The sequence below is a fragment of the Vicugna pacos genome, chromosome 24 (genome assembly GCF_048564905.1).
Source record: "Vicugna pacos chromosome 24, VicPac4, whole genome shotgun sequence".
Classification (NCBI taxonomy): domain Eukaryota; kingdom Metazoa; phylum Chordata; class Mammalia; order Artiodactyla; family Camelidae; genus Vicugna; species Vicugna pacos.
The window spans coordinates 3,379,120-3,451,208 of record NC_133010.1 but is presented as its reverse complement, the minus strand read 5'-3'; the positions used below and the strand labels follow the sequence as shown (position 1 = coordinate 3,451,208).

General features: G+C 44.8%; 1 long non-coding RNA gene and 1 pseudogene across 5 annotated transcripts; one reads left to right on the top strand and one right to left on the bottom strand.

Moving 5' to 3' along the window:
- Positions 1–13,577: 13,577 nt before the first annotated feature.
- On the top strand, positions 13,578–14,040 carry LOC140688893 (elongin-B pseudogene; annotated as a pseudogene).
- A 16,912-nt stretch (positions 14,041–30,952) lies between these two features.
- Positions 30,953–54,954, bottom strand: LOC102529220 (uncharacterized). 5 transcript variants are annotated; one of them, XR_012063805.1, is made up of 8 exons: positions 54,801–54,954; positions 48,974–49,111; positions 48,335–48,425; positions 44,982–45,115; positions 43,098–43,279; positions 41,475–41,623; positions 37,853–38,023; positions 30,953–31,769 (listed from the first exon to the last, which is right to left on the bottom strand). It is a non-coding gene; the product is annotated as an uncharacterized lncRNA (long non-coding RNA). The 5 variants fall into 5 exon arrangements; XR_012063806.1 differs by lacking the exon at positions 54,801–54,954 and adding an exon at positions 52,761–52,779; XR_012063804.1 differs by lacking the exon at positions 54,801–54,954 and having other exon boundaries at positions 48,974–49,513.
- Between the last annotated feature and the right edge of the window lie 17,135 nt (positions 54,955–72,089).

Genomic DNA, 72,089 nt, shown 5'->3' with positions numbered 1-72,089 from the left:
ATTCCTCAAAAGACTAAAAGTAGACTTACTATACGACCCAGCAATCCCACTCCTGGGTATGTATCTGGAGGGAACTCTAAATTGAAAAGACATCTGCACACCAATGTTCATAGCAGCACTATTTACAATAGCCAAGATATGGAAATAACCTAAATATCCTTCAACAGATGACTGGATAAAGAAGATGTGGTATATTTATACAATGGAATACTACTCTGCCATAAGAAAATAATAAAATAATGCCATTTGCAACAACATGGATGGACCTGGAGATCATCATTCTAAGTGAAGTAAGCCAGAAAGAGAAAGAAAAACACCATATGGTATCACTCATATGTGATATCTAAAAAAAAAAAAAAAGACACTGTGAACTCATCTATAAAACAGACTCACAGACTTAAAAATCTTATGGTTACTGGGGAAAGGGGGTGGGAGGGGATAAATTTGGAGTTTGAGATTTACAAATGTTAGCCCCTATATATAAAAATGGATTTTTAAAAAAGTTTCTTTTGTATAGCACAGGGAACCATGTTCAATATCTTGTAATAACCTTTAATGGAAAAAATATGAAAACAAATATATGTATGTATATGCATGACTGGGACGTTGTGATGTGCACCAGAGACAGACACATTGTAACTGACTGTACTTCGACTGAGAAAATAAAATTACAGAAGTGCTGCCTCCCATAGTCACAGCAGCAGCATACTGAACCTAAGTAAAGCATATAAAGCCAGGATGTCACTCCCTACTTTCTTAGACTAAGTAAAACAAGAATGTTACCTACTTAGAACTTACTCTATAGTCATAAATATCAAACAAAAGCAGTTTCCACTTTATTAATGTGTTATGTTCTAAAAGCCAGCTGAGAAACCAGATACTGGGAAGCCATTTTTGAAAAGAAATTGTTGCAAATGCTAATTAGCTTCCCCTACTCGAACACAAAAGTCCATATAATCCATCTATAAAAATTCCATAATATACCAGAGTTTAGCAACTATACATTCTAGAATGTAGGCTCCACTTAAAACCTCTTCAATGAGAAAATACTATTTTTTAACTTGAGATAGCTTCCTCTTCAAGCCTCGGCAGTGCGAGTAATTACTTCCCTCAGAAAAAGGAGTAGGAGGACACTTCAGAGGCAGTAAGGAGAGAAGAGAGAAGGCAGACAGCTCCATAAGCCACAGGCAGGGGATTCCAGCAGCTGAAATTCTCAACAGGATTGTCAGGTGTTTACAGCACCAGAATCTCCCAAACTGAACTTGCTGCCGGAACAGGTATTCAGCAGGCCAGATTTGAATTACGGGAGGAGGCTGTCACCACCCCCACAAAATGCAAAATGCTCTATGCTACTAATTCTTTATGCTTCCAGGAACTAAAACATGCATTATTTAGCTCTTTCTTTTATTGCTTCATAAATATTACAATCCTACATTAAACAAATAAGGGAACTGAAATAAACACAGAATACTCTTTGGTAAAAAATGAATCATATACACTTGCAGGTAATTGCTCTAAATTTTCACGCAAGTAACACTGAGTCCACTTCACAACACATACATCTGCTCCCAAGAAAGGACTGGAATAACCGGTGAGTTCTCTGCAGTAAGAGCTTGGCGGCCACCTGCAAGACAGACCCACGTTACACCTTCTCTACTTACAGTGCCCACAGCTTTAACTGGTAAGTTTCTGAATAAAAATCTTAACTCTTCTTGAGTCAGTAATAGCAATGAAGATGACAGATCTACTCTTAATTAAAATTTGCTTCAGTATTTGTCCTTTGTTCTCTACACCTACACTCATACCCAAGCAAGTGACAAGTTGGAACAATGTAGTACCCTTCACACCATGGGCACTTAACACAGATAGTTTAACCACTTTACACTCCATCCATTTCCCTAGATAATGACAAAAAGGACACTCATTTCAATAGCTGAACTCTGATTTCAGAGCTCTCACACATAAATACTATTAGGAGATTGATTGATTAATCTACATAAGATAATCACAGTCTTATTGCATAAAATTTAACTGATGTTTAATTTTGATCTTGATAGTGAAAATTCATAAAATTAATTTTTTCCAGAGTCCAAATATATTATGATAGATGAAATACCTAAGCTTAGGGTAAGGTATTAATTATATTTTATTTACATTTGAAAACAATCCTGAACTCACTACAAAAGTCTCCTATGAAATAGCCAGCTCACCAGCTCCCCGCTGGGCTTGAGGCTCCAGCGGGGGCACCTGCACCCTGCAGAGGTGCGGCCCCAGCCCTGGGAATCCACTGGGGGCCACGTCATTGGTCAGACCCGTCATGCTCCCCATGGTGTTGATGCTGTTGATGAGACGGATGCCCACCTGAGCGTGGTTGTTGGTCACAAAGACGATGTCAAAGACACCCTCACTCTTGGGTACAGCTCCCACAGCCACCTGTTCATAGCCTCCAGAGCCTGGACGGGGGGGTGGACCCTCCAGCTTAGACCCCCAGGCACTGATACCCAGAGGGGGTAGCCAGGGCTGGGGAGGTGGGGTGAGCTGGGATCCAACAGCGGGGAGAAGAGGGGAGGCCAGGGGCCAGGCTCACAGGTTCAGGGTAAGATCTCTGCCTTTGTCAGGGTTAATTCTTGCCCAGGGCTGTGGCTCTAAAAGGGTGAGTGGGAGCCGAAACCCAGCCCACACTCCACGCACCAAGCTGGCCACCTGGAGTTGGGCTGCATCAGTCCATAGGATGGTGACCTCTTCTCCCCACAGCGGCTGTCCCCTCACCAAGCTGTGCTCCTCTGGCATGTGCCCAGCGGGGACCCCCTGTCCTTACCCACACACACATGGGAGTGCTTTCATCTAATGCTCATGAAGGCGCTGTGCAGCCAGGGCTGGGGCTGCCCCCTCCTTCATGAAGGGGAAGGCCACCAGGGCTCCAGGGTTCTTTCTCATGTTCCAGCTGGCAGCGCACGGTGCACAGTCTCCTCCTGCCCTGCTCCATGTAGATCCGCTGCTCCCATTTGCACGGAGCAAGGCTCAGGACCCGATCATGGTGACTGCATTCTGAAGCTGGGGCTGCAGGGGTGCAGAAGGGGCCATCCCTCAGACTTCCCTGGAGGCAGGTCTCATATGCCAGTCCCTCTGGGGACTGGGGACAGGGAGAAGACCAGATCTAGCCTCTGCCCTAAGGAGCTCAGCCCTGGGTCCTGCTCAGTGCAGGCCCCAGCTGGGGAGTGAGGAAGATGCTGGCTCCCCGCTGAGGAGGACAATGTGATGGGAGGCACATGTCCTTGGGGCATTTGCAATCTCCTGGGCCATCTGGACACAACAGAAAAATGAACACAGTGTATGCAGCCAAAGTGGGACTGATGCTCAACACAGCCTCCAGGTGGTTTCCATTGTAAAAGGAGAGCTACGTGCCCTTAGGAAGAAATGGTGCCTAGAAACACGACCGCTATATAAGAAAAAAAAGTCTCTCAGCTTTTCTTAACAGTGTATGTTATTAACAACCTGATCAACAACAATACGCTTAGATTAGATAAACCAAAGAACAGATTTTGAGATAACATACTTTCTTTTCAATTTGGGGCTAACAATGGGGACAGGCTTCAGATTTGACTCATTTCAGTTTTTTGAAATAACTCTGATCTCCAAAACCATAAACTGCTGACTTCCAGGTACCATCATGAATGCATAACCCCTGACGAAATAATTCAAGAATTAAAGAAACATATCTTAAGGGATAATTACTCAAATGTAAAACCAAGTAACATAATTAATACAAACAACATTTCACCTCTATTTGAGCAAGGCACAATCCTTTATTTAACAAGCCTGAGGTGAATGTCCATGACCAGTGAGGCAGCAGTAACACTCATTATTCTGATCACAGTCACTATCTACACCCCATTTACATATTTACAACATACGCCCTTTTTTCTTTCCTTATACCATTATTTCTGTTTCTTTAAGACAGTGAGTTTCCCTTCATCATATTCACTCAACTAATTGACCACACACCTTTAAAATTAGCCTCTCTAGTCCCTTTCCCAATGTTGATTCTTCAAAATTTCAAGCTATGTTCATGAGCACAATTACGCATGCATAAATAACGCACTGTCCATCTGGTCCTTCCCTGTGTATCTGGTGCCCCACCTGCCCCCAACACCCCTCATTCTAGACCCAAGTTACATGAATGTGTTCCACAGAAGGCTTTTTAAAACTTTTTTTTTTAATTTTAAGGCTTACTAGTATGATTTATATTTTAATTGCTTTCTCTACTTCAATTTCTTTCTGGTACTGTATCCAGCATCGAATCCTTGTTGGATCTTACCCGGACCCTCATTTATCCATTTATTTTTCATCTCTTTGATGAGATTCTTAGCTCTTGGTGCTTTCCATTCCTTCCAATACTATTACACCTCCCACAACCCATATCTCCAACTCTAATTAGAAATGACTGGCAGAGGGGAGGGTTTAGCTCAGTGGTAGTGTGAGTGTTTACCATGCATGAGGTCCTGGGTTCAAGCCCCAGTACCTCCATTAATTTAAAAAAAAAAAAAAAACTGCCAAAAAAAAAAAAAAAAAAAGGAAAGATATGACTGGCAGAAAGGACAGCACAGGGGAGGTTGTAATCTCAGAAAGTACTGCCTTACTACTGTCCCTTCTTTACCTAACTCCCAGGTGGGCCTTTTAATTCTCTATTATGTAAATATTTTAAATTTCATTTATGATTTGGATTGTACATGACTGTGTTATGTCCTGCCTTATATACCATCTACCTTGTTTGAATGAACTAAGTCATTTAGAAAGATCCAAAACCAACTTCATCACAAGGCTTTGAAAGAGGAGTACCAGTAAGGCAGGTGTGAAGACACCACTGATTGCTTTAAGCAGAATAAAAGAAACAATAAAACCATCAAAAGAGTCAGGATTTCATTTCACAGCTTTGGTGAAACTGAAAGGTAGGGAGACACCAACCTGATTTCCATTTTGGTGCAGATTAATTTCTTCTGTTTTGTTAAAACTAAAACAGAGCTAAAAGTCTTAAGAATTTGTGAAACTATCCTAAATCTGTGCCTAGCTAATGTGACCTATTTGCAAAGACTTCCAAAAATCAGGAGAAAAGTTTTTGAAAATCTAAGGATAATTTCTTATAAATATAAGCCATCAAAAAGTCAAACATTACATTTCATTTAAAAACAGTTTTTACTTGATTTCATTGAAAAATAGAAAGAGAGGTATTTAAAATACAAATGTATAATTTAATGAAATTATAAGGCAAACTTCTATGTAAGCCCAGAAGGCCTTTGTGGTAATCAAGAAAAATCCTTGCTTTTCTTTGTTTGGAGTTTTACTATCTAAGTAAGTATTCATTCCTAAACAGCACAGTGAGCTTTGCTTGTTTCAGAATTTTACAGAAATGGAAGCATACTGTGTATATTCTTTGAGTTTGGCTTCTTTTGCTCAAAATTGTGCTGTTGGGATTCATCATCTGTTAGAGTACCTCCTACTGTGCAACTGAACTTTCCATTTTCTCAGTGGCATTTTTTGATAAACAGACACTTTCAATTTTAAATTTATACAAATGTATCAATGTTTCCTTGTATTTAATGCCTCTGTGTCTTTTTTAAGCAGTCATTCCCTGTACAGCTTAGTGACTACAGTTAATACTATACAGCATATTAGAAATTTGCTAAGAGAGAAGATTTTTAAAGTTCTCATCACAAGGAAAACAATTTGTAATCAAGTGTGGTGATGGGTGCTAACTAGCAGTGATCATTCTGTAATATACACAAATATGGAATCACTATGTTGTACACCTGAATAGTACACTGTTATCTGTCAAGGATACCTCAATAAAAATAAACTAATAAAATTTACTTGTGAAAAATGGAAGCCATTCCCCATTCCTGACCTTGAGGCCATGAAATATGTCATCTTCTCAAAGCTTACTGCTCCTCCTTATGCCTCCAGGTCTATAATCCACCTAAAGTTGATTTGTGTACATGGTGCAAAGTATGAGTCCAATTTCATTTTTTCTCCATATGGATGCCCATCATCTCCTGAAAAGCCCCTTTACCATAAGTCAAGTACTCGCACAGGCATGAACTACTCTGAGCCCTTCATCCTGTCCCCTGGGCTAGCAGTGCACCCCTGCCAACACACTGACTTAATAAGGAGTCTTGATATTTGAGAGCATCTTTCTACCTTATTCTCCTTTAAGAACATCTTGGCTATTCTGGGCCCTCTGCATCTCCATAGACATTTTAGATTTAGCTTGTCAACTTGCACACCAGAATAAAACAAATAAGCAAAAAAAAAAAAATCTGCTTGAGATTCTGACTGGAATTATGTGGGATTATAAATAAATTGAAGGAAAACTGACATTTTAACAACATCAAGTCTTTCGATCCATGAATAATGGTGAATTTTTCCATTTATTTGTCTTCTTTAAGGTCTCTGTATAACATTTTATAGTTTTCTTCATAGAAATCTTGTATATTTTATATCACTTATTCTTAAGTACTTGATTTTTTTAAATTGAAGTAGTCAGTTATAATGTGTCAATTTTTGGTGTACAGCATAGTGTTTCAGTCATACATATACAAACATATTTTTGTTTTCATATTCTTTTTCACTATAGGTTATTACAAGAAATGGACTATAGTTCCTGTGCTATACAAAATAAATTTTTTACCTGTTTCATATATAGTAGTTAATATTTGCAAATCTTGAGTTTATCCCTTACCCCTGGTTACCATAAGATTGTTTACTTAAGTACTTAATTTTTAAAAACTCCTATAGTCTCTCTTTTTAAGAAACTCATTTTCTAATGGCGGCTGGTATACAGAAATGCAACTGATTTTTGTATTATTGGTGTAACCAGCAACAATAACGACTAGAGCAGAAATAAACAAAAGAGAGAACAGAAAAACAACAGAGAAAGCAAAACCAAAAATTGGTTCTCTGAAGAAATCAACCAAATTTCAAAACCTTTAGCTAGACAGAGAGACAGAAAGAGAGAGAGACAGAGAGAGAGAGAGAGAAACTCAAACCACTAAAGCCAGGAGTGAAAGGGGCACTACCAACCTTCCAGACATAGAAAGAGGTGCAAGGCAATACGACAAACAACTGTATGTCACCCAGTTAGACGACCTAGGTGAAACAGACAAATTCCTAGAAAGACACCGTTATGGATTAACCTGCGTGCTCCCTCAAACTCGTATGTTGAAGACCCAACCCCCAGTACCCCAGAACATGACATTATTTGGAAACAGGGTTGCTATAGATGTAAGCTGAAGCCATACTGGAGCAGGTGGGCCCCTAATCCAAACCCACTGGTGTCCTTACAGAAAGGGGAAATTTGCACGCAGACTCACATCTTGGGAAGATGAGAGAGAGGTTGGAGCAAACCATCTGCAGACTAAGGAACGCCAAAGACCGCCGGCAGACCACCAGAAGCCAGGAAGGACACATGGACAGATGCTCCTTCACAGCCCTGGGAAGAAACCAACCTGCCAACACCTTGATCTTGGACTTCCAGCCTCCAGAACTGCGAGAACAGTAAACATCTGTTGTTTCAGCAACCCAAGTTGTGGTACCCTATTACAGCAGTCCTAGAGAGCTAATGTGGACACAAACTACCAAAACTGACTTAAAAAGCAGAAAACCCCAGGAACCTGTGAGAAGTGAAGAGGTTGAATTCTTGTTGTCTCCTCACTGATTTCTAGTAGAACTGCATTATAGTTTAAAACACTCTAGAAAAGGGGCCGGCAAACTGTTCCTGTGAAAGGCCAAACTACGATTTTCAGGCTGTGCGGGCCACGTGTGGTCTCTGCCGCACACCCCTGTCCAAGTGTAAGCCACCCCTTCCCTGCAGCCATGTAAGCATGGGTCGCGGGCTGAGCCCCGCTCTCCAGCTACACCACGCAGCACGGAAGCCATCACATAGCACGCACGGAGCACCTTCATCACCGTGGGGACCGCTACTGCACAGCGCTGTTCCTGACTACGTGATTTCAAACCATGAATTTCTGAGTCTTGTTTCATGGTCTAACAGATAGTCTATGGTTCAGTTTTTCATGCAAAATTAAAAAGCTTAAGGGGAAAAGGAGGATAAGAAGGGGCAGGAGAGCAACCCAGTTCCAAGGGATGTAGAGATTCAAGGGAGTTATTTCCGCCCCACCCTTGTGAGATGAAGGCTCTGTACTTTGCTTTACGGGGAATCAGGGAGCTGCGCTGATGTGGATGCTTCAACCACCTGGTCCTGAAGTAAGCCCCAGCTTTGAGCCCTTATAATAATAATACTTAATGACACCTGCTGAGTGATTATTATGTGCCAGCCACTGTCCTGACTTGTATTCACTGACTATGACTAATTGAATCCTCAACAACTGCATGAAGTGGGCACAGCCACCATCTCCTGTTGTAGAGTGCCTCCTGCTGCTCTTTCCAGGAAGCCCCTCTCCCACTCTACCTGTTTTCTCCCTGCCTCCTCGGGGTGGGCATCTGTTTTTTGTCAGCAATGCACTAATTCCCTATAACCCCTGCCCCATCTTCTGCTTACAAAACTCTTTTCTATTTGGAATTTGTTCCCTGTTGTTCAGAAGGGCTTGGCCCTATGATCCCCCTTCCAGAGGCCCATGACTCAGGCCAGGGCAATCTGATTACTCTGCTACCCCAGGTTGCACTGACAGGCTTGAGGATGACCAGAGGACCCAGTGCTTGACTCACCTCCCCATCATCGGATATACAAACTCTGGCAGCTGTTCCTAGGAAATCGTGAACTTTAAGGACAATGTATATACCTGGGGCTACCAGCACCTTCCCAGTCATTGAGAGAGCCCACATACCCAGAACATAGAAGAAATGAAGAGACAGGAAGAGAAAAGGGACAAAAAAAAAAAAAAGGCTTCTGGTAATACCACTTAAACATCTAGATCCAGCCGCACTGTTTACTTGCAGACATCTGGTTGTGTGAATCAACACACTCCTTTTCGTTTTGTTGGTTTAAACCAGGTGAGTTTCTCTTTGTTGTTTGTTTGTTTCTTTGCTTTTTGAGGGGGAGGTATTAATGGGTATTTACTCACTTGTATGTAGAGGAAGTGCTGGGACGGAACCCAGGCCCTCACACGTGCTGAGCGCGCTCTGCGGCTCGAGTGCACACCCCCTCCCAGGGAGCTGAGCTGCTAACACGCGCTGCCCGGGGTCCACGCACGTCTCCTGGACTTACTTTGAAGCCACTGTTTAGGCTGCTGCCTCTGCCCTTCCAGACACTGGTCACTGTTCAAGGTCAAACTTAACAAGGCCTCTGTGAGACACTCCCAGCGACTCAGGCCCACCAGTGTCTCCCTTTATTCTGATGCTCCCGGGGATACTCTCTGTACCCATGCATTTTAGCACGGTTTAGAGTTCTCTGTGTTCATTAATCTGAACCCATAACCCAGACAAACGGAACCATTCTTCAACACGCTCCACACCATCCCAGTTTCATCTTTATTAAACTATTTCCTCTCCCTAACCCACAGCTCCTCAGCACCAATCTTTAAAAATCAGTCTATATCTCAGCTTCTACCAAACACCCTTCGCCTCTAGCCTTCCCCACCGGGATGTTGTCTCCGTTCTCAGAATCCCACAGTGGTTCACCTGCCGCTCTAATCACAAGCCTGCTCATCTCCTGCTGAGCCAAATCATTACCCCTTTAAGGGCAGGGTTTGCATCTTACTCATTATGTGCCACACTACCTTGCACTACTACACAATATTTGAAATACTGAATGTATTTAAAGACAACAAATACTTATGAAGCCTCAACTACAAACACAAATTGGGTCAGACAGTACTGGCCATGAAAATGCTATCATAAAGCATGGTCCTTTCCCAGAAGTACAACTACCTTATGTTCTCTAATAGACCGTATATTCAATAAGGTTTCATTTACATCATACACTTCTTGTGTGGTCACAGGAGCACCTAGCTCCAAGTTAGGCACATGATAAAAATGCACTGATTTGCACAAAGGTGACAACGCTCTTGACTGACCACATTCATCACAAAACAAAGGACGATCTTTAGTGTTAGGGTGATGGTAATTCATTCTGATAGAATGAATTGTGCAGCTCTTGTAAACAAAGTCTATTTTATGTTTTCTTCTGGGGGAAATTGCGCAGGGGGCCTCTACTGGCTGGTACACATCTACCTCCTGGTGTCTGTCACAAGTGTTTCTGGAAGTAGGGGGCCCCTCCCTCTCCATATACCCCCCTCTACCTGGCCACGGGAGGGACTGAGGGCTCAGGGGTCAGAACTGAGACTGAGACTAGGAGCCCTGAAGGTCCAGTCAGATCAGGTCACTTGACCTCAGGGAAATGAGCACAGGAAAACAAGTAGAAGAGAGGTAAAGGCACACCCCCAGGTTTGGCTGGGAAGAAGAGGGAGCTGCCACTGCCCTCCCTCATCACCCCTGCCTGTGCTGGAGGGAGTTCTGACTCCCTCAGTTGCTTGGGGCCTGGAGGGCCAGGCAGTGGATAAGATGACAGAAGTTCCACACCAGCCATCCCCACCCCACAGGCCTGCATCACCCCTTTGCAGAAGGAAACTGAGGCCTAGGCCCTGAGCCAGGCCTCACATCTCACTTGGGCCACACCTCCCTCTCAGGCCCCAGTCCCTGCTCAGCCCCATGGGAGGCAGACACACACAGGGTGCCAGAACCAAGACTTGCCCAACACAAAGGCTTAGGCGGCAGAAGGGACCCTGAGAATATTGATAAATATGGACAGTAGGACCCTGGAGGCAGCTGGCCAAGCCCAGGCTGGGCAGGGAAGCCAGGTCCAGCCAATCCCGAGGGCCCACCGCCACTCTCAGTCACTATTGTTTTGGTTCCTGGGGGCCATGATACGGTAGTCGGCTGTGTGTCCTCCCTTCTTGCCCTGCAGGAGGCTGGGGGTGCCTGTGCCGGCAGGGCCTGCCCCGACACCTCTTGTTTGTAGAGCCCAATCATTGCTTCCAAGATTAAAACCCTCTCAGCTAAAATCCTCAAAGCCTCACATAGCTGGTGCAGCCCCTCTCCACAGTGGCTCTTCTCACCAGGGTCTCCTCTGGGGCCGGGATTTCCCCACTGCCCCATGGAGCCTTAAGGAGCCAGCTCCCCACACAGTCCTCTCTCGCCCTTCCCTCCTGGGTGGCTGAAGATTCCTTTGAGTCCAGAGGGGCCTGAGGGTCCCGTGTGTGCAAAACTCCCAGGGATGCCAATGGGACCAGGAGGTCCAGGAGGACCCATGAGCCAGTGGCTGCTGGTCTCAGTGAAGGTGTTGGACAGAAATGGTTCCTCTTGCTGGGAGATCCAGGCGGATTGTGGTCTAACAGGGGTTGGGGGTCCAGGGGCCTAAGTGGCCCTGGAAGGCCTGGAGGTCCCCTCTCTCTAGGGGCACCCACAGCTCCGGCCTGGCCAGGGCTCCTTTGGGGGCCCTGCAGACCTGGCAGGTCCCTCATCCCCACTGGCCCAAGCTGCCAGGGTCTCCCTTTGGGCCAGTGGGCCCATGAAGCACCCAGGCACCAACTCAATCATCTCCAGGAACAGTGAGGCCTTCACATTTTCTCTGGAAGCTTCCATCTCCAGGGCTGCCCTGGACAGCTGGGGAGCCCCAGATCAGGGCGGGGTCCTTGGGAGAAACTGGGGTCGGGGGCAACTGGGGTCAGGGGCACTGCCCACTTGGTGGCAGTCAGCACTGCTACCTTGGCCTCCAGCAGCTTCAGCCACACCATCAGCTCCGACACTTTGCTGCAGTTGAGACAACCTGAGAAGGCTACAGGCCAAAATGCCATCCGTTGCACGGTGCTGCCCAGCCACCCGGGCTCCACGGGGCCTGAGGAGCTTGAAACTGCCCCACAGCTCACCCCCATGTGCCCAGGGCATCACCTCCACTCGCAGGCCATCACTGTCTTGTATGTCACCTTGTGTGCGGGTCTCACCACAGTTCTGTAGCTGTTCCCAGGGCAGCTCAGAGGCCAAGGGCAATTCTGCGACACTCGCTGAAGGTAGGAGCCATTCTGCACATGGCACGAGATGGCGCAGGTCACCATGAATGAGCACCAGTTCCTGCGTGCAGAGAACGCGGTCCCCTACGCGCCACGCAACGCTGCCCCCAGCGAGCAGGAGCCTGAAGCAGAGTAGCATCCAGCACCCCAGCCTGGCGTCTCCACCCTTGTCCCCAGGATGCATGGATCCCAGTTCCAGGCCCCCAGTGCAGCGGCAGGAAAACAGGCAGGAGGCGGGTGCAGGGCCCAACAAAGTCTATTTTAAATCAAAATAATTCTCAGCCATCTTTTTAAAATTAGGCACAGTGACTTTCATACACTAAAAATTACAACTATATATAAAAATCTAAATCCTATTTAACAGGAGTGTTTCATTTCCAAAATACTTTCAATATTAACATAGAAAACATGGGACAAACCAAAACTAACCTCAGGTCCTGAATGTAAAGTCAGGAGACTTTCCATAACAGTCAGTGTGCCTAAAAGAGGGAGAAAATGGTAAAAGTTAAATCAAATGAAATTCTACTGACCCAGGACAAATAATAATAATTGATTCCCATTTATTTAAGGAACATTTTTATTAAGCCTACAGCTGATATAATTAGAAAAATCTGCACATATAACAGTATTAATAGGTTATTGTAAACAGACTTAAGGAACTAAAACCAGGTAAATTGTCAAAAGGAGAGTAGTTTAGCATAAACTGACAGTTGGTACTGACAACATCTTTTCTAGCATTCAGACTGACAGTGCTGAAAGTCTCTTCCAGTAAGGCAACAATCTAGCTCACTCATTCTGGAAGGCCGTAGGTTCTCAAAACCACATCCATGGGAATTATTCTATTTTCCAATATGAGAGTTTTCAAGACTTATTAGTAGTGACTTACAATGAATGTACAGAAAACCTACCAAAATGGGCCTTTGTGACGACTTATAAAATGCTACAGGAAGGCTGTTTTAATTAAATAAAAATATAATGAGTAAAAAATATAAATAGAAAACCAAGACCAGAAAAAAGGGGAGAAATCAATTAACCATGGGGACTAATATATAGAGATAGTGGTTTAAGTACTTAATAATTTTTGAGCTTATCAAGAGCAGTAAGACAAAAGAAAAACATAATGGATTAGCTAACTCTCAAAATCTGGTAAAATGAAATATATCAAATTCTTAAGAGACAATGTTACTAGTTTTCTTAATTCCAAGAGAAAATTAAAGCATGGGGCCTTAGGAAGTTCACACTGAGCCAGGTAATGAATGACCACATCATCAACAATGATGTGACAGTAGAAGAGAACCAAAGCCACATAAATGCTGCTAGTCTGACCGCTGAGGAAAACTTAAGCCTAGATTAAAATCAACTCACTAGAGATGATTCTGAGGGTTAACAGAATACGGCTTTGTGAGCTAAGGCTCTCCACAGAAAGAACATGCGCCACCTAAAGCAGTGACAATACAGATGGGAACCACCTGCATCAGACATCAGCTGGGGGGCACCAAGCCACCTGGGGGACCCCCCAGGTTCCAAGCTCACATGGCCTGCCACCCCCAGGATGTGTTTCTCATGATCCGGTGCCACAAGACTGCCGTCTTCACTGACACTATAGAGTCAAGCATCGTGTTTCAGCTGAAGTGCAGTGTCCAGGGCATCCTCAAGCGGCCACTAGATGACCAGCTTTTGGATGACAGCAAGACATTGGGCGAAGTGTGGCTTCACTAGCCAGACAGCATGGCTGCAGGCCCCAGTGGCCATGAGGCCAGACTTCCAGGCAGCTAATGCCCCTGAGGTCCTGAGCACTGAGCCCCTCTCCAGCCCGCCCCAGCTGCCAGACGTGATGAAGCCACAGGACTCAGGAAGCAGAGCCAATGACAAGCTGTGCAGGGAGTGGGCTGCCTCGGTGCCCCACTTTCCCCCAATAAAAGAAATCTGGATGTGTGCCCTGTTGCTTCCTCTTTCTGCGCACCCTCACTGGGATGGGGCCCACTCCAGCCCACTCCTCAGGCCTACCAGGCTGGCCTGATGGACAAGCCCTCTGGATCCAGCTATCTCTCAGGCCAGCCTTCAGAATGGCCCCCTCCCAGCAGGCTGGTTCCCAGCTAGAGCCAGTGTGTTGGTTTGGGAGGGTTCCATGGGGGATCCACAGCCTAGAGCCACCCCAAGTGGCTCCCCCAAGTGGCTCCTCCCCCCAAAACAGTCTGCAGGACCCTCCCCCAAATCAGCTGGGGTAGTTAAAATGCTGACTCTTAAGTTTCAGTATCTGGAAACAAAGTTTTAAATCTGCCATCTTGCTTCTCTGAGGGAAAACAAATCTTAAAGTAGTATTTCTCCCTTAAAAAGAAAATGACTTATTCAAAATAAAAACTGTCAAATATTTAAGAATAACCTCTATAAGAAATACATAGGACCATCATGAAAAAAAGCTAAACTTTTTAGTAATTGGAGATTTTTAATAAATGGAAATATACCAGATCCATGGATTGGAAGACTAAATAAATATTTTAAAGATGTTCAATTCATGCCCTTCTCTTTACTGGGCATGGTTGCAGTGTTTCATCATTAAGTATGATCTTGGCCACAACTTTCTGACATTGATTGTGTTAGGAAAGTATTCTATTACTCAATTTCTAAAAATCAAAAGTTAGCAAATGGCATGAATTTTCAAATCATTTATTGAAATGTGCATATAGCTTTTTGCCTTTGATATTCTGATGTGATTATGTAACTTCCTAATAAACCTCGGCCTTGATATATTATTCTTTTAAAATGCCATTGGAATTTATTAAAATTCTATTTAGCACATTCTTTTTACTATTAATTTCACAAGCAAGACTGATTTGTGGCTTTCTTCTTTATGCGTGTGTGTGTGTGTGCATGTGCGCGTGTGTACCATGCTATCTTTGCCAGTCTTTTCAATATAAATTGGAACAGTTATCATCTTCTCAAGCTCTAGTATCATTTATACAGAACTGGACTTTCTTGCTTCAAGTCATTTTCTAGATGGACACTTTTTACATATGCACATTACTAATATCCATTATTTTTACTGTCATAGTAATTTTTTCATTCTGTTTTGATTTTTTCCATTTTAAAATTGTCTCCATTTTATAAATGAGGAAAAAAGATGTCAAAAACTTTGTTCAATACTTTCTAGCTTTGTTGGCTAAAAAAACTAAAACTTCTAATTATAGTATCTATATAAAGTATACTTTAAGATGTATTAATTCCTAAACAAAGCAAGTTAGAATTCATAATCTCTGCTGAATTTTTTTCCAGAAACTTTACAGCTGTAACCACAACCAAATTGAAACAATGGATAATTCCTTAATTCGAACACTTATAGGACTAACCATATCTCAAAAAACAATAGTGTCAATAGTATTTCTAATAAGTGTAGCTATATTAAACACAGAGCATGTGTTTAACACTCCCCTTTTATAGTTACGTTTCTTTTGCCAAGCAGATTTTATTTCATCACAGTTACAAACATGAAGTCTTTCTATTTCAAATTCCGTGACTGCTTATTAATCAATAATTACCATTCATTCTATTTTTGGGACCTATTACTCCCAGATCTGCTGGAATGCAGTCAGAGCCACTGCTTCCAATGATATAAACCTCCTATTCTGCAGCTTGATGATACTGATACATGATAATTTCAATATATTAGTTCCAGAAACTAAACATTCAAGAAAAAAAATCTGAGTCAGAGCTATACAGAAACATCTAGACCAATATTAAAATATTTAAGAACAAAGCAATTAAACTTTTAAAATGCTAACCAAAATGGCTCTGCAGCAAAAAAAAAAAAAAAGGGCTTTCAAGGTAGCAAGACTGAAGTTCACAGCTTAAATCCATCATCTACTAAACTATAGAATTTATTTACAAATCACTTACATGGACTACTATATTAATATACATTTAAACATACATATAATGGAAACAAAGTTGAGATTAAAATAAATACAACTCAAAATTCTATTTTCTTTCTGTACCCAATAGATCCCTTTGGGTAATCTTTACACAGAACCATTTGAAACTCATTTAGGGGTTTCCTTGGCCTTTCTCTTGGTCATTTTACCTCCAAATATCCCAAATTGGCCAGCAGTCCGCCTGTGCTAGAATCACCTGTGCCACTCATTAAACACGCTGGTTACTCAGTCCCCCCAGATTCCCCAGGAACAGGTTTTCTGGGGTAGATGCCAGTAACCTGCATGTGCAGTGGGCCCCACAGGTGCTTCTTTGTCCATTAGAGGAGGAGATTTGCCCCCCCAGACATGCTCCCTGGAAAACCTCACCTACTGTCCTGACTCCAGCTGCATCATGCCGATGGCTTCTGGCTTCTCTCTCCAGAGCTGCACAGGGATGCAGGTGCTGTAGCTGTGGCCTCTGTTATAAAAGTCAGGACACACAGAGCACAGGACATGCGGCAAAACCAACTTCACTTCGGCTTCATTTTCCCTCCACTATTTTCTCTTCACTCGGATTTCCTCACTTACTTCAAAAAATAATTCCACTATTTTGTAAGTATTTCCTGTCTTAATTCAAAAATATCTAGCAGATACCTCAGTTTCACCTCAGTCCAAAATCAGATTCATCATCTTTCTCTCAAAACCAGTTTTTTTCTCCTCCAGTTCCTGGCATAGGAGACAATAAAGAATAATGTTTAAAAGCAATCATTCAATCATTTCTGTATTTTGTGATAGAATGCTTGTTTACATATGCCTGACCAGGTTTACAGATATCATTTGATTCTCACTAATTAAACTGTTGCAGATTAGAGAAATGAGTAAAAAAAAAATCTGCAAAAAACCAAATTATGGCCCCCACCTGGCAAAGTTAGCACATCTACCCCTGGGAGTATAATTCATATCACAAAGTGAAAACAGCCATGCAACTAGGACTTAGGGGTGAGCAGATTTAGGGGGCAAAAGCTAGAGATGCTCATGAATCATCCACATGGAACCAGCCAGACGACGGTAGCTAGATCACCAGTCTGGAGTTTAGGGGGCAGGTTCTCACTGGGAATAACTTAATGTGGCCTCACTGACATACAGTATTTACAGCCAAGGCTTTCAGATCTTTCTGACATAATCCTAAGAAATGCATTTCACATAGCAGCTCCATGCACGACTATACCTAGCTGAAACAAAGTGTTCATGAGCCAGTCATTTACCAGTATTATGTGTAATTCACTCTATTTTCTATTTCAGTTTATCTGATACTTCCTTTTTAATGCCTGATCTCAACCCACTGACTTGATTTCACAGTTTAAAAATTACTGGCTCGGCAGGGAGGGTACAGCTCAGTGATCGAGCATGTGCTTACCATGCATGAGGTCCTGGGTTCAATTCCCAGTGCCTCCATTCAGGAAAAAAACATTTAAAAAATTTTTAAAAATACTGGCCCAGTTACAGTTTCTTTGTCTGAAAAAGTTCTGGAAATAAAGTGGTGACAGTTAACACAGCATTATGAATGCACTTAATGTCACTGAAGTGTATACTCAAAAATGGTTAAAAAGGTAATTTTGTTTTATATATATTTTACTGCAGTAATAATAGTAATAATAATAATATAAAAAAAGTGGTCAGGAAATATAAACCGAGAAGAGTTTCTAAGGCTTAAGCTCTGAAGTCTCCGGCATTTGGAGGAGGATAAAAAGATCCAAAAGAGGAGACTGAGGCAAAGCTGGTGGATAAAAAATAGCTAGGAGAGGGCGAGAATTCAGGGCCATGTGAGGAAAGCGGAGGGTGATGGACTGGGCGCAATGCGAGCGCAATGTGAGGAGACAGGACTCAGAAGAGGACAGAGAACTGCTGATGGGATGTGACAGGGGGACCTGGGAACAGCAGTTTCATTTGAGGAGGAAGGAAAAAAGCCTCACAAGACTCCTTTGAGATGGAGGAGGTGGGGAAGGAGAGACAGTAAGTAAAGGGGGCTCTTTCCAGGTGTTTGCTAGATGGCAGCAGTGGAAGGAGTATGGATAACTAAGGGAGGTTTTTCTTACGATGGGAGAGATAATCCCATGTTTGTATGTTGAGGGAAATAACCCAATTGAGAGGGAAAACATGATGATAACTGTAAACCTGTGAACATGAAGGCTTTGAGTCCCACGCCCAGTAGAAGCAGGGGCAGCGCCCTGCGATGAGAGGTGAGAGGAGTCAGGGTGCGATGCAAGTGGGTGTGTAGGAAGACCTGTGGTGGGAAAAGAAGGTCTCTTCCGACAGCTTCTACTGTCACAGTGAAAAGAAAGAAAGAAAATCACCGGATAAGAGTGCAGAAAAAGAAACAGGATGCTAAAAGTGTGGGGAAAAGAAGTTATAAAACTGCTGCTTCAGAGAGTAGGGGAGAATCGCCTAGAGAAACAGAGCAGGACTGCTGGCGGTGCTGAGGCCCTGGGGGAGGCTTGTCCCCACGTATTTAAAGTGGGGCCAGTCAGCAGGGGGATGTGCAGGTACAGAGTGAGCAGGGAGCTGGAATAACCAGGTCTGGGGCTTTTCCAGGGCACTGGGAAGGGAAGGACTAGGGAGTTGGCTGAGAAGGTACGTAAGACAGTGATTCGAGCAACAAACTACAGAATCACAGCCTAAACTAGTTAAGAATGAAATAAATCAAAGTAAACAACAATTTAAATACATTTTTACTTGATAACAATCATAAAGACCTTTCTGCTTACTTTTTTCAAATTATCAATAACTTTCAGATGCTTAGTTTTCAAATGTTTTGCCACTTGTGTTAGCCTCCTCAGAAAAGTAAACGTCACCAACATTCACTCTGTTCCATGGACCAAGTGTCCCCCTCACATCCAGTCCAATAGCAGAAGCTATGATTGTCCTCTCAAAACACCTGAACTCAGCCACTTCTCAGCACCTCTAACACTCCTACCCTGTGCTTGGCTTGCTTCGACTATCCACTCTTGGTCCTCTACCATCTATTTTTCCTCTCAAAAGCCAAAGAATCTCAAAACTGTAGATCAGATCATGCCCTTGCATCAACCACTCAATGAGTCTGTCATATTTAGAAGACAGTTCAAACCCTGATCTTGACCTTTCAGACCTAATGACCTAGCTCCAGGGTGCCTCTCCATCTAACTTCCCACCTCTCTGCCCAGCTCACCCAACCACACTGGCCTCTGGCACATTCCTCGGTCTTGCCAAGCAAATGTTCACCTCAGGACCTTTATATCTGCTCTTTCCTGGAAGACCCTTCTCTTCAGACACTCAGGTGGTTTTCTCCCTCACTTCATTCTGGTCCACATGCAAATTTCAATTCCTCACAGAGACCTTCCCTGACCATCCATCTACAGAGACTGATGCACCAATCTCTTTACCTCCTTTCCCTGTTTTATTTTTCTCCAAAGCACTTGTCACTACCTGCAGCTTCAACCTTATTTCTCTGTCTCTCCCACTGACTGAAGGCTCTGTGAGGGACTTTTGGTTTTAGGCACATGATGTTCCTAGACTCACGCAGTGTTCATATAATAAACATTCAAGAAATATTTGTTGAATAACTAAACAAGTCCTTTTTGAACCTCTGTACAAGTTTTAACATATATACTGGTACAGTAATACAGAATGTAATTAAAAATAAATAAATTTAGATTAAGGGTACATGCTCAAACTTTTTTCTTTAAGGAGCATACAGTTTTTAAAAAGTCTGGCAATTATAGCTGTAACCACTAAATAAACCAGCATGCATTCCTTGAGTCTGGTGTCATTCTCTCTCTCAGGAGACCTTGGTCATATCCATTTGCTTGTCACAAGAAGTGAGAATTCCCCATATGGGGTTATGGCCCTGAATCAACTCTTCTGTCCCTGCCCTTACATTTCTCTGGAATATAAATTACCAGATTCTGCTAGAAATGAATAGGTTGTTCTGATGCAAAGAGAGGCTGATAACTTACCGGTCGTACACAATTGAGGACAAATGTTGCCGGTTTAGCCATTTCATCAAGTGAGGCTGGATTAGTGACATCACAAATTATTATTCCGACTTCAGATGACAGCGTTGGTCTTCCTAAAATAAGAAATAAATTGTCTTAAGCAAATCCTGATACAGTATTACATTTCCCCGATCTTCTTTTCATAGTAACCAGTGATGGTAAATTTACTAAATATATTGAAAGCTAACTCTTCCTCTCAAACAAAAGACGAAAGGGTTTTTAACCAGGTAATAAAAAAGAAAAAGACTATAAGGTAAATGGAGTTAATTCTAAGGACTGCTAAAAAACACTACTAACCTTTAAAAGAAAATCTAACACAAGGAACATGTAAATGACGGGCCTTCTAATTTAGAGCTCTCGCTATCGGCTAACAGTGGGTCTGCTGGAGACTTCTTACAAGCAAAAAATAAATTAAAAATAAAGCTTCAGGAATGTTATCAGTAAAACTCTGAAGCATTCTCTTCCACCTCCAAAACACAAGGCAAAGTACAAACAATTCCAAAGAAGCCAGCGCTCCACTTTGGTTTCCATCAAACGTCAAGAGAACTCCAGCCCCACCAGTTACTAAATGGGATGGAGCTGGGAGAGGAAAACCTAAAGTTCTATTTCCCCAGTGGGGCTCCCCAAGTAAAGGAGAAACTCAAGCTGGGAGATTTAATTTGTTTTTCTGTTTAATGTAGGGAGCGAAACAAAGCTGACACTACTGAAGCACCGCTCCCCTCCTCCCGGCCTCCAGCAGGGCCGGGAAGCTGGAGGGGCGCCGCGGGAGGAGGGACGCCCATTTCCGAGGCCCTGAACCCCTCAGTCCCGAGAAGGGGGCCCCTGGGAGCGAGCGGCGGCGGTGGCGGCGGGGCCGAGCCCGGGCTTCACGGCAGCCTCTCCGGCACTCGCCGCAGCTTCTCCGGGGAGCGGCCCGCGCGGCCCACTGCAGGTGGGAAGTCCGCTCCGGGACACCCGCTCTGTCATGGGCTGGCCGGTGAAGCCAGAGGGGCCGATCACCGCCAGGCGGAAAGGCCTCTGCTGCTTCGTCAGGGGAAGCCCCCAGCGATGCGAGGCCACGGCGGGCTGCGTCCACGCGCCTGCGCCTCAGGCAGCGACCCGGGGACCGAGCGCAGCGGCCTCTCCGCCTGCGCGCCGCCGCGCCAGAGCCCCGCTCACGGCCACGCCCACTCCGCCTGGCGCCCGCGCCCACCCAGAGCTTCAGGCAGCCACCCCGGTACCGGGTGCCACAGCCCCTACGGCGTGGGCGCCGCGGTCTCCCCCGCCCCCGCTGCCGCGCCAGAGCCCCGCCCACGGACGCGCCCACTCCGCCTGGCGCCCGCGCTCACCCAAAGCTTCAGGCAGCCACCCCGGTACCGGGTGCCACAGCCCCTCAGCCAGCGCGCCGCCGCGCCAGAGCCACGCCCACTCCGCCTGGCGCCCGCGCTCACCCAAAGCTTCAGGCAGCCACCCCGGTACCGGGTGCCACAGCCCCTACGGCGTGGGCGCCGCGACCTCCCCCGCCCGCGCTGCCGCGCCAGAGCCCCGCCCACGGCCACGCCCACTCCGTCTGGCGCCCGCGCCCACCCAGAGCTTTAGGCAGCCACCTCGGTACCGGGTGCCACAGCCACGCCCACAGCCACGCCCACTCCGCCTGGCGCCCGCGCTCACCCAAAGCTTCAGGCAGCCTCCCCGGTACCGGGTGCCACAGCCCCTCAGCCAGCGCGCCGCCGCGCCAGAGCCCCGCCCACTCCGCCTGGCGCCCGCGCTCACCCAAAGCTTCAGGCAACCACCCCGGTACCGGGTGCCACAGCCCCTACGGCGTGGGCGCTGCGGCCTCCCCCGCCCGCGCTGCCGCGCCAGAGCCCCGCCCACGGCCACGCCCACTCCGTCTGGCGCCCGCGCCCACCCAGAGCTTTAGGCAGCCACCTCGGTACCGGGTGCCACAGCCCCGCCCACTCCGCCTGGCGCCCGCGCTCACCCAAAGCTTCAGGCAGCCACCCCGGTACCGGGTGCCACAGCCCCTACGGCGTGGGCTCCGCGGTCTCCCCCGCCCGCGCTGCCGCGCCAGAGCCCCGCCCACGGACGCGCCCACCCCGCCTGGCGCCCGCTCAGTCCCCCCGCCTCTTCTCGGGGGCTTCCCGCCCTGGTGTCGGCGGTGTTGCCTCCGCGGTTGGTGCGGGTCCGGGGCAGGCAGGACCTGACAGCGGCCCATCGTCGCCCGGTCGTGGTCCAGGCACAGTTCTGCCGGCCCCAGGCATCGCATCTTCCCGCCCGCCTGAAGGCTGGAGCGGGCGGCGGCTGTGGCCAGTTAATGTGGTTGCAAGAGGGGGTTGCGCAACCAAAGACTTCATGAAAACCTTCTGATGGCCGAAGAGTGTACACCCGGAACCCCACCCCTTTCAAAATTTTTATTTGGACTTTAGAATTACGTTGGCCAAGGAGTGTCTGCGGAGCCTGATGGAGGTGGTGGATGGACGTGCGGTCTGGGGTTTCCATGGATCGCCTCCGCGCTCTCTCCAGGCCCCTGCCTCCACCGCCTTGGAGGCCCTCTTCATGGCCTGTGACAGTTATTGGTGAAGCTCCGTGGGGAAGTAACTCCCAGAGCTAATTTTTATTTTGCAAATTATATAAAAGAACATTTCATGTTCATATGCGTTATTCTGTTTGCAATGCCTTGTAATAAGGTACAATGAGAACAAAGATCAGTTTTTAAAGTTGATGACTTTAAAAGTACTAAATAGGGGAATATTCAGGCTAACAACAATTTGGTGGAAAAAGTTGAGGCATTTGCTTAACAGTATTTTAAATCTGAGTTGATTTTGCGGTGTGGTTGCAAACAAAACTAACATAATCTAGGCTTACCGTGGTAAGAATTTACTGGCCAGATCAAGGAGGTAATGGTTATACAGATTCTGCATAAAGCAGGTCACCTAAAATATTCAACTTACTTGTGAATTTCTGTTTTCATTGGGGTTAAGATACATTACCAAGTCATCAGCTAACCAGGATAAACCAACTAGTAAGAGATAGAGTCATGACGAATTCAGATGCTTCTAGCTATTTCTCATTAATTATTTTTTCATTTAATTATGTTTATTAGTTCTTGTAAGCATTTAGCTTTGAAATAGAGACCCTTGAACAACTTAGCCAGAAGAAAGCATAAGAAAGACATCAACAAAGACGTGAATTTCTACATATGCAAGTTAAGGAAACATAAAATGAATATCAATACAGAGAACTCGAAACCAAAAACTTGGTTTCATAAAGATTACAAGCTCTGGCAAGATTAATAGAGAAAAAAGTGGATACAGTTACACATAATTTTAGAAGTACAAATTTGAATATAACTAAAATTGCTCCAGAAAATTAAAAAATAAGAAAAATGAAAACTTGACACACAATGAATATACTTATAAGTAAATTTCTAGAATAATGAAAATTAATAAAATTGATTCCAAGGAGAAAAAATCTAAAAGTCACATGAACTTTAAGAGCAATTGAATCAGTAGTCCCAAAAAAAAAATCTTCTCATGAAGATAACATTAGGTCTATTTTGTTTACAGTTGAGTTCAATTGATATTTAAACCTTAAAAAATTCCACAATCTTACACAAGCTTTCCAGAGAACAGAATCATGAGGACTACTCAAGTAATTGTATATGGCTTGATATGTATGAAATCAGGGGCTTTGAAAAAGGAAATCTCCATCCAAACTAACTTGTGAAAATAGATGCAAACTTCCCAACCAAAGCACAATCAGAATTCATAATGTAGAAAAATGGTAAAACTAAACTGGCCATTTTGCTTTTATCACAAGAGTTCAATGTTGGTTTAATATTTAAGAATCAGTTTAAGTAATTGACAATATTGACTGATTAAAGGAGGGGGGGAAAACTATTGCAATAAGAGTCAGGAAAAGAAATAGATAAAACTGACTAATGATTCATGATGGTTTAAAAAATATAAAATTAAGATTGGAAAAGCACCACTTTATCTATTAAGAGTATCTACACAGAAATGAATAGTGTATATATCTTATTTAGTATAAAATATTGAAAGAATCCTTTAAGATCACAAACAGTTTTCACTGTGACCACTTTTATTTAACATCATATTAGAAGATTTGGACAGATACAGAGATTGAAAAGAAAGGAACAAATCTGTCATTTATACATGATATGACTATCTGCTTTGTGAACTGAGATGATAAACTATTAATAGGTGAATCTAGAAAGGAACTGTATACAAAATTAATATTAAAAAGTAGTTTTTTTTACATCAGCAAAAATCAGTTAAAACAACAATTTAAAAATAAGTCCTTTAGGAATAAATAATAAAAGTACCATAGATAGACTCTATATGGAAAAACAAAATGCCAAAATAATCAAAGGAAATCCTAAAAGAAAGATGGAGATGGAGTTTTAATCAAAACTTATCTGATACAAAGACTTAGGACTCATTTTAAAAAAAGAAATGATGACTGAGACAAAATGCTGTTGGTATGACAATAGATTTTAAAAGATAAATGGAACTGAAAAAATAGCCTAGAAATATCCCATGCATGTATGGAAACTTGACTTTGAACAAAATATATATTGCAGATCAATGACAATAGGATAGACCATGAATGTTTCATCTTAAGGCCACAGTCTAGACATAGAAGCCAACTCTTCTTGTAAAATAAAATCAGTCAGCACTACCAGCCCCCGAGTCTGACTGCAGTCTCAGGGCGCCTGCCTAAAAGCATCCACACTTACCAGTCTGCTTTGGCTGGTCCTTCAGCACCCACTCACTGAGTGAGGAGCCCCATGTGCTGTCCTGGCCCAGAGTCGTCACTTCCTCAGAAAGAGGAGACATACTTTTTTGTTGCAGTCAGCTCTCTGCCTGAAAGCTGTCTGCTCTCCACCTCCTTGTTCCAGCACAGCTCAAGTGATGCGGTCATGATGGCTGACAGAGTTCAAAAGAACAGGATCTATCGTCAGCCCCACCTGCAGCAGCTTTGAGATCTGTCCCAATCCCTTTGGGACCTTTCTTATTATTTCATTGCTAATCCCAACCTTCTGCCCCCCGAGACCATTGGGTGTGTTTTCAAAGGCCAACCCTTTTGTCTCTTCTCTCTTCTTTGGAGAATTGCCTTTAGGCTCCTGGAGCCACTTTGCTCAAGTGCACAGACAGCAGAAGATTCCTGGGAACCTACAGCTTACATCCTCATCATTCTCCTGGTGGAGCTCGCCTGTCTTGGGTCAGGACCACCCTGAGATGCAACTTCTGCCCCTATAGAGTCAGGGCAACGCTACCCTTGGTGGGGCCTTTGTCTGTGATCACACCCTTGAGTGGCTTCCTGCCCTTCTCTGACCTGCTTCTCTCTGTCCTTTACGGATTTCTTCTGGGTGCACTTTGCTAATAAGTCACATGCACCCAAATCCTTGTCTTGAGGTCTGCCTGTTTGGAACCTGACCTAAGACATGGGCATTGATGGAGGATTGGGGCTGCCTCTGTGAAGAGTTTGTGTTATCTGAGATGCAGGTGTCCAGCCATGGGGTGGGGAGGGGGGAAGTAAAAGCCTCAGCTTCTCATCATGGAAAAATCCAGATGATAGAACTTGATGGCTGTGGTTACAGGCTTTATCAGGCAGACCCATGTTGCTGTCCCGGCTCTGTCACTTACCCTCTCCCTGTGGCTTTGGGCAATTTGCATACCCTCTTTAGATCTGAGTTTTCTCCTCTGAAAAATAGAGATAATGGTCACACCTGCTCCATGGGATGGTTATGAGAGTGAAGGAAGCACGTGCATGTGAAGTGATGAGAGTGAAGGAAGCACGTGCGTGTGCAGCGCTGGGTACGTGCTGGCACATGGCGAGCACCCAGTGCGTGCTGGCCTGGCTTATGGTTTGGTTCAAGCTGTTATTATTCTTTGGCTTGCGCTCTATCCCAGATTTATAACTGTGTGTGCCAGCGTCATTGTCTCCCTGGTGGCCAGTTTTCCATTTCTAGTTGGAGAGTGTAGAGTCAGGAGGGAGAATTCCTTTTCTTTCCCAGGAATGGAAAAAATACTTAAGCAGTCTTGATTGTAATTTGGCTTTTGATCGATTATCTGTAGTGTGATTGATGATGCCTGCGTGGTATTGGTTGTTAAGCATTTTTAACATTGCCCTTGTGTGGAGAACTCCTGATGAGTCAAACAAAAGATCGTTTGCCTTTGATTTGACATAGTCTTGAGAAAGTAAGAAGAAAAGACTGTAGGGATTGAAGGTAGGAACCTGTAGGCCTCTGGAACCTTATGTAGACTAGTTGTTATCTTAGTGAATCCTCCAAGTCATACAAGGTTGGGAATATTACCCTTATTTCCCAGCTGAGGAAACCAGGAGCTATAAAATAATGTGTGTAGAATCAAGTAACCAAGTAACTGGGAGTGAGAGATGTTCCCCAGGCTATCAAGTGGTGGAGCAGAACTTCAGCATAGGGCTTGTTTTTCTAAATTTCCTGCCTTTTTTTCCCCCCAGCACAAAGGGTTAAATGAAGACATGGAAATTATTCACTAAAATTCAGTGAGAGCAGGGTGAAACTTGGGCATTGAGAATATAATAAAAATCACAGAAGCTCTTTAAGTAATAGGTGGAACGGAAGATCTCACAGTCCCTCAAAGCTCAGAGAATCTGTGCCTGTGGAAGACGCCTTCTAGGTGCAAGCGCAGATCTCTCAGAAGCTTCTCAGGGCCTTTCCTCCTGCTGTTACAGCCTCTGGTGCCACTAGAGTTAAATTCTCCTTACTAAATCCAGGAAAAGCCACAGCTCTGGGCCACTGAAGGGGTGTCTGTTCACAGAGGCAGCAGGTGTCCATTTTGTTGCTAGGTGTTTGGCGATGAGGTGGCACGCTGTGGGGATACTTACTGGGACTTTGACGTAAAACAGACCCAGGCTCAAATTTGGGCCCAGCCAATCAGCAGAGATGGCCCCTTGGGCACTGTCTGTCTCACTCTGTTTTCCCATCAGAGGGATGTATCTGAAGGTGTTACATCTAGCACATGCTCCAGGGTGCTTTGCTCCTGTCGTGGTTCATGCTTCCCCACCTTGCTGTTTGGGGAACAAACCTTTGCGGATTTTGTTCAGGGATCACCTTTTGTGGTCCTCCCACAAGCCAAGCTAGCTGATTTTCTCTCTCTCTCTTTTCTGTCTCAGCAGAAAAGTGTGAATATGTTGATTAAGGCACTTGCCACATTGTGTCATAATAATCTGTTTAAAAATCTGTGTCTGTAAGAAGTCCTTTGGCTGCAAGTAACAATCAAATTCCAACTGGCTTTTTGGATGAGGAAATTGCTTATGTCAAGGGATGAAAAGCTAGAAGGAACTAGACTCCATCTCAGAGTTTAAGAGGTGCAATCAAGGGAAAGAGGAGATGGAGTGGTTTTAAAATATGAATGGAAACTCTTTGGCATGCCTCTCTTCAAAAGGTAGAGAATAAATCCCTGTCCTTGAGTGCAAGTTCCTCTAGATCCTCATGGTCCTCATCTGTCTAACGGGGTAATAATCACACTCACCTCCTGGGGTTGTTATCAGTAGAGTGAGGTCAGGCAGGTAGCATGCCTCAGGGAAGACAGTGTTTCCAGGAATGTTAATTCTGCACTCACAGGGACTCAGCTGTTGGCCAAGTAAGTCTGGGAAGCTCTGAGTTAAGCTGGTTGGCTGTAGGATTCCTCAGAGCCTTGAATAAGCTAATCTTATTGTACCCACCTAAGAAAGGCATATTATCAAGTGGCAGTTCTTTGGTATCGTTGACCCTAGAGTCCTACTTTGGAGGGCATTTTATGGGCCTGTGTCTACTGCCTTAGGTCTGTGTTAGGGGAGCCACATGTGGCCACCCGTGTCCTGTGGTGGATCCGTGGCTGGCACCTCTCCTGTTAGAGGTGGAGGGCAGGCCCTGTGCAGCGAGTGGGGCCCCGCCTTTCCTCCTGCCCTGTGTGAGTTGTGGGCTGAGTAGACTTAGCAGTGGCCTCACCTGTACCTCACTTGACTCCCATAATGCACAGGGGCTCATAGTCTCAAGACTACCCTGCGCATCTGGTGCCACGATGGCTGTAGAAAGGCACCTGGCAGGTGGTCCTGAGGGGCCTGGCCACACACCACGCTCTTCTTACCACCTGTGCCTTGCAGCTCCATTTGTTACCAAAACAAAAGCCCCTGGAAAGTCAGCTCAAGGATGACATGAGCACCTATAAGTAAAAGGCACCTTTAAAATCCACACACCAAATGAGGCACTTCCTGAGTGGACATCATCACGGAGAACCCATCCTTAGCTTCCTTAGCTCCCAGGGTAGCTGATGGGAGTCAGGGCGGAAGAGGGCACTGACACAGATAGGATGGCACACAGCCACTCCCCGCCGTTCCTCCCAAGTTTCTGTTTTCCTCCCCCAGAGAAAACAGCCATTTCTCCTGGCTTCGAGAATGTGATGCAGCGTCCTTTCTGTGGTGAGTTCTGGCCTCCTTTTTCCCTGGGTGTTCCAGTGAGGCTGCTTCTGTTTTTATAAAATTTAATTTAATCTTGAAATATAGTCAGTTTTTTAATGTTGCATTAATTATTTCTGGCTTACATCCTAGTGATTCAGTTATATATATATATATATATATATATATATATATAATATATATATATATACATATATATATAATATATATATGTATTCCTTTTCATATTCTTTTTCATTATGGGTTACTACAAGATATTGAATATAATTTCCTGGGCTAACAACAAGTTTAGTTAATTTATTTTTTTGTGTGTTTTTTTTTTTGTTTTTTGGTTTTTGTCTTTTTTTTGGTGGGGGGAGGCAATCAGGTTTATTTATGTATTAATTTATTTTATACATATATACACACACACACACACATATATATATATTTAATTGCAGTATTGAAGATGGAACCAAGGACCTCGTACGTGCTAGGCACATACTTTACCACTGAGCTATATCCTCCCCCCATTTTTTTTTAAATTGAAGTATAGTCAGTTTACAATGTTGTGTCAGTTTCTGGTGTAATGTTTCAGTCATACATATACGTAACATATATTCCCTTTCATATTCTTTTTCATTATAGGTTACTACAGGATATTGAATATAGTTCCCTGTGCTATACACTAGAAACTTGTTTATCTATTTTGTATATAGTAGTTAATATCTGCAAATCTCAAACTCCCAATTTATCCCTTCCTGCCCCCTTTCCCCCTCTGGTAAGCATAGTTTGTTTTCTGTGTCTGTGAGTCTGTTTCTGTTTTGGGAGGCTCCTTCTTAAGGCAGAAAAAGCTGTGGGTGAAGGAAGGGAAGACCTTTGAGCCGAGGCTTCAGACTCAGGGCTTATCTGTCCCAGCCGCACAGCTTTGGTACCCACAGTGTGGAGTTAGTTTGGGATTCCCAGGGCTGTTGGGCCACCTTGGGATGAGCAGAGCCTTTGAGTGACAGTTCTTGGTCTATTTTGGGGACCAGATGGAATCTTTGATTCCTCTTCCCAGAGAAACACAACCCACACTTACACAGATATAGTATCCCTGGCATTTGGGGTAAAACCCCTTAGATTAGGGTACTATGAGATGGCTCTCTTTTCATTTCCTTTTTGGGGTCCCTGTTTGGTGTTGCCTTCCTTCCTTTTAGGGCTGCACTTGTGCCTATGCCCAAGACAGAGTGATGGTGAGACACAGGGGTTACCAACCAGTTCCTCCATCTGTGATCCCCCATCCTGGTGGTGACAGCACAGGTGACAGGGACCAGAGCATGAGCTTCCCTCATTCAGAGCCTGGGATGGGACAAGTCAGGCAGGGCTAGAGGATGGGGGATGGGGAGGAGAGGAAAGGGATGGGGAGGGAAGAGGAGAGAACTTGGGGAGGAGAAAGAGGGAAGAAGGAGAGGATGGAGGGGGTGAGGAAAGAGACCCAAGGAAAAGGGGGAGGGGACGGGCAGGTGGGAGGCAGGGGGCAGAGGGAGCAGGGGTTCCTGACTAGGGGGCATTCAGCACAGGGTGACATGTGAGTGATGCCCGGTGGCTTAAGAGGGAAGAAGTTGGTGGCCTGAAAGGGAGGGAGACAGAAAGCAGGGCTTTTCAGGGCCCAGTGCTGCCGCCAAAGGCCTCTGGGTAAAGGTTTACCTGAGTGTGAAAGGGACGGGGGCCTGGCCGAGCAGCAGCTCCTGGGGCTTCCAGGGATGTGAGGGTGGCCCCCCAGGGACCATATGTTTGGAGCAGAAAGACTTTGGCACCAGAAGAGGGGACACAGGACAGGATGTTTCCAGGTGGGGGGCCCCTCCAGGCACCCCTGGCCATTGTGGGAAGGGGTTGCTTCATACAGGGGCTTGGAAAGACCTTCTCCAGGCACCCTTTCCCTGTTCAGTGTTGTGAGCCTGCCAGGGGTGAGAGAGAGGGCAAGCTGGTGGCATATCTGGGCAAGTGCTGTCACTGGTACCAATTCAAGTTTTTAGAAAATCATACTGTTTCATACTTACCACGTGTAGGTCATGAATAGATTTTTGATGAGGGTGACCCTCCCTGTTGGCTGTCCGGGAACTCAGGTCTCCTGGGATGCCAGATGTCCCATGTTAAATCTGGGACAGTCCTGGGCAAAGCAGGGCAGCTGATCGCCCTAATATTAATTTGATTTCACAGTAGCTCTTGAAAGAGGCACCGCATTTACCTCCACTTACAAATCAGGAAATGGGCAGGGAGAACGAAGTTCTGGAGGCCACAGAGCCAGGGGGTGGGAGGGCCTGGGTCTGGAGGTAACTAGTCTGGTGTCTAAGTGTGCGCCCCCAACCCCTCCCCTTTGCCACCTGGAACTTGGAGGCGATACCAGTGTGATGAACGTGCTTTCTGAACAGTGAGCCAGGATGATGGGGGCCAAGGGGGTCACTGGTCTGTAGGTCCCAGTGCTTCAGACAGGCCTGCCTCTCCCTAACAATTAAGATATAAAGGGAAAGAAATACTCCTATTTAATAAAACTGAAATTAAAAGGTGATAATAGAAATAACTCCACAGATAAATAGATCAAAATATATTTCTGTTAGGACATCAAAAAAGTTTCCCATCACAGAATGCATGCACAGCAGTAATGAAACAATGTAACCGCAGTTTAGTCCTGAGCACAGAGTAGAGCTCAGCTGCACAACTTTGGTCACTACAAGTAAACAGCAGCATTTAGCACAAACTGCTTACCATTCTTTGTTAGTAGATTAAGGTCAACTCCATTTTCTGAAAAAGTATCAATAATCCTCTCACATCTCTTTTCCATTACATTAAAAGAGCTTTCAAATTCAGGAACCCTCTACAGACTGATATAAATACCAGGCAAACAGATCACAGTTTGACTAACATTCTTGACATGTTTAAATATGTAAATCATCTGAACAGTAAACAGTGGGTTGCATTGTATTCCAGGTGTATTTTCTGACTGTCACAAAAGCAGACATCTTAATTTGAAGGTGTTTTTTAATAGCTAGGCACAAAAATCCAGCCACAATAAAAATGTGAATCAAGCAGTATATCAATTACAGGCTATATATGCATTGGTGAATATTAAAATTAAGCACACAGGATAGTATACAATTTTATTAGAATACCATTTATATTCAGTAGTTGGACTCAAATACATTTCCCAGTTAATCCCATTCACAATTTGGCCTAATAAATGCAAGATGACATTTTCTGTAAAGAACTTAGTGTATTATCACAGTATTCAGTTTATGACTATCTTCATTCATGTTTTATAACTGGTGATATCTTCCCCCAGATCTCCTGTGTCAGACATTTGACCATCTTGCAAATTTTGAGCCTTCCAAATTCTCACAGTTCGATGACTACAAAATAATAAATTAAAAACAAACGTGAAAAGAGGTGGAAAGATAAAGAAACAAGTTCTTTGACTTACTTATCATGGAAACATCTTCTGAAAAGTTCTTTAATAGATGTAAGTAAAATATACATTGTCCTATAAGTATATCAAACAGTTACCCATAATAATGAAATTTAAAATAGCTCCTATTATCAAGGGCTTACTATGTGCCAGCATTGTCACTATGTGCACCTTACATAGACGAATGAATTTACTTCTCCTTGCCTACCATAAGATACAGATAATGCTATTATCCCCTATTTACTGATGAGGAAACTGAGGTCTAAAGAAGTTAAGTAATTTGCCCAAGATCATAAAGTAAGTGATAAAGGCATGATCTGAATCTAGGCAGTCTGGCTCCAGGACCCTGTCTCCTAAATATCACACTGATATGACAAGGTCAGAGGTTCTTAGGCATAAGAGCCCAGAGTAAGGTCAGAGTCCGGGGGCCGGGCAGGGACTCCAGGGAGTTGGTGACTCTGTCAACAGTCAGGAAGGGTTATGTTCTGGTGGAATCAGCAGAAGCCCACAGGGAAAACGAGGCTATTAAGAAGTGGACCACCACTCTGCCTATCAGAGAACACAGAGGATGCAAATTTTTTCTGAGAAAACTCATTATTGTTCACCCAACATGTGGGTATTGGGGACCAGTCATTAGATAGTCACATTTTTCTGCCATGTCTCTCATGGCTCTAAAAAGGGAGAGTTGCTTTTCTCTGATTTCCTAATAAATCCAAAGCAAAAAAGAAAGGGTTGCCATGGAATTTTATAGTTAAAAAGCATTTCAAATGTTATGCAGTCCATTTCAAGGATAACGAACATTTAATGACTTGTCCAGTGTAACACAGTGGAGCACAGAGCAGAGCCTAGAATCCAGGGTTTCCAGTTCTTAATCAATAGTCTTCTCTCCTGTAAGAGTTCTCATCACGGGAATAAAAATCACCCTTTTTTCTTTTTTCTTTTTTTTTCTTTTTTTTGTATCTACATCAGATGATGAATGTTAACTCCTAAATTTATTATGGTAATAATTTCATCATACATGTAAGTCAAATCATTATGCTGTACACCTTATACAGTGCTGTATGTTAATTATATCTCAATAAAACTTGGGGACAAATAATAATCTCATCCACCTACACAGCACATGCACATAGAAAACAGTAAGGGGCTATCTATGCTAATTCATTTATCCATTTATCCATCTCATTTATCCCATTCAACCATCCACTCAGCACATTTTCACTGAGAACTTGCTGTGCTTTAGGCACTATTTTAGGTGCCTGGGATAAACATAAAATAAACAAATAAATAAAAAATAGAATTTTCTGCCTTTATAGATCATACTTTCTAGCAAAAGGAGACAGACAATAAACAACAATAAATAATTAGATTATAAAGTATATTAGAAAGTGATAAATGTTATAGAAAAATAAAAGAGCATGGCAAAGGGGAGCAGGAATATCAGGTCACAGGAACAATCACAGTTTTAAATAAAATGGCAAGGTGATTCTTCTTGAGTAAGTAAGAACTTAGAAGGTCTGAAGGCAAAGCATTGCAGGCAAAGAGATCAGCCAGGACAAATGCCCTAAGGCTGGAATGTGCCTGCTCTGCTCAAAGACCAGCAGAGAGGTGATTGGTGTTGTCAGAGAAGGAGCCCAGCAGAGGGCACTGGAAGGTGGCATGAGAGAGAACAGATGCTCAGAGGGCCAGGCCCAGTATGGACTCGTCTCTACATGAGATGGACAACAACCACAAGCTTGTCAGCTGAGGAGAAACATGATCTGACTTGTGTTTTAGAAAAATTATTCTGGCTTCTGTGCTGAGAAGAGACCACATATGGGCAAGGGACTGTGTTTAGGAGGCCGCTGTGGTTATCCAGAAGCTGATGGTGACTAGGGTCAGTGAGGCAGCAAAAGACATGGTGAGAAGTGGTCGGATTCTAGATGTAATTTAAAGGGACAACACCAACAGAATTTGCTGTTATGGAGTGTGAAAGAAAGGGAGGAATGAAAGTTTCAGGTCTGAGGAACAGAGAAGATACAGAAGCCATTAACTGAGATGGAGAAGGGTACAGAGTGACCCTCAGAAAGGTTGGGAGTTCAATTTTTGGCATATGAAATGTAAGATAATCACCACTACTAGTCAGGAGAGAAAAACTTGTGCCAGGTTCTCTTTCCTGTTGTAAACAAAGTGGAAACTTGAGAAAATGTATGGAACAACTATTTTCAGACACTGGGCAATGGGTAGTTCAGGCATGTAATCCCTGAGAAAAGGGGAACAGAGAAGGTAAGCTCTGTGATGGACTTGGTTCTGGTCCTGGAAGCACTTTCCAGACTGCATCAGGGGGCAGGGGAACCAAACAGAAAAATCACAGAATGGGAGGTGAAGAAATAGTAAGAAACACCTGGGAAGTATGAAGTCATTGGAATTTGCAAGATCAAGTAGAGAAGAGGAGAGAGCATGCAAAAACAACTATGGAGCTACGGGGGAAAACTCCCATAAATACACATAGAGGGCCTCCAATGTCTCTGACTGAAGGCGAAGCTGCACATGAGCAACAACTGTAAGGCCAGGCCAAACACCAGTTACTAGTAAGTATAAGTCAAACGACTCCCAGGGTGCACTGAGGGCTGGGAGAGGCTCAGGTTCTGACCAGTAAAGCAGAGAGTGTCATCACACACCTAAGACAGTCAATAGGGATCCAAGAAGAGCTCAGAACAAGTCTCAGAAAGATGAAGCTGAGCCACAAGTAACTTAAGTGCCTGGCAGACAAAGCCCAACCCTCTTTAAAGGAATAAAATACAGTCCTGATGCTCCAACACAACACTGTCATGCTCAACAGTCAATAAAATATTACTTGACATTGAAAAGGAGGAAAAATGAGACCCATAGTCTTAAGAAAAATCAGTGACAACAGATCCAGGAATCAGATATGGTGGAATCACTTCTACAAGGACTGGGGATTACACAGTGCCTCAGTTTTCCCTCCTGTAAAAAGGGATGATGACAATGCTCCCCTCCTAGGGTTCTCATGGAGACAAAATGAGTTAGCACCTGAAAGCTCTTAAAACAATGCCTGGTGGATACTAAGCCCTGTACACATGTTTGTTAAATAGCAAATACATAGAACTAATTTGAAAATAGCCAATCTGATTTTATTGTCTGTTTTCCTGATTTGAAGTTATGTGGTAAATGCATCTGCACCGGATGCACCGGGAGTAAACTGAGGGAAATTTCAGTTCTTCAAAAATAACACTGGGTCATGGAGGAGAGGAACTGCAGCACTCTCACACCTCACTGGACAGGCCTCAGGGACGCACAATTCTTCTATAGTCTTATCTTAAGTGTCCTATGACTTTGAGGGGTATTAAGTTATTTCCAGTAAATTGTCAAGGACACAAGTTTCCAAGGGGATAAACAAAAGTGGTGACTCTTAAGAAAGTCACGCATCTTGGAAATTGCATCAGTGAAGCACCAAAGTAAGCACCTTAGAGAAACACAAAACAAATTGGCTTTGATGTTCTTTAAAGATGAGAGAAAGCAAATCTAAATGAAGAAGGATTTGAGGAAAACATCACAAATAATAAGAGGCTTCAAAATAAAATCAGGGTTATCATGCACTTAGGATAAAAGAATCAAGAAGGTGCTTAAGTTAAATTAAGTAACGTGATTGGTGCCTGAATGACATAGGAAGGTTTTCAAGATAGACATTCAGGGGAAATGACATTTTATTTGAAGGAGACAAGCACCTCATGCTACAGTACATATGCTCTCCTTTCCAAAGTGCTTATACACATATGATGTTATTTGTACGGTCTCATCTCTAAACCTCCTTCAAGCACCTTCTTAAATGTCACGTTCTCAGTGAGGTCCTCACTGACCACTCTCACTGTGCAATCCCCCCGCCCCCCCAATACTCTCTCCCTTGTTTTATTTTTCCCCATAGCGCCCATCACCAACTGACGTATTTTACTTATTTATTTTCTTTTCATCTCCTTAGAATAAAACTGGGGTTTGTTTATGTTTTGCTCACTTTGCTATTCCCAACAGCCTAGGACAGTGCCTGGCACACAGGAGACTCATCATGAAAGAGCAAATAAGTTAATCAATCCAGCCATCCTAAGAGGGAGGGAGCAAATATTAATACCATGTATTTTAAAAGAGGTGGGAGAGGTAAAAAGAGGTTTTTAAAAAATAATCTGTTCTAAATATGAAGAATGGCAAGTTTGTCAACTTTCTGCAGAAAAAAAATCTGTAGAAATTAGTCACCTATGAATGACTAAAAAATATTACAATCACCAGAAGAAGATCTGGCAGTAGACTTCCCGGTATAAGCAGAGAGCTGATACAGGAGTAACATTATTATCATGTGCCTGGGGAGCCCGAACTCAGAGCCCACAATGGACCTCAGAAAATAGAAATCAGACAGCATGGACAGCCATTAGAGTGACTGTAATAAAAGAAGGATTTTGCATGTTCTACATTCCCAGATATTGACAACTTACAGCATTTATTAAATCTGAACACAAGCAACAAAAGTAGAGAAAGATCACACAGAAAAAGTGACTCAGCTGCAGTAAAAGTGTGGGTGGAACTAACACCTATGGCTTTGCTGGGGCCATCATGACCTTCCGTCTCTCTGACGGGCACAAAGTTATCCACATTCCAGAGTTTCAAAATGCCCCCTCTGCAGCCACTGAGCAAAACCGGGTGGCCTGCCACCATTCCCGGGCACAGACCCAATCCTTGTGTGCGTTTGGAACTTGCTGAGAGAAAAAAGAAAAATTATCTGCATAAGAGGAGCCTCCCAAACAAAATTTTTGTATGAAAACAAGTTACAAATGTTTTTACTGACAAAATTCAATATTTGGAACACTGAATTGGCCTGGAAACTATAAAAATCAGTTGATATGCAATCACTCTTAGTGATTTAAAGAAATAAATCTATAATTTGCTCTGCAATTTGCCTCACTAGTTATCATCAGTCTTATCAGTATTAAAGAGCTAGAATATTAAAAATCTATAGAATCTAAAAGACCTGGAAAGTATACAGGATTTTTCAAATATCACTTCCTCTTCAAAGGAGTAACTATCTCACCTTTCTCTAACACATAGTTCATGCACGTTTGAACACTTTAACCTGGTATGCTCTAGGGATTATCTCATAAAATCACTGCCCTAAATTTTGAGCAAGAACATAGAGGCCTAAAACTTTCTGTTGAAGGCTGCAGCTAAACTATACATTTCAAAATGAGAAGACAATAATTATAAGCTCAGACATTATGATCATACTTTATGCATAAATATATTTCTATGCATAATATAGAAGTTACATCCAAGAATGTATATCTATAAAAGAAATGCTTTTGAATGTAATGTCTGCATCTGTTGCGAGGTTTTTTCTATCAACATTCAGGCTACTTGTTCATTTGCTTTCCATCTGGTTGTCACAGGAAAGTGACAGCAACAGCAGGACAAACGCGCCCACATGAATAGAAGAGAAAGCTGGAACCTGAGACCAGGTTCATGTGTTAAATCATTTTTTCCTCTAGGAATTAAGGAAAGCCACTAATATTTGATTCTACTGACAAAATGCTTCAACCCAACCACCATTCTACAGGAAGTGAGAGAACCACCACTCGTGGAGGTATGAACATGCTCCTGCAGAGGAGGCACCATTTACACTGCTCTGACTTGAGCTACACTTAGATTTCTTTGGACTGTGCATACCTAAAGCAAAAACAAAACAAAATGAGAAACTGTAACTGCTTTGCTCTGAGACTGATTTAATTTAATAAGCAAATGCACAGGGCAATCCCAGATCTCCCAATTCTTATCAGGGCCTATTCTTATCTAAGAGGTTATCATTAAGTGTTGAATGTTGCCCTTTTCATAATTAATAACCCTGGTGGGTAACAATGAAACACTCTTGAAGAGGAAGACCTGACTGATATCATCTTTAAATGATGAAGTTATACTTAGAGGCTCTTCAAGTTCTTATAGAGAATACTGGTGAATTTGAAGTACCCAGTCTATCCAGTGCATTACCTGTAGAAGGTCTTTTTGAGCCAGATTCCATTTCTTGATTCTATTGTCTCTGGACCCAGTAAGTAGGTTATCCTCTTGTATGGTTAGTGCTTCAATGCCATCATAATGAGGGGGCTCGAAACTGTGGGTGGGACTCACAGTTCCAAGAGCCCCTTCAGTTACATCAAACATCTAAATGAAAGCAGAAAGAAAGCAGTCATCCTATTTAACTTACAAATAAGTACCCATATGTGTTCATTTATTGAGATACATGAGATGCATATTAACCAGACATGATTTGTTTTGTTGTGATATTTGACTAAGTTAATTTAAAAAACCTGCTAAGAATGACTCAGAATGAACCTGAGCCCATTTTCACATTACTTTTGCTTACATGTTAGGCATTTAAAGGTAACAATTTTTTTCATGTATGAGTGCACAAATGGTATGTTCAATTCTAAAAATACTGAATATCAATCCAGTTGCAGTTCAAATAAGTGACATGATGGTTATTTCACCACTGTTAGGTACCTCTCCTGGTGGTCATCGCAAATACCCCAGAGCTGCTGTTAAGAACTTTTCACTCCCTTCAGTTGCCTTCATCTCTCAGCTGTTGACCTTGTAATGTTCTGCAAAGGCTAGTGTGATCAAAAATAAACTTTCTGGACCCTCCTTCTAGTTAAAAAATTTCCTTTTATCCTCAAACATTTTTTTACTCATTCCTTCTTTTCAGTTGCTAAAGTGTCCTTACTTCTTTCCAAGGTTCACATCTTTGATCTCTTTTTTTGTCTGATTCATCAATTGCCACCCCTTTTCTGTTCACACCTTCCCTCTCCACTGAGCCCATCTCCTAAGCATTTAAACACACTCAAGTCTATAGAATACAAAATCCTCTCTCCTTAACCACTCTCTTTTCAAGTCACTAACCCATTTCTCATCTCTTAATCAAAGTTCCTTAAAAAGGAGCACTTATATGCTTCCTAGCTCTATCACTGTATTCTCTTTTATTCCCGTTGGTTCTTGTAGGATTCCCCAAGGCTGAGTCATGTCAACTTCTTGCTCCTTTGGCCGTGTCAACTACTCTAACTCCTTGAACACCTGCTTCTATCTGACTGGCTCTGAAACACACATGTCTAGTTATAGCTTATCTTGAGCCCTGGACTTGTCTTTCAAATGGCCTACTGGGCTTCACAAGGAAATCCTCAAACTTACCATCTCCAGAATAAAACTATGCATCTCTCCTCATCTTATCTGCTACTTGTGTAAAACCTGAAGCCCATAATATGTTCAATATAAAAGATGGTGATAATGGGACTTAAGCAGTACTTGGATGACTGAGCCAACAAGTCTTTAAAATCCCTCCCACTTCTATGACAAGTGATCATATATGTATAAATACTAAGACAACAAAATCAGGAACTATGAGTGAGGAAGATCAGGGAGAGGAAGCAAAGGCTAGAAATGAGAAAAAAAGAAAACTGATTAAGAAAAAAGAGTCCTAGGTGTATCCAAATACTTTAACTCTATCATTTAATAGGAGAATATATTTCAACAGCTCTATCACACACACTTTGATGTAATGACCCTTGGAGCCAGTGATGATTCGATCTTGTCCATTGGAAATCTGATCTACAGTAAGACATGTAACAGGGCTAGGTGTCCTGTAACTTTCCTGTGGACTGAGACCTTAAAAAATAAAATAAAAATAATTTTGTTTGGAAATATTTCTTAGCGTGCTAAGGCTAATCCTCAACAAAAATAATCTATATTCTTTGATAAAAACTGCTCATCATTTTCTACTTGATTTAACTCCACCTCTATACAACTCTGTTCAAATTAACAGTCAAAAACTGGCCAAACTATGATGGAAGCATCAGGAGTACTAAACAAGTTATTCCAAAGTGACTAACGTGATTCAGGTAGTAAACAAAAAGGCACCAAAAGTCCAAAAACTTGCTACAGGTTAATTTTAACTCCCACCTAAGTCCAGGTAAACTTTAACCAGTTAAATGTCCACACATGTTATAGACATATGACTGATGTTATCAGACCCAGTGTGAAATTGGATTAAAACAACTACATCACTGATATAACTAGAAAATAACAATATGGAAAATGTAAGGTTATTTTTTACACACATATATTTTCATATATACACATGCACGTATATGTACACCCATCTTATATACACATGTGTACACATATACACACACATGTATGGACATTATGTGTGTACACATGTGCAGCAGTAAATAGGTAGTCCATTTCATCAGTTATTTTAAAGATATGAAAATGACCAGGAATGTATCTGACTGGTAGGAAAACACATGATGTCAATTATCCAGGGGTGACAGTGAAACTTTGTTTCATAGCCCTGCCTCAAATCAAGCTGATGGGATGCAGAGATATATTTCACTTCCAGAACATTACCATTTCTTGACAACTTTTTTCTTAGTTACTTTGTTAAGATGAATCTGTATTTAATCATGTTGCTGAAATCAAGCAGGTTTCAAAGGATCTAACTCTTCAGCAGAAAAGAAAGTGTAAAGATTTTCAAAAGCTGATCTTCTCTGCCTCATGTTATGACTAAGTTTCTTCCTCCACAGTACTCTGACTCCAAGAATAAACCAAGTCTTCCTCTCTTTCCTAATTTTCTTAAACAAGCAATCTTTTTCTACTTTTCATTTTTAAAACAGTACTCAGGGCTGTGTTTCTTCTTTCTCTTTCTCTCTCATTTATTTATATATAAATTAGGTTTATTATACTTTTCAGTCATGCATTAAATTATTACAAGCTATAACTAGTTATTCTGAAAATTTCTAAAATAAATTTCCCTTTTATTAACCACTAACAAATTCCTTCTAGATTGGATTATTACCTGAATTTCCTGAATTGCAAACTTAACTCAGTATCTTGTAATTGCTTGTTCAATGGCCTTTATCCTCCATTATGAGATGAGTTCTAAGAAGGTGGACCCCACGTTTGTCTGGCTTAGTCTTTATCCCCAGTGTCTATCATGGTGTTGGTACAGCATCTGCCATAATTGATCTTGAATAACTATTTGTTAACTAATAAATTAATATTCTATTGCTCCCAAGATTTAAAGAACTAAACACTCAAATGAAGGATAAAAGTTCATACTTCAATTTATCCTTTTTCTCTTTTTACTCACTTCATCTTCTTAATACTTCATTTTTTACATATATTATTTCATATTCACCAAAACCCTGTGAGGATTTATGTGCAAAGTTGTAAAGTTTATAAACTGAAAAACTTGAGATATAAGATGCATGACTGATGTTACAAAAAATAATTCTTTCAAAGGTGCTGATGCCGGTAGGATGAGAGTCTGGGTCTCTTCTTGGTAAACAACACAACTGGGAGACATGTATTAAGGAAGGTTGTTTTCCTTCATATACATTTTCCCCAGCAATGGAGATTAAAGAAGGAAAATCATGAGTTTGCTAGTGAGGACAGAAGAGACATTTAGGAGTGTTGTTTTCAACAGAAAAGCCTAAGATTTTATATTAACTTATGGGGTTATAAAAATTAGATTTAACATGCACTAATGATGAGTGAAAAATACATTTGCTGTATGCAAAAAGTACATTTTCCTTTAAAATTCTGCCTTTTAAGATCTCACATTCTGACCGCATTTCCAGAAGCTGCATAGAGGAAGGTGCCAGCTGGGTTCAGTGCAACTTGACTGATCTGGTTTCCCCAGAAGGAATAGCAACTGTCTGGCTGGTACTTGCAGAACAAGCATCTCCAAGAGGAACTTGACCTGAAGACCTTAACAGAGATGAAACAGCAAGATAAGTCACACTTCTGGATAACAGTTAGGCTTAGAATTCCTTAAATTCCTAGGAAACTGGCTGCAGACAAGATCTGGTTACTGTAAGCACCTTACTTAGCACAGCACTTCACACACATGTGACTGGCACTTATAAATAAACATTTTGACAGATAAATAAATGAATGAATGAAGAAAACAAGATGACATGGCTTTAAACTCCTAATTTGCAAGTCTCTTAAACACTAGGAATTCTGAGTCCTGAGTTAAGGATGACTTCAGTATGATTCAGAAAAGATTAGATGACAATGATTTAAAAACTCAACAGGTGATGCAGCGCCACAAAGGTAATTCATTCTCCTGCAGTTTCCAGAAGCCCCCTGAGGGGTGAGCCTACTGATATTCCTTTCATATGTAAGATTTGCCCTTTTCAGTTAAAGACACTGAGGAATTTAAAAATTATTTTCAGTTTTTGTTTACTTTAACCCAATCATATATGGATTAGTTACTATTGCTTAACCATAACTTACTTCTATTTCCTCAGCCAAGTTCTAAGCAGCAAATGTATTTTTAAATTTGGGAACATTTTCTCAGTAAACTTCTAAAATATCAAGTTATAATCAATCTTTTCAAATTAGATTTTACTGAGTCAACTGGATGGGTAAATTTCTAACATAAGATAACAGTGTTCTTTTTCTACAAAACTTCCCTCAAGAGACTTGTATTCAATACAGCAAATAATTAGTAATTCTCAAAATGCAACATAGAATTTAATGTTAATAACCCCACTCTACGAATTTGTAAAAACTAACCACTCCTATGCTCCCTGCTCTTATTACCAACAGAGTTCACCTTAATTTTAATTATGTAGAACAGTTCATCAATCTTACGACAAAAAGAATCATCTGCTCTACATTTTAAAGACATATATGATAAGAAACACAGAAAACAAACTCATCTTCCAATCACCCAACACAACCTAAAGTTATAAAATATGGGCTAACCCCAAGGCAGTGTTAAGTCCTAATGAAACAAAACAAAACAACAAAAAAATCCTCTCAGTTACTCAATACATGCTAATTAAGTGTTGAAAGTACTTCTTCACCATCTACTATGGTGATTTGAGCCATTTTTCAAGGAGTGGTATTCATTGAAGCATGTAACTATGTAAGTAATAAATACTATGAAAATTTAATTCCTTAGTTATTTGGTTAGGGAGGAAATATGAAATGTGTACTTAGTCACAGATCAAATAGGACTTCTCCCTTTCTGTTTAATATTGAACTCTTATATATTATTTTCTCAATAGGTTTTTTCACCTTACTTTATTGGCATTCTTACTGTAAACACTGTAATGTTCCTTGCAAGTAGACAGGTATAAACAAACAAAAATGCATTCACAGACCTATCTTTTCTCATATTTATAAACAAGGGCTATTTGCCCCTTATGCTGCTTCTCTTTAAGTTACTTACGTTAGCATTTGAATGCACTTTGCCGAGTCTCTGATATCCCACAACTTAATATAAGATGCCGACGCTGTGAAGGCCAAACTTGTATAATTATAGTATTTTACAGATACGACATTGTTGGGATGACCCCCCCAGTGACATTATCTCCTGCCCAGTCACCAGATTCCACACTTTAAAAGTACAATCTAAAACAAAAAAAGAGGAAATACTGTCAATATGAACTAAATTAGACTTCTATGAGAAAACAATGATAAGGGAACAGTAATTATTCCATTAACCTGAAACAGGCATCCTAACTCCTAACTTCTAACTTGCCACAGGTTCAAGGGCAAAGCAGGTGTAAAGGATTGGATGAAAGCTAGGGATGCATCACACGGTATTAAAAAAGTAATTACGCAAAATTTTGAAATAGATATGTGAAAAGAGTCTTGCTCCAAATTGCCCCTGAATTTTAAACAGCCATCCTAAATCAGCCATTTCAAAATCTGCTCTTACCTCCTGACAACACTCCATACTCATAAATACACATACGTTTCTTTCCAGGAGTCACTGATGGATGGATTTTATCTTTGACTCAAAAAACATAATCACAAAACTATTTTATCTTGTTTTTCTGACATGCTAAATGTGTAATTATACTGGAGAAATCAATTTAACTTGAATCATTAGAAAATTATGTTTAGGTAGAGTAAATTTTTTTAATGGGGGAATTGCTTGCAATTATTCACATCGCATAAGCTAGACTCTTTTATTTCCCTCATAGAAAATGAGCAAAAATTTTTCTGATTAAACTGAGTCTTGGAACATCCCTAAATGCTAAAAAACTTTAACTAGCTCCCCAAATTCTTATACATGCTTCCTTCTCACCTTCCTAGTCTCATTGCCCATTGTCATGTATATTCTACATTTCAACTCAATTGGATTTAGTTTGCAAATTCCTTTTTTTTTTTTAAGGATTAGATTTATTCATTTATTTCTGCTTAGGAGAAGTACTGGGGATTGGACCCAGGACATTGTGTATGTTGAGCATGCTCTCTACCGCTTGCGCTATACAACCCCCCTCCCCCCAAATCCACTTCTGCCTCCACGTCTCTGCTTCTGCTCTTCTCTGACCTTGATTGCCCATCCTTACCTGTCAATAGCAACAATCCTGTAAGACTCATCTTAAACACCTCCTTATCAAAGCTTTTCTTATTTTTTACAGCTTGGCATAATCTCTCCCTTTTCTGAAACCCCAAAACCTAGTCTATAAATTTTCAAATCATTTATAGTTGATTTTTTTTAGTTGCCTGCCATTTTACCAAAGGGGTTAAGAGTGCAGGTTTGGAGACGAGTAGACCTAGGTTTCCAATCCTGGCTCTTCCACTTTCTAAGTGTAGCTGGGGAAATTATTTAACTTCTTAAATTTTCAGTTTTTTCATCTGTAAAGTGAGGATGCAATATGTACGTCATTGGGGTTGTTGTGAGAAATAAGTGAGATGTAATTTGCATACTGTCCAGTACAGCCTCTGACATACAGGGACTGCTCAAGAAACGGTGGCCGCTACCCACTTTACTCTCTCTGTCACACTGTATGCTGCAATGGCCTTTCATAGATTTTTACGCAGCCTGCATTACTAAGCTCAGGGCGTTGCACACATTAGATGCTCAATTACCATAGAGAGATGTATCCCCGTGCCATTCTACTCACAGTGCATCAAAAGAGGTTTTACTTTCTTACCAACCATGCAGTCAGTGATTTTATATTTTATATAATTCAGGGATTGAACCAGATTATCTCTCAGATTCTTATGAATCTTAAGCGGTTTGACTTTTTTTCAAAACCAGCTCAACGTAATCATTTTTTAAAAGATCTGTTATGTACCCACATGACACAACAACCAGTACCTTTGATCCAGTGAAGAGAAGAGCATCAGTAGCCCTCACACAGAGCGCAGCTGTGTGTGCCCTTCAGCTACGTGCCCACACAGAAGTGGGGCGTTCCAATTCCTTTTGAAGCTGGAAGTGGGTTGATCATGCCTCTGAGATGGGAGAAAAAAAAAAACCAAAGCTTTACTTCAGTAGCTGTATCATGAAACTACTTTAATTATTTTTCTCTGACTTTAAGAAGTCTTTCCAAGTAATAGTAATTAAATCCATACTGCTCCTTGTCTCATTTTTTAAGCAAAGGGACACAGTGTGAAACAGTAAAAGCAGTGATGGCGTGCACTGACTAATCAGGTGTCAGCTAGCAGGTGCCTTCTGCAAGGAGCAAAGCCAGTGCTGCATCTGGATTTTCTTATTAGTAATTTCATCTTGTTCAAATTTCATGAAGTAATATTGGGAGCTGTTCAGGTATAGTGAATTCTGACAGGTATGAAAGTATAAATGATGGCTGACTGGAAGATGTGACTCTCTGTCAGGTTGGAATATAATTCTATGTCCAAAAAGACATCCTGGAGAAAGCATAACACATGCCACCTAAAATACTAAGAAAGCAAATTTCAAACCAATTTGAAGAAATATACGAATATTTACATAGACAGAAATTCTAAAGGGAGAATGGCTCAAAAATAGCAAAAACTTTAAAAACTCTTAGAAGTGTAAAAGAAAAAAATTTTAAGAGTAAAATTTTAAGAGAACAGTGAGGCTCTTTAGGGAGCTTTCTGATAAATTTAGTATTTCTGAAGTTTCTGCTTTATGCCATTGGACTATGAACTATGGAAATAGAAAGTTTATCAAAACACTGTCCCTATCCTAAAGGAATTTAAGACAGGATCTGAACTGAAATAAATGTAAGAGGAAGACTAAAGATGAGTGTGAATTAAGACATGATAAGTATATAAGATGAATGTAACTTTGCTCAGAGCATAAGAAAAATTATGCTGAAATATGCCCGTCATCTAAGACAGGTGGCATAATATGAGGGCAGGTGCAGGCATGAAACTCAGCTGTCTGTTTCCTTCTTCTTGATGAGTGAGAACAACCTTCATGATGCAAGGGGCAGGGATAATTCAGAAGAAATATAAGCCCGAGATAAGTTAGAACTGATAAAGAAGACTTGTTCAATGAGTTCCAGTACTTCTGTTTCTGAAACATTATGTCACAAGGTTTTGAAAGTATACACCATTGTGGAGGCAAAGTCATTGTTGGGACACTAAAAGGATCAATAAAGGGGATAAAACACATAGACCCAGTTTTCTAGAAAGGAGAAACATAGTGGATTTCAGAGATTACAGATGGGTAACTCTTGTTGAGTCTCACAGAGGAAAACATTACATAATTATAAACACTTAGATGTTCATCTATAAGAGATAACATGAGCTCACTAATCTCATGGGGAAGTTCTTTGTAGAATTAACAGGCAGCATATTAGGGGAATGTCATATTCACAACGTATGTTGACTCCAAAAAAGTCCATACAAAAAGCTTTTCAAATGATATCTTTGCAGATGAAGTGAGTAAGTAAAACCCTATTGTAGGAAGGTAGTCCCACCAGTGGCTGAAGAACCACACCTAAAGGGTCCATGTTCCTGCCAGTCTGGAAAGAGGCCTTCAATGCCTAGTCAATCTGTCCTCAGAAACAAAGACAGACATGGCCTGTGTATTAAATTGATATATTAAAGCAATGCACTGCCTAGAAAAAATTACAAACAAAGGTCATTTAAGTACATACCTAGCACTAAAATATTCAATGGAAAAAATTTAAACATAAAATTTAAGTTGAAGAGAGAAGAGAATGCCCCAAGTAGGAAAGGGACTTAACTCAATTTACAAGCTAAAGAAGCTTGTTTATTGATATGAGATCAGTGGCTTAACAATTTTTGATTCCCCTACCAACATTTTCAATGACTTGTGCAATAGAGGTAAATATTTCAGAAGAAAGCAAGAGAGTTACTATATTCTGCTGAGGCCACATCTGGAGTGAGGTTGAGCTCTGGATGCCACATTCTAAGAAGAACTCTGAAAAATGGGAGATTTTCCAAAACTGTGGAAGCAGATCCTAGACTATATCTTATTAGGAACAGATGAATCTAAAACTTTTGAGATGATATGAGAGCTTTCATTACAGAGAGCATACAAAAGCACAGTTAAATGGCTGAATATTTAAAAGATCTGTCAGATACCTACAAAAAGATGTACTGGATTAATTCTACTATGGCTCAAGAAGGCTGATGACAGGCCAATGAATAGAAATTTAAAGGAAGTAAATTTAGGCTCAGGATTTTTAAAAATCCTTTATTTTTAGGGTTTAGTTATAATGATTTCACAAACTGAAGGGAGTTCCTCATTACTAGAAAATAATACCAGGAACTGTAATCACATGGACGTGTAATGACAAAATCCAAAGTATTACTTGCATACATGCATCGATTTGAGGTTTTTGAAACTAATGCTCAGTAACTTGTTGGTAATCTAAGAATTTAACCAGAACTGAAATGGGAGCAAAACCTCCTCAAAAGTCTGAATCTGCCATTTCAAAATCTTAACTGATGGGGGGTTTAAAAGCTATGAACTGAAGCCATCAAATTGTAACTATTGCTTCACATGTTGAAAGCTATGGTCTAATACACAGTCAACTGCTACTGTTACTTCGAAAACAGAATATGTATGTATGTATGTATGTATATTCTAAGCTGACTATAAAGAAAAAAAAATCCACATTAACAGCCTAAGAGCTGCATGATCTGCATTTAATGACACAAATCACCCTAAGGGGGAAAAAAACTAAACACTATTCTCAGTTACAGAATACTATGTCTCCAAAAAATTGCCTCCATTCAGATCATTCTCTTTATCCTAAGCAGCTATTAAATGTTCCCCTCATGACATAACATCCAACACAATTCTGTCATGTCAAAGGTTGTAATATTACAAAAGTAAATATTTGCCTCCAGTGACAATGTATGGCAAAGCCTAGAGACCAGGATGTCTTTTTTTCATTCTTACTTGTTTTTATTTTTTCAGACCTTTGAAGAAAAAGAATTTCAGCACTAAATAAAGAATTTTATTCATTAGATACTTAAAAGTGCTCTCATATATTCAGAATATTAGGGTTAATACTTTGTAGAGATTACCTTATATCAAAGATAATAGAAAAAATACAGAAATTGGAAACATACATCCATGCTATTTTTTCCTATTAAAATTAATCTATTCACGTTCTGAAATATATAAATCAACTTTAAAATTGTTTAAGTTAAGGTTAAGTACTGCAAACTTACACAACAGACCTGATGTGAAGGAAAAAAAATGCTTACTTTTGTTCCATGCCAAACCAGTAAAGTCTTGCAATGCTGTGAATGATATTAATTTCCTCTCCCTTCCCCTGCCTGACTTCTGGAGGATCTACTGATGATCAGGAAAATGGCCATAAGACATGGGGGGAAAGTGCAAAGGGAAAGGAGACAAAATGATTAGTGTAAAGAGGAAATGATAGAAAGAAAAAGAAATTAAGGGTCCAAAAAAATCTGTAACATGAAAAAATGCAACATTGTTGTTTCTAAAATAGCATTTACTAGTTAAAAATATTTATTATTTTTTAAAACCTCTTTTTCTTTCTATACTTCAGGTACCATAGTATCCTTTTTCCCCAGCATACCTTTTTTCATCACAAACCCTGCCATAAGCTTCTTACTTAAAATCGATAAACCAACATGAAAAACTACCTTATTCATCTCCCACAATTTGAGGGGGCAATATTCATTGAGGAAATTAATTTCCATAGAACTAAATTTCTTCTAAAGAAAACTTTTAGATTATAGACAGAAAACAAGTAGCACAATTTTTTATGTTATTATACAAAAAACTCTGCCACTACTTGGAGAGTTATGATCACAAAAATATATTATATATATATTAAAATTTATGGTTAAAAATATTAGTGCATTGACACTTACCAGTTATGAATGCAATGAAAATGGGACTTGCTTAAAGTTTCTAGGAAGGCATTTTAGAACATCACTGAAAGGTCAGAAGGTAGGAAAGGCAGAAAGTCCCCATGTACCTCCGACAGAGAAGAGTCACTCTCATCAGACCTACAGGGAAAGAGTCAGAATTGTGAGGAGAAAGACTGCAGATGGTAACAGGCGGACACTGAGGCTGAGCTGATGCAATGGTATGAATAATAGAAACACAGCAAACATTTCCTTTAGTGGGCCCTGCTTTCCTATTTGCGCTGGATATCAGCAAGTTCAATAGACACCTAAATTAGCTAAAATATTTTGTTCTTATGTTTTCTACCAAGATTTGGGGGGGGTCTATTACTGATTCATGGAACCTATCTGTCCTCGCTTTCTAAAATGTAGGCCCTGAAGAGGAACACCGTCAGGTAAATGAAGTCCATCACTTCAAGGTGCTATTTAGTCTGACTAGTACCAGGAAACTTTTCCCACTTCACTAAACATTAATGAATTTCATTCCTCTTGATAATTACTGTAGAGTCTCATATGAAAGTTACACAAATACATGTCTGCGTCGGGAGCGAATCAGTCAAAACTTAATAACTTCTGATATAACTCATTTCAAAAACATGGAGGCCTTCTGCCTAGCCAGTCCCTCAGTAACAGCGGGGAGGTTTTGGTGGGATTTTAAAAATAGCTGAGCCATTCCTGTCAGCCTGACCCTCAGTTCTCCAGGACTGACAGTAAGGCTGGTTATTATGATACTGAATATTTAGCGTGTAGTGTCATACAATAGGCTTGGGAAGGATGAGAACAGAGTGGGTGCTCGCATGTCATGTCATCAGAAACAATGTGTGGGACCTAACTTCTAGCAGGTGAAATATGCTAGTCTCAAAAAGGGGCCCAAAGAAAGTGAATCAGAAGGTAGGTGAGGGTTTGGGGTAGTCAGTTCTTCTAAGTTTTAATTTATAGAGATGGCAATGCAGTTAAACAATTGGTAGCTGATAAACTATTTCAGTAAAAAACATGGAACTATGATTAGACTGTCACGATTACCAAAAGACTGACAAAATGTTACTACTGTAAATACAAGGTGGACAAAATTTAGTAATTCTTCATATCACTAGTGAAAAATGGACTTCCTAAAGGCATTCCTAATGTTCTACTCTTTTCTCAATTAAATGAGAGGTATGATTTAACAATGTTCAAGAATCTTTTAATACTTGTTTTTAAATTTAAAAAAAAATCACCTAACTAGATCACTTTAAAGGACATATCATCTACTGATTAAACCATATCAAAATCTAATCAAGAATTTTATCCATAAATTAAGTAGATTAAAGATTACTTCAAAATAATAGTGTATCTTTCTAAGTCTACAGAGCCATTTAGCGTTACCAAACATGCCAGACAGATCTTAAACAGTATCCTGTAATTTCAGAAATCGTTGATATGTATAGGAAGATCACAGCATAGAAAACAAATTGGCGTGGGAGGCTGGATATCAAGTACATACATCCACAATGTTATAATTCAAAATCAAAGCAGACAAGTCAGACTTAATAAATACTTTATGGCAACACCTTTAGTATGACATTTTTACAAGAGAGATTCTGGCTCAATGTGGGAATATTTTTTCACTTCAACTTTGATGAAAATTATATTTTCCCTACCCCTCCAACTTTTCTTCCCCAACAGCCCACCCTTAGTTCTATCCCCTCCACACATACTCTTTTTTTTTCAGGAACACAATGACTCAAATTTTGTGGTGGATTTGCAGAACAAGCAAATGATAACATGTTACACATCTGTGACATGGTCTTTGTCAGCTGTGATATTCACCAAAGGTAAAATAATTTGCCTCTTTTCAAGGCAGGCTATTGAATTAGAGGCTTTTATGGGCTCAATGAAGATGAAGAATCCCAAGGAATTTCAACTTCAAGTGATCACAAAAATGCTTCAATTCTAACTGACTTGCGAAAGGAAAAGGCAAGGCAAGTGCTGCAGTGGAGCAATGCAAATCTACAGCAGGGAATGATGATCAGCAGGAAAATAAATTCATCTAACTTTGTGTATATAGTTCATTTCCCATTAGAAAAACACGTAAAATACAGCACGAGTGCACAAGTCTGTCTCCACCTCCCGCACAGAGAGAGAGCTAAGTGTTCTCCCTAGATTGTATTGAAAGGCTCAGGAATATTATAACCCGTAGTTGGGACTCTTTAACATAATGAATTACTTATCCTGCTGAACTAATGTGTTTCCCTGAGAAACAGTGAGACGATTAAAAACATTCAGTTCATTACAGGGCCAGCTTGGTGGGGAAGAAGGGGGTGAAAGACTAGCCTCTGAGGCTCCAGAGTCTGAGCTACAAGGAAAAAAAGTTAAATAGGTGGCTTTAATTGACTTTTGTTTGTTAGAAATGTTATAAGAAACATGCTTTTAAAAAAAAAGCTTCTCAATAGAGAATTCCTTACTTCCTTTCTTCCTTTTTCATAAGATAAAATGCACTCTGAACAATTTAATTTTCCCCCCACTGGATTGTGTTAGATTGGCCAAAGACGGCACTAAAGAAACAGTTCTGTTGGCTAAAATCTAAACTCAGTATGAATAAATCAAGGCAAATTTAAAATTATACAATTTTACACTTGAGACCAAGATGCTCACTTTATAGATGAGGAAACAGACCCTGAGAGATTAAGAAGGATTTGCTTATTCAACTGATTAATTCATTTATTTTTCAATTACTTATTTGCTCCATCCCCTATCTCCTAGTTATTCTTTGAGATATTTGATTCAGTAGAAACAGGTAAATTACATCCTTAAATACAGGAAGCAAGGATGATTAGAGCAATTTCCATGACATTCAAGGCAGTTAAACCAATGGTCGAAGTAGAGAGTGTGCATGATGGTACAGGGGAGGGGATGGTATCAGATCATTCATTTGGGTACAGAAAATACCCAAAAACTTCTTTTTATATTTAATATTGAAGAAATTGGCTTTACCAATATTTGAATACAGATTGCCATTGATACTCTCACTTAAGACCATGTCAGAGATCGACCTGCCATCTGCAGCCCATTAGGTGACCCAAGGGAAAGGTGAGTGTGCCACAGGTAGAAGGATACAGGGGCTCTAACCCATTTATAACTTTCTGCATGTTGTGGTGTTGCAATTTACAAATGCCCAGGTAAGTGGACCATTGGATTATATTATATACTGTTAGGCAGACTAACCCTCACAAAACACACACATAGCTTCTAAAAGATTTCAACAACAACAAAATTAATCATAATGCCAATTTAAATATGAAAGAACAGCAAAAAAACAGCATAACTCACACATCTTCTAACACCAGATTTTTTCAACCACTTTAAAGCGGTGAAATCAATCTGTGTTATCAGATAACAGTCAGAATTAATTTCAAATTTTTCTAGAAGACTATTTGAGTTACAGTTTTAATAAACCTCTCCTCAAACGTATATTAAGTCCACAATGACATACACAAATAATTGAAAAATAAATCAGAGTACATGATCGATTTAATTTACAGGTATATGTGTGACCAAGAAAATTAGAAGACCACAAGCTGACAGCTGATTCGATTGTCTTAAGTCAAATCAGTCACAACCCCAGAGTCAGCCTAAATATGGAAAATAATTCCACTGCTGTCCTTTAGCATCTCAGTGCCGCTGATGTTTTATACATCCTATCAGATAAAAAAGCATTAGTAACTGACTGCTTTTGTTCCTTGGTCTTTGGTTTTTCTGCTTTCTCACACACCTTTCTCCTTGCTATGGGGGGAGGCTCTGGTGTTTTTTTTCTGACAGAGATGACTGTCTGGAACTAACAAAGAAAAAGATTCTGTAATCATCTAATTTTAAATATATACACATAGAACTTTGGCAATTCAACCTAAATTTTTAATAGATTACTAAGTAGAACTTGAAAAAGGTTACTTGGGAATAAAAGATAGAATTAGGATAGGAAAATATTACATGAGTTATTTTTAATTAATGGGAGCTTGACAATAGTATATTTAATTTTTAAATTGGCGATCTTATCAAAAATATATAAGCCTATTATCTTTGAACATAAACATCAATGCTATACTGCCAAATAGCTAACATGAATTTTTAAGTTTTAAATGTCTTTAAGTTTGATTAAAACTGCTTTAGGTGAAGAAAAATTGTCTTTACAATTTTGCAAGAACAAAAATATTAGAATATCAGAATATGAGAAACAATGAAATTTAATGAGTTATTATTTACAGAGTCACAAAAGAATACTACAGGTGAGCACAGAAAATGTTTTACTTAACTAGTATTTAAGTATTAGTTAGCTATGTAAATTTTGGTAATAAAAATATTCTCAATTTATTACAAATTTCAAATGTTGAATAATGGCTATGTAACTAACAATTTAAGACTGATTTTTGTGTATAGTGGTAATGAATTTTAATTGGAAAAAAATGAAATTTTGCTATCCTTGGCTAGTTATACTAATAAGGAAAAAAACACCAAAGAATTAGAAAGCAGGATCCTCAGAATGGGCTTACAGTGATTCCTACTGAAAGTGAAAACTAAATGTAACTAAACTTCATGTGCCTGATTTTTCTAACCAGAGGAAATCACATTTTAGAAGTTCTGCATCATTTAAGTCATAGGCCTACTTAGGTGAATGATTTTATTTTATGCAATAAAAGTCATGATGTGATGGGCTGTAAGAGTCATTGTACCAGCACATGACCAGGTCTGAAATTTGTACAGAATTACACAAGCATCTTAATTGATGAAAACTTCTGCCATCATCAAAATTAACTTCGGAACTAAAGGTAGCAGATGGGCTTACTGAATGGAAGACAATGAAAATACCTTCATGAGATGAAGAAAGTTATGAGAAACAGGTATTCAAGGTGAGGGCAGGGAGTTTGTTATATTTTATTATTTGCAAAGTCATCTAGTGTGTGCCACTTTTTTGGCACTATTTCTCAGCGCAGTCATGTGTTCATCCAGTAAATCATTTGCTAGATCATATGTGAGGGTTAGTTTGAAAAAAGTCATTAAAAATCTTTACCAGTGAATGACTGATGTAGTTGTAATACAACTAACAAGAAATACACACACATGCACACACACTGGCCTGTGTAGGAAGATTATTCTTCTCAAGATAATTATGAACAATTTCTAAATAAAATCTATTTTGAATAGAATGTTTCTTGTTAAGATTATCAAAGATGGGAAATGTTCCCTCCTTCAACTCTTTAATAACACAATAACAATTCTTTGTGTATACACTCACTCCAGACATGCAATGTCTTCAAGGCAAAGAATTAGGAAAGTTCAAAATGTATTAAGCTGGTAATTGACATCTGCATTTTTCTTTAAAAGTGACAGCAAAAGTCTACTCACCTGCCCAGGCTCTTAGAATGAGGATGTACCATGATTTAGAGCAAACTGGAGAGTCTTCAAGGTTCTGTTTGATGTAATGATTTTACAGGTGTCACTTTAACCTATATTTGTTTCTAAATAAATTTTGTCTGTAATTCACATCTCAGCCTTTATAAAAATGATACTGTTTAAGAAAGACCCTAAAACTTAGAAATAGGACAGAGCAATTTCAACAAAGCACGTGTCATTTAAATTATTTTGAATATTCAAAAAATTAGGGGACACGACACCTAGCAGAAATTACTTTGAAAACTAGAGATCTTATTTACATAATTAAAAAAAAATAGAAATAAGAAATTAGCAACATGCATATTAAAAAAAAATCAAAAGAAAAGAAGTTGGTTTAGCTGGGCCAGACTTACATGCTACCTACCTTAGAAGCGAAGCCAGATGGGGGAGGGAGCTCTTTTTCCCTAGCAGAAGTACTAGTCTCAGTATTCATTCCAATCTCTTGCCCTTCTGCAACGGGTGTAAGAGGGCCAGGCAAGAAGGCATCTCCTGCACTAGTGTCTGAAGGTAAAAACATTAAGCATGTCTTTTCCTAGCAAGTGTGTCAAATATAGCATGTAAGACAGTGACAAGCCAGAGCCACAGCCAGGTAAGATTTTCAGGGGTCATAATCATAGCCAACATTTGTATATGCTTATTGGATGCCAGAAATTGTTCTAAATACTTTATTATATTAGCATATACTATCATTATTCCAGTTCACAAATGAGAAAACGGAGGCACACAGAAGTTAGAAGCCCAAAGTCACAGTAAGTGGCAAAGCCAGTTTCAAAACCAGGCAATCTGCCCCCAACATTACTGTGCTATGCTGACACTCATGGCCAGCTCCCTCAGTGTCTCATAAAAAAAAAAGAAAGAAAGAAATTAAACCAAAAGATAATTGCAGGGGTTTTCAACTGAATTTTGATTTTTCTCATGCTTATATGATTTATTTAATGTAAATTTTATTTTAATATCAATTTTTATATTTGTATCTCCATTTCCATGACCCTGCCCCCTGACGTCTTAACTGGATGTTTAATCTGCCTGCTGGATATACAACGCCAGCCCATCCTAGCTTTTGGCAGCATGGTGAGGCAGGTGAAGGTTAATTTTCCCTAGAATCGAAATTCATCTTAAGCATTCCCTTCCATACTCCTGGAAAACCAAGGGACTACCTTGTTGTTAATGCTTAGAGTTGGATGTTATCACTAACGTATTAACAGATAATCAAGGTGTTTGCCACATTATAAACCTTTATAGTGCAGACACCCTGCTGTATTCAACATCGCATGCTCTGCGTTTAACATAGTGCTGGTACAGACCTATTTAAAGCATACAGTCAACTTCCTTTATTCAATGAGTGAAAAATAAATGATTTGAGAGCCTTTTAGGCATCTTTGCAGTTCAAAAGGAGTGGCAGAGAGCAAGAGAAAACTTTTGGAAAGAAAAAGCCCTGCAGACACGCACCCCTCCCCTCCCAGGCCCCCTGCAGCCAGCGCACCTCCACTCCAGGTGCCCGCCCGCCCTCGGTCCATCCCTCCGCTCGAAAGTACACAAGAAAATAGAAATTATTCCTAAAGAGCCCAAAGCTTCATAAAACAGGCAAATCCATTCATGTGTTCCTTGGTCTCCTATCTCGCTGAGACTCACACAAGTCAGAGAAGAGGAAAGGCATGTGGCTGAGGAACCTCTGGAGGCGGGTGGAGGGTCACCTGGTTTGGGATTTGCTTATTCACTCAAACACTATCCAGTGATAGGATCTAAAACACTCTGGGGGAAACGGGGGTGGGGGGGAGAGGTTGGCAAGTCTGTCCGGTTCCCTGTTTCTCCATGGAAAGAGCAGGAGCAGGATCTCCCCAAAAGTGTCCTTCAGAGGCACAAAGGACCCCGGGGTGACCAAGCTGAAGCATCCATTCTCATGCCACAGGGAACTTGCCCTTCAACCAGGTCTGGGAGGGAAAACACAGAAAAGAGAAATGGTGACAAGTGAGCGAACGCACAGGGTCCAGCCAATGCATGTCCGAATCAGGACACAGGGAGTCTTCCCACCGGGCAGGGGCAGCAGGGACCAGTGAGGAGAGACAGTGGTCAGTGTGGGACGTGGAGCCCACATGGAGGAGCCCACCCTTCCCTGGCTCACGGTTCCTTCTCAGCCAAGGACGGTTAGGGAGTCCCAGGGATGACACAGCCAGGCACCCTCCCTCCAACCATCCTTCCAGAAAGGGAAGACACACAGGCAAAGGGCTCACAGCAGGCAGGCACCATCGCAGGGGAGTGGGGACCGGGACCGCCCTCCCGAAGGTGTTGGGTGGGGGGACTGGGAGGAAGCAGCAGCGGGGGGACAACAGTCACACTCAGGACAAGAGGCCCAGTCTCCAGCTGAGACACGTTCCAGGGCATCTCCCTGAAAGTGCCGTGGGAAATAAGAAGGAACACAAGACCCAGAAATTCGAGTTGTCCACTGGACACACACAAACACTAAGCTGAAGGAGACTGGGGGAGAGCCAGAGTCCAAAGACTGGCTCCTGAACACAGTTTCCCATCTGGTCCTGCAGACATCCCCGAAGTACGAGGAGAAGGTCATTATACCTTCTCGTGGGCTGTCTACACACGTTTCGCTTTTGGTTTTCTTTCAAGTCTGCTGTAACATACAACCACAAAAAAAAAAACAAAACAACACTGTATTTGTACAACTGATGTATGTTACATAAACAGAGCCTTTTACACTAAGTCTACCATGAGAGCACCTTTTACAACTTAGCACTAGAGAAACAAGTGAGCTTTACATTTCCGGCTTCAAAACCACCCACAGCCTCTGCTGGCAGGATTCATCACAGGAAGGAATCAGTGCCCATCACTTTATTATTGCTCCATAAAAGCCAGTGGCATCGTATGACACGTATGGCCAATTAATCTATGACAAACGAGGCAAGAATGCACAAGGGAGAAAAGACAGTCTCTTCAATAAGTGGTGCTGGGAAAACTGGACAACTACATGTAAAAGAATGAAATTGGAACATTCTGTAACACCATATACAAAAATAAATTCAAACTGGATTAAAGACCTAAACATAACAGATACTTTAAGACTCCTAGGAGAAAACATGGGCAGAACACTCGTGGACGTACATTACAGCAGCATATTTCTTAAACCAGCTCCGGGACTATTAGAAATAAAAGCAAAAATAAATAAATGGGATCTAATTAAACTTAAAAGCTTTTGCACAGCTAATGATACCATCAACAAAATGAAAAGACAACCTACAGAATGGGAGAAAATATTTGCAAATCATGTGACTGACAGGGGACTAACTTCCAAAATATACAAACAGCTCACACACCTTAGTATCAAAGAAACAAGCAATCCAATCCAAAACTGGGCAGAAGACCAAAACAAGCAATTCTCCAATGAAGACATACAAATGGCCAACAGGCACATCAAAAAATGCTCAGCATCCCTAATTGTCAGAGAAGTGCAGATCAAAACTACAATGACGTATCACCTCACACCAACCAGAATGGCCATCATTGAAGAGTCTACAAACACATAGATGCTGGAGAGGGTGTGGAGAAAAGGGAACCCTCCTACACTGTTGGTGGGAGTGTAAACTGGTGCAGTCACTACAGAGGACAGTATAGAAGTTCCTTAAAAAACTGAAAATAGACTTACCAGGTGATCCAGCAATTCCACTCCTGGGCATATATCCGGAGAAAAATAAAATTCAAAAAGATACATGCACCCCAATGTTTACAGAACACTATTTATAACGGCCAAGACATGGAAATAACCCAAACATCCATCAACAGATGACTGGATAAAGAAGGTATGATACATATGTACAGTGGAACACTACTCAAGCCATACAAAATAATTAAATAATGCCATTTGCAGCAATATGGATGGACCTGAAGATTGTCAGTCTAAGTAAAGTGGACTGGAAAGAGACAGAAAAATGCCATAGGACATCACTTACATGAAGAATCTCAAAAACAATGGCAATAAAAAGGACACAAATGAACTAATTATTTTGATTTCTGGAATACATGTAAGGCTCCTTGACCTTGGCAGTCCACCCAGCTCGGCAGGCAGGACTCGGGCAGCGCGCGCACCTGCCGGCCCACTAACTGTTGCTCGGGGAGCGGCGGATCACGCGGAGACAGCGAGGAACTTGAGGCCCGGAGGATGCAGCTGAAAAGAGGGGATTTGAAATCTCCTCTGAATGAAATAGAGTGCTGTAGCAGAGGGCAGAGCACAGATTAATGGCTGAAACAGCTAGTTCTTCTCTCCCTTCTCTTCTAACACATTTAGACATTTTGTCCTAAAGAACTTTATGAAACAGTTTACTTGCTATTGTCCGTTTTTAGTTTAGCCACCATTTTAGTGGGAATGAAGTGCTGTCTCATCGTGGTTTTGATCTGCGTTTTCTTGGGGGTCAGTGATGTTGAGCATCTTTTGGTGTGCTCAGGGGCCATTTTTATACCTTCTTCAGAGAAACGTCTGTACAGATCCTCTGCCCAATTTTAATTTTTACTGATGAATTGTAGGAAAAACTGTGTGTTTTTTAAAAGAGGGGCAAGTCCAGGTTGGTAGAGAGGCAGGTTTGAAAGCATGAGCTGTGTTGGCCACAAGTCCGGACACACACACAGGTGCACACACATGCTCACACTCATGGGAACCGCATTTCTACATAAGTCCAGGTACATGCCCAGGGACACAGGCATAGGGACTCATGGATGACCAAACCTGCGTACACCCGCAAAGAGCCTGTGTGTGATGTGTGTCACACATGTGGGCATAAAGCACAGTTCAGCGACCCCGTGTACTGGGGCCAGGCCTGCCTCCCAGGAGCATGGCCATATCAGAGCAATTATCCTCATTTTGCAAAGTGGGGACACTGAGACACGGAAAGTCCCCTTGACTGGTCCAAGGTCACCCCACTGGCCAGTTTTAGAGTCTGGACTTGACTTGGTCTCAGTCTCTGAGCCCCATCTCTGGGACTGTGTGTGGCCCCCAGACCTATGATCTCACGTCAATCATTTCAGAATGTCAGGCCTGGGCTCCCCCACTTCCTGGGCTGCTGTGTGACCTTAGGCAGCATGCTGTCCCTCTCTGGGCCTCAGACTCCTAGTAGGGTGACACAGGATGGTCGCCAAGACCCTCCCCAGCCCTCAACCCCAGGGAATGGGGACTCCATCAAGGTGAGCCCCCTTCAGCCAACTGGTGGGTGAGGAGGTGGACCCTAGAACACAATCAGAGCCCAGCACAGGGCTGGGCATGCAGTTGGTACTCAATGCATATTTGTGGAATGGACCTGACTTGACCCTCAACCACCTCGCAATCTGGGGGAATCACACTGGTCCCCAGTAACAGGGAAAAATAGCCAAGCACACAGAAGGGCCCGTTGGCATTTGCAGGGCACAAGCACAGAGCTTGTGCAAGGATAGGGTCTTGGGTTTCTAGCGGCCCCTCCCGAGACTGACGGGGCCACGTCCTGCTATTGCTGAGGGCGGTGGGATTCCCTCACCAGAGCTTGGCTTTGGTCCTGCCGACATCTCTGAGCTCTGTACCCACGGTGGCAGGTGCTGGGAACCACACAGACCTAGCCGTGGTCTGCAGGAAGCCTCTGTGCTCATGGGCAAGGCAAGAGGGACCTGAGAGACAAGGGCCAGGATGGCAGGATGGGGGCTGTGGAAAATAAAGAATGAGAGCTGGACTCATCCATCTAAGGGGCCTCTGACCCAGGTGGAGCCAGGAAGTTCCAGGGGTAGGGGTTACCAGGTGGACAGTGTCAAGAGCAACAAGAGAGTTAGATCTGCCATTGAGGGAGGTCAGGTAGGCCGATCTTCCACCTGGCTGGTGGTCTGGGCAGGCTGCCTGGAGGAGGCATTGGAACTGGCCTTGGAAGGTTGTTCAAATTTGGGCATGGAGGGGAAGAAAATTCCACCAAAAAGATCAGGAAACCCAGGAACATGTGAGAAGCACTGGAATTTGAGTTGTTTTGGGTGGAGGATGGGGTCAGTGGGCTGAGGGGTCGAGCCAGGCATGGACTTCAGGCTTGGACTGCAGGCCTCCCCTTTCCAGCTCAGGAGGAGGAGAGTGAGGGAAAATGTGTGTGGGGGCTGTGCAGGGCACAGAACTGCAGTCTGAAGCCACCTGGATGGTGGCTGGGGGGTGAGGGAGGCAGGAAAGAATGGCTCCCAAGCCTGGGCAGATTCGTGGAGGGAGGGGCTTTCTGGGGAGAGGATTGTCCAAGCAAAGATGAATGCGGGACAGGGTTTAGGGAGGACAGAGACGTCTAACTGCGATGAGCAGGAATGGGGAGAGGGGCAGGAGGCAGAGAAGAGGCCCAGATATGCTTTTCTGGGGTGGGGGTGGGGGTCCTACCCTTCACCCTGAACCACAGACCAGGCTCCTGGCCAAGGCCCTTGACCCAACTACCCCGCAGCGCGGTCACCAAGCCCTGCAGTTCCAACTCTGAATATTCCCCAAATCTGACCCCCTTTCCCTCCTCCGGACATTGGGGCCCACACACCTTGGCCCCCCAGTGGTGAAGTCTCAGCCTTTCTTCTTCTGTCCTCCCTCCTCCCCAGCTTCTCTTGTCTTCACCCCAGGACATCATCCACGCAGGTGCAGAGAGCCTCACCCGCCCAAACTCCAGGCCGCCAGCCTCAGGGCCCACCCAGCACCCACATCATGTTCATTTGGGCCGAGTCTTCCCTTCGTGATGATGGGGACAGCTCTCTGGACCTTGCTCATGCTGTACCCCTCCTGGTACACCCCCCTTTTTTCTAATGAGCTTCTATTCCTCCATCAACACCTAGTGCAGGGATCACCTCCTCCAGGAAGCCGCCCACCCCAGGCAGCCTCCCCCTGGTCAGGGTCAGGCTCTCCTGGGCTCCCACAAACCCAGCACTTTGCCAGTTTCCTTCTCTGTTTCCCACTTGGACTGTGAGCCCCAGAGATCCTTGCCTTGGTCCAGGGCCCCATGCAGTTGGGGCTGGGAAAGTGATTGGGGCAGTTTGTCGACCCCCTGGCATGTTTCTCTCTCTTTTCATTTCATTTGTTCATTCATTCATTCATTCGTTCACCCATTCACCGAGGGTCAGGGCTGGGGTTCTGGGCAAGGAGGCAGAGGATATCCAAGCCCCTGTAGAGCTGGGCTGTCAAAGTGACACCAGCGGAAGCCTGGACAGCTGACAAATGGTCCTCATGCAGCTTCAGTCAGGCCTGGCTCGCAGGGCCCTTTTGATCCGGGAAAATGAGTGCCTGGGGCCAGGGCTGGCTCTGGGAATCGGCTTTCCGGGGCCAAGGAGGGAGGCTCAAGGAAAATACATGGCTCCTGCACGCATCCTGGGCCCCCAGGGAGCTGGGGAGAAAGAACAACACTGGTTGGAGGCTGGCTTCCCGGCAGACGGCACGCCCGGGCCTCACCGACCCGTGCCCTCACCTCCCACTTGCCCCCTCTCTGTCCTTCAGCAAAGGTGCACAGAGCTCCACGTGCATACTGGGCTTTCACTGAGCGGCCATTTATTAAGTGCCGACTGCATGCCAGGGCCTACACCAGGCATGAGGGTGAGGAGTGGGAGAGATGGGTGGGGCATGTGCACGTATTAAACACCTGCTGTTGCTGGGCTGGGTGCCATGGAGAGGTGCCTCCCTGAGCCAGAATGGGTGCACACACTGACTTTGCCACCTGCTGCTCTGTGACCTGCAGCAAGTTCCACTGCCCCCTGAGCCTCAGTTTCCTTATTAGTGCATCAACCCTCAGGTCCCTGAAGGGTGGTGAGAATGGAGTGAAACATTTGATAAATGTACACCAGGCTCTGCCAAGTACTGGCTTCTCACTGACCCTCATGTGGCCCTCTGTGTCGGGCCTTATGGAAAGGAGCCCCATTGAACGGGTAAGGATATAGGCTCAGGGAGGAGGAAGCACTGATGTGCGGTCACCCAGTGGGAAGAGGGGAGTGGGCTCCAGGTCAGGTGGAGGTGGGGGCCACATGTCCGGGGCCAGAAACGATGGAGTGCAGCCAGCTTATGGTGTACCATGCACTGCCCACACACTCGTCCCCACCCTGAATTTAGGGTATTTTCTCATGGAAGCCCATGGAAATGTGTTCTCAGGCTACTGATCAATCAAGTGGGCTGGACATTAGCCTGCGTGAGTGACACTGGGCCCTGGACCTGGCGTCCACCCTGCCAGCCCTGATGATGCCAGGACACTCCACAAGCTGATGTCCTGGGAGCTTCTGGGCCACTGTGAATGCCCCCCGGGCCCTCTTTCCCCCAACCCTGCCTCCTAGGACACCCCCACCTAGAGTCCTCTGCCAAGGAACCTGGTTAACTTATGTTATTATATAATTTTGGAATGTCTAAGTGTCTTTTATATCATTGTGACCTACACTGGGTACTGGGGGCGGGGGCGATGGACACCCTGTTCCTGAGCCAGGCCCCTCCTTCTGCCTGAAACAGACCCTTGGACCCTTGGGGCCCCTGATGCCACCAAGTCATCCCACTGTCCCTCGGCCACCAGGTCCCCTGCCAAGACCCCACCCTCCCTGCAGAGTGTGTCAGCAGTGGCCCTTCCCTTGGGTGGGGGTGGGGGTGGCACTGTGGTCCAGGCGGGATGGTGGTGGCTGAGGCGCTGCGTGTCCCTGCAGTGTCCCACTCCAGGAGAGCTGGCGGGTTTCTGACAGGCTGTGTCTGGCCTCCCTGGGAGGGGAGCGCTCAGCTCCAGTAAAGCTGGAATCAGAGGAGTGAGTGTGTGTGGAGCCCCTGCGATATCTCGCCCCTGGGAGGGGGGACACAGGAGCTATCCCCCTCCAGGACATACCCCCAACCCCCCCAGCCCTCATGTGGCTCCCGCCCTTCTGACTTCCTCACCCCTCTGTGGGCTGGGCTAGGCTGGGCCATGCTGATGGTCCTTTCTGCTCCACCCTCCCCCACTCCTCACACCTTTCCCAGGTCCCATGGGCGAGGGTGGTCTTGGGGGACACAGGGAAATCTTATCCCACCTGCCTCCAGCGACTCGTGGGGGCTAGGCCCAGACACTGAGGCCTCCTTAGACAGCCTGGGTCAAGCTGCAGGGACGGGAGGCCCTTGGCCTGGTGCCATGGGGCTGGATGGGGGCTGCTCTCAGAAGAAGGGGGAGCCCGGGGGTGGGCAACCCACAGCCAGGAGGCCCCAGCCCCAGCTGTCTCCCTCTGTGCCTCCCTTCCCCTTCTGACCCCAGCTGGGCTCTGGCCTCAGGGTCCCTGTGGGTCTGTCCCATTGAGGCTGGTGGGTTTTGACTCAAGTGCCCCCTGAGGGGTGCCCCTTGTCCTCTCCAGGTGTGGGAAGGCAGCCAGAGGCTCCTGGGAACTCAGCGGCCCCTAGCTGACCACCAGGCCTAGGTGCTTCTCCCCAGAGGCCCGGCCTCCGCCTGCAGTAACCGTGTGAGCAGGAAGGATGAATGGTAGTCCAGCCGAGGGCCAGAAGGCTTGTGGTGGGGCCTGTTTGGCCACTGCCCACTGTCCAGGCAGCCTGGCATCAGGCAGAACCACTGATCAAACAGCCCCTGTCTGCCTGGGCACCCACGGAGCCTGGCCCCAAACCCAGGTCTCAGCAGAGGGGCCACCAGGCAGGCTTTTGGAGGAAGTCGCACCCTTCCAGGCTGCGGTGTGGGGGAGATGGACGAGAGCCCAGGGCTTGGAGACCAGGTCCTGCCCTGCCCTGACACCAGACACCGCAGCCTCTGCTGCGGCCCTCCCCACGTGTGGCCTCAGTTTCCCGTCTGGGAGCGGGAGGTGGCTGGGGCCAGGACTCGGTGGTCGACAGGGTTGGTGGGGCCTGAGCCAGGCGGGGGCCGGTAGTTTGGCAGGAGGCCCCTATTCCCCACGAGATGGTGAGCAAACCCGCGGTGGTGGCTGCAGCGGAACACCGGGATCTGGCCACTCCCGCAGGGCCAGGACTGAGGAAGGAGCTCCGAGAACGCCCCGGCCCCTGTGCCCAGGCTGCACTTATTTTTGGCTTCAGTTCAACCCCAGCCCCGGCCTCCTGGGGCCGCCTAGCCCATCCTCCAAGGGGCCCACCCTGAGATGTTGAGTCTACACTGCCTGGCCCATCCTGGGGGCCCACCCGACCCCCAGCCCTCTGAGGCTAATGAAGCATTTCCCTGGGCGGCCCTGCACCCCCAAAACGGTGGCTCATTCTTCCAGAGTGTCACCTAGGCCCCTCAGCTGTCAGCTGGCCCCAGGCATGCCAGGTGCCTTCCAACCTCTTGAATTTGCCCAGGATGTACCTCCTCCAGACTCGCCTTCCCACTGTGCTCCAAGACAGCATAGGATCACTGAGGCAGGAAGGGTCACAAGGGCTTCCCCAGTAGGATGTTGGGACACTAGCACGGAGAGCCTGGTGTTCTGGGAGTGCGTCTCTGTCACCCGTTCATTCATTGACTTGTTTATTCACTCATTCAGCCTTGCTGGAGGCCAGGCCCTGGTCTGGCCCCTGGGGACAAGGGGTGTTCATGGCACCTACAGGGGCTCCAGACCTTTGTCCCACTCCTGCCCTAAGCAGGCAGCCCCTTCTGGGGGTGCAACTGCTGACTGAGGCAGCCTGGGAGACAAGAGAGGGCTTTGGACCTGCTCTTCCAGACCTCTGGGCCTCAACATCCCCCTCTGTAGAATGGACACAGGGGAGTAAGCTCTGTCCGGCCAGGCCCAGGTTCCCTCTTTCTCAATCTGGAGGATACCCCTGCCCACACTCTGCTGTAGGCTGAGCTTTTGCATCACGGGGGGGTCCCACCCTGTCCCTACACAGGGCTACCCAGGCAGTCCACTCAGTTGCTGTCTCGTGGCCAGAGCTTACAGGGGGCCCTGTGGCTGTGGTGGGCAGAAGCTCTCTCCTTGCTGTGGCCTTCAAAATCCTTCCTGATCCTCTGCCTCATCTCCTACAGCCAACCTCTACCGAGCCCCCATGTTCAGCCCCCGGCCCTGCCGGCAAGCCTCCCCTCCCCCGAGCAGCCCATCTCACCCCCCCACCCAGCCTCTGCTCGTGCTGCGTCCTCTGCCTGGGACGCCCTGTCCTCCCCCCTCTTTCCCCTAATGCCCACCTTCCCCAGCAAGCTCACCGGGGCTTCTGCCCTCCCTCACCCTCTGTCCTGGCTCTCATCCTCACGGGCAGAGGTCCCACTGCTGTGACTGCCCTGCCCCTGCCTCCAGCAGGCTGAGGGCCCCCGGCAGAGAGCAGGGGGCACTGCTCCTCACCACGCCAGTCACCGGGACTGGTCCACGGGCACCCACAACCTGCACAACACCCCTTCCTCAGATAGGCCAGTGCTAACTCTAATTTCTAGATGGGAAATGCAGGCACAGAGAAGAAAGGATTCTGTTCAAGGTCACACAGCTGGTGAGAAGCAGAACCAGGATTTGAATTCAGGCCTTCTGGTGTCTTCCTTCTACCCAAGTCAGAGGCCTCCTCCCCGAGGGGAAACGATGGCCCCGGGGCTCTGTCCGAGGCCGCACAGAGGTGAGTGGGCAGAGGCCGCCAAGGTGGGTCTTGGGGAGGGGTGATAGCAACACTTATCTTCTACCAAAGGCAGAACAGGGAAGACGGGGTTAAACGTCGGCAGGTGGGGTCTGAGTCAGACACCTGGGTGAACTTCATGACTCCCAGAGCTGGAAGGTGGGGAGGGGTCAGGAGGACAGGGTTGTGGGCCTGGTAGAGGGAAGAGGGGACTGTGGTCTGGTTTGGGCGCACCTGGGGCAGGTGGAGCTGTGGTTCAGGGGGCCTGAGGGGCCCAGGACGGGGAGGAGAGGCGAGTGGGGGCTGGAGCTGCTGGCCCCCAGGCAAATGGTGAAAGTGGTCCCCTGGGCAGAATAGCCAGTGCAGCTTGTGGGAGGCAGCCCTGGAGCAGGACATCCGGGAGCCAGGACGCTCAGCTGGACATCAGCTTGGATCTCCCCCACCACCGGCCCTGTCCTTCCCTCCTCTCCCTCTGACCTTGTGCCCACCTTCCTTCTCTGTGATGCCACCTCCCTGCTCAGCAGGCCCCTGGGCTTGCATGACCTGGGGACTCAGAGCTGCCTGCCTGGGCATCCCGGACCCTTGGGAATCAGAACTCATAGGTCTTGGAGGGCCTGGGGTGTCACAGGCCTGGCACCCATGGCGGTGCCCAGCAGAGGCCTGAGAGGTGGGCAGCTGGTCCATAGAAGTCCTTGGTGAGGGGAGCTCAGGGCCCGCCTGCAGCTTGCCCTGGGGGAACACTGCTTCTAGGGTATCGGGGTGAGCAGCGCTCGGGCCAGAACTGTGTGCCCCGTTCCCCTGGCTGGCTTGTCCTCTTCTGGTCTGGACTCCATGCCCCCCTGAGCACAGCTGCAATCCTCAGTCTCCTGGGATGCTGGAGAATGGAAAGCCCTCACAGCCTCGCGAGGAAGCAGCTCAGATGCAGGCAATGCCGGCCCAGTATCAGGAGTCCTCTTCCTCCACCTGCAGGCAGAGGCCGGTGGCCAGCAGGGCGGCCAGGGCTGGGCCACTCTCCAGGGGCTGGACACAGGTGGCCTTGCTGGTCCCCCATAGGTGGCCAGCCCACCCACCCTGCAGCCCGAGGGTGGCCTCTAGGACCCCAGTCCTTCTGGACTGGCCCAGTGGGAGGGAGGCTCTTGCAGGCAACACTGGGCAGGATCCCTGTGGATGCGTCTCCACTGTCTGCAGCTCTGGAAGCCCCCTGCCCGAGCTGCTGGGGCCGGGCTGCTGCTGGGGCCATTCTGCTGCCCTGCCATGTGCTGCACCCTGCAGCCCCAGAGTGGATGGGGGCTTTGCCCAAGTCCCTCCCCTGGTTTCTGGCTCAAACCCTCACTTCAGGCTCCTGAGCCTGCTTTCCCACCCAGCAGGATGGGAGAGCACATCCGACCATCCCCACATTCCTTTGTTCCCTTGTCCATCACCACTGATCTCCTCAGGGCCCAGAGCTTGGCTGGGCGTGGCGGAGCCCCAGAGCTGAGTTTGCAATGTGGCCCTCCCTTCATAGCCCCAGGCCAGGATGGGGAACAGAAGGATGAATAACAAGTCCCTTCGCGTCCCCCTACCCCTGTCATACCCAAGGCTGCCATGGAGGGAGAAGGGGCTGGGACCTCAGAAAGGCAGGGAACAGACCTTGGGGGAACACGGGGCTGTCAGCAAAGCTTCCTGAAGGAGCTGGCACCTGGGCTGAGGAGTTAAAGAAAAGGAAGGAAAGAGTAGGGTGGGGAAGGAAGCAGGAGGGAAAGCGCTGCCTCAGGCTCAGGAATGGAAGAGAGTGGGGGTCTGGGCTTGGACTGGGGGTCTGCTGGAGGGACACGGAATTCGCAGGGCACTGGCTTGTGCGTCGTGGGGAGAGAGGAGCTTGGAGACCTGCCCCATGTCTGGCAGGTTCCAGAAGGTTCTGGAAGGACAGAAGGGAACTTTGCAGTGGATCCTTGTAGGAAAGTCTCTCAAACAAGAGTCATCAGGCTGGGAGGGGTGTGGGGAGGAGGGCTGGGCGCTGGGGCCCCTCCTGAGGCTGCTCCTCCCCGTCTCCACCCCTCCACTGGGCCTGGTGGCCTGGGTGGTCAGTTGTCCTACTCGGCTGGCTGCTCCTAAGTTGCTCATCAGACCCAGATGGGCCTGGCCTGGTGGGCACTGAGCCGGCCACCTGGGTTCCCCACAGGTCCTCCTTTGAGCTCCCAAGGCCAATGCCAGGACATTGATCTCCTGGTCAACCAGACTGGGAAGGGGTCGCCCTGCCCACTGAGGAAGTGGGGATGACCTTGTCGAAAGGTCCTGACACAGAAGGGGTGACTGACGCCACCTTCCCCTCCTGGGTTCCCAGGGAAGGAGGATTGGTTAAATTGCAACGCAAACACCCTAGGAGAGGGAGGGCAGCTGGCAGCGACCGACCTGAGTCACCAGGACCATCTCCAGGTGCTGGGAGTGCACCCACTGATGGGAGGGGCACTCCCTCATCTCACCCCAGTGGAAGGGACTGCGGGCCATCAGGGTCTGCAGTGTGGCCCCCTGAGGAGACTTTAGGGCAGGTCTAGGAGGTCCAGTGCCGGGCAGGCCTTGGGCCACGTTAGAAGGATTTTTTCACTGCCTCAGCCCCTGGAAGGAGGGAGTTCCCTGTCACTGGGGGAATTCAAGCATGGTTTAATCCCTATGTGATAAAGAAGGAGATGTGTAGCCCCCATAGTGTTCTGATTTCATGATTCTCAGATGCTGAGAGTCTGTGCTCTCTGTCTAGGGTTCTGGAAGTCTTGGTTCTGTGGTTGGAAAAAGTTCTCAGTTCTGGGCCAGGGTCCTGGGTTGGGTGGGGATGGGTGGTGTTGGGCTCTGGGGAGGCTGCCTCACTCAGGCCCTCTTCTCCTGTGCCTGACCCTGGAGTTTCCTCTGGAGGCGAGAAGCACTTTGTCTCACCCTTATTCATTCACTCCATATTATTGGACACCACCCATGTTAGGCACCAGGGATCTAGCAAAAGTCTTGCCCACGTGGAGATGACAGTTTGGAGGGGCATAACAAAACAAACATCTATTAGAAGTGCAATAAACATCATAAACCATAAAGTGTTTGGCATGGAAGAAGATAGTCAGGGCTAAGGAAGAGCCAGGGCAGGTTATGTAAGCTGGGTGGGTGGTCAGGGTGGACCACAGTGAGACGGTTGAGCTACCACTTGAAGGAGACAAGGGAGGAAGACATTGAGGATGTTCCAGGCAGAGGGACCAGCCAGGCCAGAGGCCCGGAGGGGACAGAATGTTCGGTGGGTTAGAGGAGCTGCAAGAGGCCGGAACAGAGTGAGGGTGGGAGGGCAGAGGACAAGTGGGAAGACAGGCAGCAGGCTGGGGCACCCAGGGGCCACCGTGAGGACTTGGGCATCCCCCCGGTGACAGGCACTAGAGGGTTTCTGCAGACAGTGCCATGGTCTACCTTCATCTCTGACAGGATTGAATAGGATCTCTCTGCTGCTGTGCAGGGAAAAGTAAGGGATGGGGGTGGAAGCAAGGAGATGGGTCAAGAAGCTACTGCATCCGTCCGGGAGAGCTGCAATCATGGGAGAAGCCATGGATTCTGGGTGTATTTTTGTAGTTGATCAGGCCCTAGACAGGAACCCTGGGGAGGGGAGGGCTGGAGAAGGCCCAGGAGTGCCTGGCCAGGCTGTGTACCCAGCTTCCCCTCAGGTGCAGGGGGCAGGGACTTGCCCCAGGGCACACAGGGTTGGGGAGGGACCAGGGCACAGGCCTGCCTCCTGCTTAGTGGGCCTGGCACTTCTTCACCCCTATGGCCTGTGGGTGAAGTGGGTGGCTGGCTGATCCTTTGCTTTGTGACCCTGGTTCTCTGTGCCTCTGGAAGACAAGGCAAGAGTGCCTGTCTCCGGGCTGAGAGGAGGGTCCGGGGAGATGGCCTGTGATGCACAGAAGACGTCAGCCTTTCCCTCCTCCTCACCCCCACCATCCAGTCCAAGTGAGGGGCAGAGGGTGGATGTGCCCCCCAGTGGCAGCCAAACAAGGGCCCTGGGACACCCCTCTGACACTCGCCCTGCTAGCCCCCTCCTTGCTGGGGAGGCTCACGGGAAGGTTAGGGGATGCTGTAGGGGTGGGTGGGCCCCTCCCCGCCACCCTCCCCCTCATGAAGGCAGTCATCTCCCTGGGGAATTCTCCCTGCCGACCGACCCCTGCCAGCCCCGACCAAAGCAGGCCCCAGTGGCCCTGGAAAGATACCAAGCCCCACCCTGGTGTGCCCACAGCTCCTTACAGTGTACAGATTTCCCTGTGACCATTACCTGGCTCAGCTCAGGCCTCAGGAGCCCCCATCCCCATCTCCTCCTCACCTTTGGGGTCCCCCTCAGCTGGGGCCCTTCCCCCTCTCTGGTTCCTTCTAGGGAGCTCCTCACCCCTTGCTGGCCCCTGACTGAGGCTGGGCCTCAGGGGCCCCGGGGGTCCTTTCTGTCTCCCTCCTCTGGGTTCTCATGCTCACAAGGTGTCTGTGATTCTGAATCTCTGTCTCCCTGGCCAGGGTGGCCATCCACCTCCTTCACCCCCCGGCTCCTGCAGGTGGCACCCAGTATCTCCCCCAAACTTCCCCTCCCCACTGACTCCCCAGGGCCACTGGGCTCCTCCTCACAGTCTGGCAGGCCCCACTCCCTGCGGACCCCCAAGTTTACATCCCAAATATTCCCCTGGAATGCTGCCCAGTGCACCCGGTGCTGCCAGGGCACCAGGGCACCAGGCCACCTGGCGGCACGCCTCGTAACTTCACAGATCCCTTGAACCCAGTGATCATATTTCCCAGATTTGCCCTCCACCCTCTCCCATCTCCAGCCCCTCCCTCACCCCTCCTTTGAGGCCCAGCTCCCTCTGTTGCTCCCCCTGTTGCTCCCCCTCCCCCACTGGCCTCTGTCACCCCTCAGCTGGGATGTGGCTTCTTCTAGGACCCCCTGGTTGTGTTAGTGTTGTCTGTGCATTGGTGAAGGGGGGTTATTATCACCACTGGGTGAAGGGGGGCTGGGATGGTGTCCAAGCCTCTCTGGGTACCCCCACCCCTGATGTGGCCCCTTGCCTGGCCAGCCCGGCGCTGACCTTCCTCCCAGGCACCTGTAATTGGCATCAGTTCTATCATCACTTTCTGATACCTCTGTGCTCCCATCCCCAGCAGTTAAGTCAGAATTTGTCAGGAGACCTGGAGTGCCACACCGCACAACCAGGCGGGTGGGGCAGGAATCCCCGCGGGGACATGAGATGCTCCTATTTTTAGCCTCTGGGAGAAAACTAAACCCCAACACACACAACAGGCAACACAAACATCTGTTTTTATTCCTCAGAGGGCTCGGCTGGTGGGTTTGGGGCCCGCCGCACACGCTGGGCTGAGCCACTCCAGCTCAGAGGAAGCCTTGCATGTCCCCACACACCCCAGCCAGCACTCCCTTCTGCGGCCCCCACCCTGAGATCCGGACCTCCCAGGTCCCCACCCACCAGCGCGGTCCCCTCCGGAGCCGGAACCGGGGAGCTCGCAGCTTCCCACCTCCAGCCTCCTGTCCAGGCACCACGCCACTCTCCCTGCTGCAGCCGCAGGACCCTGGGAGCACCTCCTCTGTGGATGTCTCCCCTGCTCAGGATCCCCTGGCACCCTCAGGCTGGCCCTCCATCAGCCAGATCGTAGGCAGACATCCTCATCTGGGGGTCCACTCTGGTCTGGTCGGCTCCTGCGCTGCGTCCTGGGCATGAGGAACACACTTCGAGGTGCTCACACCCTAGGGGAGGTGCAGGGACGTCTGCACTGCACTGAGGATGCCGCCCAGGCTTCCTTGGCGGCTGGGAAGGGGGCAGGGCCCTTTCTCCTGGGGCCACTTGAATGACCACAGTTGGGTGGCTTCACCCAACAGACATTTAGCCCCTCACACTTCTGAGGCCTGAAGTTCAAAGTTGAGGTGTGGGCAGGGCTGCCTCCCTCGCAGGGTCTAGGGGAGGATGCTTCCTGGCTGTTCCCATGCCTGGTGGCTGCCCGCATCCCTGGCTTGTGGCCACATCACACTGGCCTTGTAGGCCAGCATCTTCCCACCTCTCTCTGATCCATCTTCAGGTGGCCTGCTCCCCTGTGTGTGTCCCAGCCCCTCTGCTCCCTCTCAGAAGGACACCTGTGACGGCGTTTAGGGCCCACAGTCAATCCAGGGTAGTCTCCCATCTC